General features: G+C 35.1%; 1 protein-coding gene and 1 long non-coding RNA gene across 2 annotated transcripts; both read right to left on the bottom strand.

Moving 5' to 3' along the window:
- Nucleotides 1-10,964: 10,964 nt before the first annotated feature.
- LOC112696479 (probable DNA helicase MCM8) lies at nucleotides 10,965-17,433 on the bottom strand. The gene is made up of 17 exons (XM_025749273.3): nucleotides 17,132-17,433; nucleotides 16,609-16,749; nucleotides 16,405-16,522; nucleotides 16,070-16,292; nucleotides 15,777-15,940; nucleotides 15,302-15,565; nucleotides 14,695-14,790; nucleotides 14,434-14,586; nucleotides 13,831-13,901; nucleotides 13,630-13,748; nucleotides 13,203-13,332; nucleotides 12,680-12,731; nucleotides 12,392-12,578; nucleotides 12,111-12,285; nucleotides 11,520-11,690; nucleotides 11,321-11,434; nucleotides 10,965-11,155 (listed from the first exon to the last, which is right to left on the bottom strand). The coding sequence occupies exons 1-17, from the start codon at nucleotides 17,330-17,332 to the stop codon at nucleotides 11,105-11,107; spliced, it is 2,430 nt and encodes an 809-aa protein (XP_025605058.1). The 5' UTR covers nucleotides 17,333-17,433; the 3' UTR covers nucleotides 10,965-11,104.
- A 12,629-nt stretch (nucleotides 17,434-30,062) lies between these two features.
- On the bottom strand, nucleotides 30,063-63,456 carry LOC140173344 (uncharacterized). Its single transcript, XR_011861966.1, has 3 exons — nucleotides 63,341-63,456; nucleotides 62,731-62,823; nucleotides 30,063-30,395 (listed from the first exon to the last, which is right to left on the bottom strand). It is a non-coding gene; the product is annotated as an uncharacterized lncRNA (long non-coding RNA).
- Between the last annotated feature and the right edge of the window lie 8,633 nt (nucleotides 63,457-72,089).

Genomic DNA, 72,089 nt, shown 5'->3' with positions numbered 1-72,089 from the left:
CTCAAGTTATGGTCGTTTAAGTGCAAAGAGGTCGGCTTGACAGCTTTCCGGTTCTTTCATTTCTTCATGAGTTCTCCAACTTTTCATGCTTCTTTCTTCATTCCCTTGATCCAATCTTTGCCTCCTAAACCTTAAATCACTTAACAAACATATCAAGGCATCTAATGGAATCAAGGTGAATTAGATTTAGCTATTTTAAGGCCTAAAAAGCATGTTTTCACTCTTAAGCACAATTAAAGGAGAGTATACAAAACCATGCTATTTCATTGAATAAATGTGGGTAAAAGGTTATAAAATCCCCTAAAATCAATACAAGATAAACCGTCAAATTGGGGTTTGTCAACCTCCCCACACTTAAACCAAGCATGTCCTCATGCTTAAATCAAGAGAAAGCAAAGGGATCAACATTTATTCAATGAAAACTAACTAAATGCAATCTACCTATATGCAACTATCTACATGAATGCAATTGCTTGGTCAAAATAAATTAATTCCCAAGAAGCATATATAAGCACAAGGGCAAAAGGTATTAACAACCATGCCAAACCACAATTGAATTGAGCTATTAAATATTTTTACAAACTTGCATGAAAGGAGATGATCATTAGTGGAAACATGTAATTGAGCATCAAACCCTCACCGGATGTATTTGCACTCTATTCGCTCAAGTGTTTAGGGTCGATTCTCTCAATTCTCTCTTAGTCATGCTTTCTAAGATTTGTTCTTCTTCTAACAATCAACATATATTTCATGCATGCATACAAGTATCATGAGGTCTTTTCTTTGGTTGTAATAGGGCTAGGGTCAAGGTAGGATGCATATTTGGTTAAGTGAGCTTGAAATTTGAATCTTTGATAAGCTTAAACTTCCCACCTAACCTATGACATGCTATACAATTAAATTCCAATCTAACTACCCATTTTTCACTCTTTCACATACTCATGTATTCCTTTTTAATTTCACAACACTTATGCATTGATTTTATTGGACTATACTTTGATTTGGGGCATTTTGTCCCCTTTTTATTTCTTTCTTTTTCTTCTTTTTCTTTTTTTTTCCTAATTTTTTTCTTTTCCTTTTCCATATTATTTTTCTTCTCTTTTTCTTTTGTTTTTCTCATTTTTTTTTCTTTCTATATACAAAAACCTCAATGCATAAGGTTTTACATTTGATCAATACATGAGTATGTATCCAATTCCCAATATTTCCAATAATAATACAAAACTACCCTTTTATTCACCCAATGTCCCAAGGTTCCCACACTTGAATGATACTCACACACACTAGCCTAAGCTAATCAAAGATCCAAATAAGGACATTTATTGTTTTCCGCTTTAAGGCTTGTAATGTGCTAAATTAAAGAACCAAGTGGGTTAATCGTAGGCTCAAATTGGCTAACAATAGAAGATAAAAGGTTGGCTATTTGGATAAGTGAGCTAATGAAATGATGGCCTCAATCATATAAATGCATGTATACACAAAATAATGGAGATAAAGAATCAAACAAATCAAAGATTACAATCATAGAAAGAGAATAATGCACACAAGAAGGAAAAATAAGTGGTTATAAGATGTAACCACACCATTAGGCTCAAATCTCACTTGCTTGTGTTCTTAGCTCAAAAACATGATCCACAAGATATATAATTCAAGCAAGTTTAATGAAGAGTTTTCACTCAAATCAATTGATGCCCTATAGATAGAATTCTTGAAAAATTTCATTATTTTGACTAAGCTTATTTTGTATATATATGCAAAAATAAGAAAATGCAAGTAAAAATCCTAAAATCCTAGAATGAAATGCAAAAGTGTTGGAATTAGAAACTTGTCACCCAAAATCGCCGATCGGTCGGACGACCTCCCCACACTTAAAAGTTTGCACCGTCCTCGGTGCACTCAAAGATGAGCAAGGGGGTACGGCGACTCTCCGGATTGCTACGTGTTCTTTCTTCCGCTTCCATGTGTGCTTGTGGTGTATTGTTCATGAAAAACAAAAATATAACACCATAAGAGAAGAAGATATAAAAGCAAGGAAGCATACATTGTTGGAATGAGGTAAATCACTAGAAATGAGTGAGTGAATTAGTGTGACATTAGTGACAAATAAGTGTGTGAATTCTAAATTGCACGGTTTAGAACACACATTAGCATAAAAGTTATGTCACAAAAGAAGCATGCACTTTACTCATTCTACTATGCTTGAGATGCTTTAAGTGAACTTGTAAGGTAAAACAAGCATTAAAGAAGCATGAAAGCATTCAAGCCAAACACATATGGATGCATATAATCATAACATACAATGCATTAAGGTAAATGCACAACATCATCCATCAAGAGGTTGCCTAATCACAAAATAAGGCTCAAATCACATGGTGGCCAAATCATGTAATTCAAGAAGAGTTACAAGCTCGAAGGCAATTCTCATCACTTGGTATTTTTCAAAAGATAAGCATGAAAAACTCAAGACCAAGTAGCAAAATATAACCTCAATCATAGGATCCAACAAAGATTATCTAAGAACATTAATTCTAAATTAGCATTTAGGCAATAAGGAGGCAACAATGTGTAGTAAACAAAGTCAATAATCCAACACTTATGATGAAATGAGAGAAAATAAAATGAAAACTAAACTAAAACTAACTAACTAACAAACTAACTAACTAACTAATTAACTAACTAAAATAAATGGTTATCCATGGTGTTTGGAAGTGTTGGATGAGGGGTAGGGGAAGGGAAGAAGAAAGGAGAAGGAAAAGAAATGGAAAGAGGAGAAGAAAAGAAATGGATGAAAGAGAGGGCATCCACGCGTACGCGCGCATGGCGTGCGTGCGTCGATGGCTTATTTCGAGAGTGGCGCGTACGCGTCATGGGCACGAGCGCGCAAATAGGTTTGTGCCTCAGGCCCAATTTCGCACAGTGCAGGCCTAACTCTCGGGTCAAGGTATGGAATGTGGAACTTCTCAATCCACGCGTACGCGTGCATGGCGCGCTCGCGTGGATGGTCCAAAACGCTTGATGCACGCGTACGCACGCAATGCGCGTACGCGTGGATGGTGCTCTGTTTTTTTTTTTCAAAAAAATTTTGCTATGTTTTTGCACCAATCCAAGCATTCCAAACCTCCAAGCAACTACCAAAACACCCTAAAACCTTATTTAACATGCTAAACTACCAAATAGACTCATTAAAACAATCAAAACAAGAAATTAAACTAATTTTACCAATATGTACAAAAAGAGAAAATGAAAAGAAGTTACCATGGTGGGTTGTCTCCCACCTAGCACTTTTGTTTATTGTCCTTAAGTTGGACTTATGGGGAGCTCCTCTCAAGGTGGCTTGTGCTTGTACTCATCTTGGAACTCCCACCAATGATTGGTTCTCCATTGTGCCCCAAGATTCTTCATGGATTGAGCCAAGTCTTGATGGAGTTCTTCACAAGCTTGGGGCTCCCAAAGTTGATCCTTTTCTTGTAATCCGGGATCCCACACTTTGTTTTCACACCCGTCTTGAGGTTGATCATCATTATTAGTCCAACCGGGTGGTAAGTAAGATGAATTCTCTATATAGTGGCCAACAATCCTCCTAGACCCATCTATTTGAGCACTACTCCAACCTTTATATCTCATGTTTGATGCATCAACCATAATGAGCCTTGATTTGCAATGCCCACCACAAAACATCTTTCGCTTACGCTTCATCCCACAAACTTCCCTAAGTTGGCCATCCGTTTCAAGCAAACCATATTCAAGTGGGATAATAAAGCTAATAGAAATGAATTTCACCCACTCAAATGAAGGTGTAGATAGCAACCTAGGCAAAGATGCTTCCAAAGATCTTGACAAAGCATAACCAACCCCCGTTCTTCTATTTCTACGGACTTCCACCTCTTCACAAGATCTCTTAATCTCAATCCTTTGTTCAACAATTTTATCTAAACCTTTTCCTTTACTCAAATCATAATAGGGAGGGTGAGAAAAATTTACCTCCTCAACACTTTCAAATCCAACCGGAGAAGGTTCTTCATGTTCAAAGGATTCTTCACCACTAAGACTTGATGCTTGATCTTCATCACCAAGGGAACTCAATCCTTGCTCTATCCCGTCCAAGTCTTCATATGGAGTATGCTTTGGAAGGTGTGCACTTTCCTCCCTAGCATCAATTTCAATCATCTTGGAGGGGTTTTCTTCAACTCTATGTTCCCATGGAGGCTCCGCATCTCCTAAGTCTTCTACCACTTCTTCCTTGTCTTCAACAATTAAAGCTTCCTCCAATTGTTCCAATACAAAGCAACTTCCCTCCTTTCCCACCGGAGTTTTCAATCTCTCCTTCATGCTATGTTCTTCATTTGATTCTCCACATGTAGCCATGGGAGTTCCTTGAGTGTTCAAGCATTGGGAGGCTAATTGATTTGTTACCGCATCCAAGGCGGCCATGAAATTTTGCACATCTATTTTCATCTCTTCTTGCCCTTGAACAAGAACACCAAGGGTTTCATCCATTAGAGATTGGGGTGGTTGGAAGGATTCATCATTTTGGGGGAAGGGTTCATAGTAGGAAGGTGGTTCTTCTTGGTAGAGTTGTGGTGGTTCAATATTTTCCATTCTTTCCACTTGTTGCGCAACACACTCCATGGTTGCTTGAAATTGATCCAATGCTTCCTTGAGATGATCCCTTGACTCTTGTTCCTCTTGGATAATAAGATTAGGATCATGTGGCTCTTGGATTAATGGATATGAGTGTTCTTCCATGGGAGGTTGTGGTGGAAAGTAGTATTCATCTTGTGGTTGAAAATTTTCATATATTGGAGGTGGTTCATCTTGGTAATAATATGGAGGGGGTGGCTCTTGAAAGGGTTGATATTGTGGTGGTTCCATATATGGCTCATATGGCTCAAAAGTTGGTTGGTGTGATGGATATGGATTAGGGTCATATGAAAGTGGTTGGTGAAAAGAGGCTTGTAAGTATGGTTGAGGGCTATGTTGAGGATATGATTCATAAGCATATGGTGGTGGTTCTTGAAAGTCACAAGGAGATTCACCATAGCCATTGGATTGATATGCATCATAGAATGGCTCTTCTTCATAGTGCATTGGTGGAGGTTGTTGCCATGAAGATTGATCATATGCATATGGCTCCTCCCACCTTTGGTTGTCCCATCCTTGATACACATCCTCATTGAAGCTCTCATTACCTACAACATAATTAGAACCAAACTCATAGCCAAAGTGAGAATTCATGGTGGAAAGAGAAAATAAAATTCTACACTAGCAAATGAAGCAAAAAGCAAAATATTTACACTATTCACATATGTACAATAACCAATAACATAACACCATTGCAACTCCCCGGCAACGGCGCCATTTTGATGATTGGATTTTTGACGGTTTAGAATTTCTCAAATAAAATCTCGTCGAAGTATAGTTTCTAAACCAAGCAATAATCCTTTCATACAAAAAGTTGTTTGTCACTAAAACAAACCCCCTAAATTTATAAACCGAAGTATTCAAACCCCGGGTCGTTCTCCCTAGGAATTACAATAAAGTGTCTTGTTATTGGTTGTGAGTTATTTTGGGGTTTTGATAAGAAGCATGAAAAGTAAATGGCAAGAAAGTAAACTAACAACTATAAAAGGCTCTTGGCAAGGTATGAAAATTAGAAGTCCTATTCTAGTTATCCTTCTCAATTGTGATGAGAATTGTTCATTGCTACTACTTAGTTGACCCTTACTAAATAAAGGAAAGTCAAGTGGATGAATTGACTTGAGCCACAAGTCCTAGCCAACTCCCAAGGAAAGACTAGCTTTAGTGCACTCCAAACCAATTAGCAATCTCTCCAATTATCAATCAACAAAGGAATTAGATAACTCAAGAGTCACTAATTACTCTACCTAGGCCAAGAGGAACAAAATCTATACTATATCTAGAAGAGGCATTTCAACAAACACATAAAAGGCAATAAAAGTAAACAACATAAATTGCAAGAATTAAAGAGAGATCTAACTACAAAGGCAAGAGATCAACAATAGAAAAGCAAAGAAGAACAATTGTTATGAATTACCTCTTATTGAATTGAAAGAAAATGGAAAGAACAATAGTAGATCTACAACAAAGTATAAGAACAACATAAAGGAAATTACAACAAAGGAATGGAAGAAGATGAATGTAGCAACAAGAATTGAGAAGATAGAAGTAGAAGAAGATGAATTAAACTCTAGATCAAAGAACTAAACCTAATCCTAATCCTAATCCTAGAGAAAAGTGAGAGCTTCTCTCTCTAGAAACTAATTCTAACTACTAAACTAAACTAATGGTAACTAGATTTTTCATCCCTCTTCAATCCTTGACTTAAATAGCATCAGAAATGAGTTGGATTGGGCCCACAAGGCTCCTAAAACCGCTGGGGACGATTTCATTAAAGTGGGCCACGGACAGAATCGGCGCGCGCGCGCAAAGTGCGCGTGCGCGCCCCTGAACGCGAAGCAACATATGACAAAATTTATATCATTTCGAAGCCTCGGATGTTAGCTTTCCAACCCAACTGAAACCGCATCATTTGGACTTCTGTAGCTCAAGTTATGGTCGTTTAAGTGCAAAGAGGTCGGCTTGACAGCTTTCCGGTTCTTTCATTTCTTCATGAGTTCTCCAACTTTTCATGCTTCTTTCTTCATTCCCTTGATCCAATCTTTGCCTCCTAAACCTTAAATCACTTAACAAACATATCAAGGTATCTAATGGAATCAAGGTGAATTAGATTTAGCTATTTTAAGGCCTAAAAAGCATGTTTTCACTCTTAAGCACAATTAAAGGAGAGTATACAAAACCATGCTATTTCATTGAATAAATGTGGGTAAAAGGTTATAAAATCCCCTAAAATCAATACAAGATAAACCGTCAAATTGGGGTTTGTCAAGCCTATGATAGTTACACACAACAATAAACAAATCAATTCTCTCTCTTTCTTTACGTTGCAACTTTACCAAATACTTCTCTCTCTCTCTCTCTTTTATATATATATATATATATATATATATATATATATATATATATATATATATATATATATATATATATATATATATATACATTACAAAATATAATATTAGTAAATACATACAAGAATTATTATTGAGCTAATTATATTAATATTAGAGTCTTCTATTTACACATCTTTATTTTATACTTAGTATATCTTTTATTTATTTTACAACAATCATAAAATTATCAATAATTTTTTTTTTTGCCTCTAAACTTTTTTTTACCTTTCTTTTAAAAAAAGGTCTATCTCCATCCTTTAGTCCCAGAGCACATGAATCATTAACTATTTTAAATTTCTACATATATGACATGAGAGATTAGCACAAAAAATTATGTCTCTTTTGAGCTTTTTTTATGTGAGACAAGCCACAAAAAATATTTTATTCATCGTGGCCCTTGTCAACTCCAAATATTATCCCACATATAGTCATGTACTCCTCCATAATTAGTTAGTGCTTTGTAAGAACTTCTAACCGAGAAATCCATCTTATGTTGAATTCATATCATTCTATCCTCTCTCCAAGATCATCATTAGGTAGTAGAAATGACCCTAATCTTGTTGGCTATGTCCTCTTGCAAGTAGCTTCTTAAGAGGGTTAGCTTTCACTCACCATTCAATGTTACCACATTCGTAACCTTCATTCTTGGATCTCAAAATCAGTGCTAGTGTTCTTCTTCATCAGATGGATTTTTTTTTTCCTAATCTATGAGTCCTTCACAAGCTAATAGTACTTGTTGCCTAAGAAATTGGATATATTCTAACACATAAAACTCTACACTTTGGATAAGCTTTTGTATAGAGAGGAATCAAAGGTAGATATTGGGAAAAAAGAAAAAATAGATAAAAGTACACATGAATTTTTATACGGTAGACCAATGTACATTACAAATATTTAATGAGTCATGTGTACACACCAATATCAAGTCTGTTAGTCATTTCTACCCTTTTGTTGCCTTAGTAACTTTTTCCGGTAGTAGTTGCTGGCTTGCTGTCAGGTAGCACCTTATTTGCCATGATAACATTGTGCATTGTGTGACGTGGCCCTTTTGATAACACAGTAGAAAATAATTGTTAAATTATTGAATTTGTTAAATTAGAATAAAAAAAGAGTTACAAGTTACAACGTCTCTTCATTCTTTTCCCTTTCTTCTCAACTTTATACACATTGAACACAATTTTTAATGCCCTTCAATTCTTGATTAATCCCATCAATTGTCTGCAACATCTTCTTCATCTCTTCTTTCACCTTCCATTTGCTTTTTTCACTTTGCTCCTGAATCATCCAATATTTTCGAGCATCAACAACTTCATCAGCCCAAATAAAATAATCACACCTCAATTCAACCTTCTGCCTTCTACATTCATGAATCTGAGAAAAATTTTAGCCTTTTCACATAAAATGCATAACATTTATCATAAAAAAACATAACAAGAAATCATATACATCCCATAACGGACAATGATAAAACAATCTTCATGGGTTCCATTCTATTACAAACTCAAGTATCAATGCATCAAGTCCATGCAGATACTTGCTGTTATTGTAGTCGAACTTCTTCTTCCTATTCTTCTACACAAAAAAGGAGTCACCACAACCACTCGCACAAACATGAGGTATGTTCTTCCTACGTTGAGATTGTGACATTTTGGTACCTTAGAGTTTACAAATCCCTATTATGAGAGGCGCGAAGAAAGTTTAGAGAGAGTTTCTTTTTAATCTCATAGAATGAAGACCACGAAGGAAAAGAATGAAATATTTTTTGTTCGCTATGCTCTGTTTGAAATTAAGAGGGAAGGGAAGAGAATGAAGAGACGTAACTTGTAAATATTTTGTTCACTGTGCTTTTCTCTCTCTCTTGTTCATTTAAATTAAAAAAAGTATTTTATATTACTAACTAATTTATATTCTTTTGCATCATAAATTATATCTAAGAATTGATACTTGATTGTTATTAATATATTTGTAAAATATGTATTTTAAATTTTAACTTTTAGTTTTAATTTTTTTTATAATTTTATATTTTATTTAATTATGACCGAATCAATCGGATAAATCAACGACTCATCGGATGAATTACATATTCGATTTTGATAACTATGATCCAAACAAAATTTATTCCATGATGTATGTTCCTTGTGCTATTAGTTATTATCGTTCTACCGTCATGCTTTTACAAGTTAATATATATTTACTTCAATCGTGTAAATCGGAATCTTTGGTCATTTGCTGCATCCTGAAAATTAAAGGTCATATTTAGATGTTTATTATTGTAGGTCTAAAATGAGCATAATAATTTTGTGCATATTAGATGTGTTATATTTATATAAATTATCAGATTTTATTAAATAAAAATTAAAAACTAATTAAAAAAAAGAGTATTGATGGATTCTAATAAATATAAAATATTTTAATATATATAAATAAATATTTTTTAATATACAATATTTTAAATGACAATATAATCTTTTATTTTTAAATAAATAAATATAAAACACATAAATACAAAAATATATGAGTATTTTTAATTCATTAAAATTAATTATGTAATAAAATTTTTATAATATTAAAAAATTATAATAAAATAATATTTTAAACTACAACATAAAAATATAAAATAAATTTTATTTTATATTATTCGATAAATAATTAGATTATTATATTCAAAACTTATTAACTAATTATTTTTGTTAAAAATATTATTATATAATCTAACTTTTTATCAAAATATTTGTAAAATTTAAATTATTCACAATTTTTTTTAAAATTACCTATTTATCTTTTGAATTTCTTTTTCTTTTTTTTAACACTACAATTTCAATCAATCACCAATTAGTATTGGGTGTCCACACCAACCATCCATTAATTCGACAATCCTAAGTTCTAAATTTTAAATTTTGAATTCTAAATTCGAACTCTAAATTCAAGATTCTAACTCTAAATTTTTTATTCTAAATTTTAAATTTTAAATCTTGAATTCTATACCTTAAATTGATTTTGTTTTATTTTATTTTCAAATTTTTTACTTGAATTTTGGATATTTTTAATTTTAAATATTTTTTAGTGTTTAATTATTGTTAGTTAATTTATTGACCGTTACAGTGTTGGATCCGAAACCTTTTCCAATACAAATATCAGTTTCTATAATTGTATTAGTCGCACACCATAGCATTATTCATGTATAAAAGTTATTTTTTCCTGACAATAACTAATATATAAAAAAAAGTTAACAAATATGACAAATTTATAAAAATGAACTTACTATGTGAAACCTACGTTGTACATATTAAATAAATTCAAAAAATTAAATTTCACAAATATTTTGAAAAAAAATCATATTTTATAATAATTTTAACAAAAATAGTCAATTAACAAGTTTTGAAGATAATAATCTAATTTGTCAAATATAAAATAAAATTTAATTTTTTATACTTTTATATTAAAATTTAAAATATTATTTTAATGTTATAAAAATTTTATTACATAGTAATTAACTTAATAAATAAAAAATTATATTGACATTTACAATATTGTATATTAAAAAATATTTATTTATTTATTAAAATATTCTATATTTATTAGAATTCATCAATACTCTTTTTTTATATTATCTTTTTTTATATTAGCTTTTAATTTTTATTTAATGAAATCTGATAATCTATATAAATATGACACATTTAATACACAAAATTTAAAAATTATCGTGCTCGTCTTAGAGATACCTTCTACCTTGTCACCCTTTTTTAAACTACCTTAATTGTTAAGATTTAAATGACAAAAGCCATGTTTATTTAACATGGCTGGATCTGCTCATTTTTCTTTTACTACAAGGGGTTAAATTTGAGGTCAGCAGTACGCTCCCTCCCCCCTTTCTCTTTTTCCCTCTTCTTTTCCTTTCTTTTTCCCTCCATTTGTTGGGCCAGACTGCTAGAGTTTAGGCTGTAAATACAAACTTTGCATACAAAAATTATCTATCCTGTTCTCATGCATGACATCATGGCATGCCATACTGTGATAATGCAGCACACAGCCCAAAATTCAGCATAACACAAAAATTACTGCTCAAATTCGGGTTAGCCCCTAGTCCTAAATGATTGGCTTCGACTATACGAAGAGGATAGCACCTGCAAAATGTCAAAAGGATCCTCTCAATTCCCATAACGAACATTCAAAATTTTACACGAAAGTATTTTGGCAAAGATTTCAGGTGCAAGTCACACTAGTATATTAAGTTTGTAACATATAAAAGGTTAATACAGTTAGACAATAGTAGTGAAGTACCACCATACCTGGTATGTTTTTGGTCCTTTTTTGAGAAGATAACCAACACTGTTTAAATTATCAATGAAAGTGTCAATATCTGGAACTTTCAAGGAAATCCTATCTGCAAGGTTATATATTTCCTGAAACAAGTAAAGCGTATGGCTTTAGCAATGACTGAAACCACCCACAGCAAATGCAGAAGAAAGAGTACAACAGTGCACGTACTGATATTGAAAAACAATCTTTTTGTTCTAGTTCAGATTGCTTATTGAGAGCATTTAGAAAGCGTTTTGCCTCCTTTTGTTGACTCATTCCCCCACTTCGACCGAAATCAACAATACCATGCTCATCAACATATTTATCATACAGAGATTCCTTCATAATTTCCACAACATCCTGCATAACCAATGTCATTACAAGAATAATTTCAAGGTAATGTAATTTCAAGAATGGTTTAAGTTATTCAACGTAATAACGGTCTTAACTTCAACATGGATAGGAAAGTGGAAACATTCAGTTGTCCTTGCACTCACTTGCTCACTATAGGAAATTATATTAAGTTACTGTTGGATGACCTTAAAAGTTGAGGCAGAAAAATATAATTTGCCAGCTATCCTTTAGTTTCTTGCAACTGAGCTCCTGGGCTGCTATGTTTAAAATAGCTTTAATTATTACTTCTAAGTTTTGATGGGAAAACTCTCAGAAGATGTGCTAAAAGACAATAGCACTGAAGCTGGCAATTTACTCAAACTAAACTCGAGGGCCTGACACAGAACTGGTTACATTATCGAGGTCATAGTAACATGCAAGACTAACCAGTGCATCTTGGGCTGTTATTTCTTCCCTCAATTCCACCCGAGCTCGAGCTTCAGCCAACCTTACCAGACTTTCCAGTTGCCTTGCTGTTATAGGAGTGCCATCAGCCGAAGTATTATGATCTCTAAGTTTAAGGTAAAACTTTTGCAAGATATCTGCTGCTGGCTTGGACATCCTGGTTATGAGAAATGAAAAAGAGGAGAAGTAGACAATAAGATCCCCAAATCTGTACAAGGGAATAGTAGACTAGAATCAATAGGTAGATATGACATCAAAATCACCTAGGAAATACAAAACTCCTTGCATAGGCAATGTATTTACGAAGAAGTTGACTGGGCAATGGAACAAAATCTCTGTCTCTTTGTGGATCAAGTCTCAGCCTTGAAACCAAAGAACCAGATCTAACACCCAAATTTACACCACTTTCACCATTCTGCGATACAACAGTTCTGGACTCAGGGAGCGGATCTGGTTCAGATTAATATTCTACATCAGCTAATCAAAATTAACCAAGATGAAGTGAGCTCTACCAATCTAAACAATCAGGCAAGAGGGAGTGGAGAGAGAACCTCCACGTCGCTTTTTCAATGCCAGTGAATGTTGTCCAGTCCCAGCATGTAGCTGCAAGATAAATTTGGGCCAACAATCTTCAGTGCCAACAGAACCGTATAAGTAGTAAACAAAAATTATGAACTAATAACATTAGAAGGAAAGCAATACTATGGGATGATATATTGTCCTATGGCAAGAAGACCGAAATCTAATGTGAAGAAAACCCTCTGTGAGAACTGGCTGACTACATGTACAGCCAAGAGGCAAATCATGAAGCTCTTTACTTGTTATGAATATCCTGCATTTCTCTGCTAGTCCATGGATGAAACTAAAATTTATAGACATACTTGCCTAGAAACTAAAAATTTTCACAGTTCTTAAAAAATTGGTAATATTGATTTATTATCGGTATAACAGTTGCTACTTTAATCAAGATAAGAAAAAGATGTCATTCCCATCAACCGTGAAAGAGTTATTGACAACATATACTTTATTGTACTAGCAAGCACAGTCAACGAATGAGAAGACAGTATAACTTACGGACATAATGTGCTCGGAGAGTCGCTTGTCTAGAAGCTCATCAGGTTTGTCTAACAGTATGAAAATCAAATCAAAACGTGACAGGAGAGCAGCACTCATTTTCAAATTTTCATTAACAGTTTTCGCCCGGCTGCAATTGTGTTTTTGGTTTCATTAAAAGGAACATTTGGCTTGGTAGCAGGGGTGGCATTATTCGATAGCAGTACAGACAATATTCAAATTTAAATATATCAATTGAGAAACTCAAAAAATTTTACCTTATTTAATATAATAAAATAAAATGGAAATATAAGAGATATTGCCAAAGTCTATTGCTGTTTAATGTTCATATATTATTCTTTTCACGATAATATATGCAGAATATAAAAAGAAAGAATCTTGCGAATGGAAAATTGTGAGAATAAGATGAAAACTAGTATAATGTTACTTATAATGACCACCAACGGGGTTTGCAGCTGCCAGGACAGAAGTTCGGGATGATAAACTTGCTACTAGACCAGCCTTTGCAATGGAAACACATTGTTGCTCCATTGCCTCTAGTAAAGCCTGTAGTAAAACAAATTCACAATAAAGCTTCAGATCAAAATTTAGATTCAAATAACAAGAAATTGATCCCCAGAGGACAGACCTGATGTTCTGATGACATTTTATCAAATTCATCAATACAGCACAATCCACTATCAGCCAGAACCATGGCACCTATCAGGAATTCCAACAATCATTCACTCAAGAACTATTTATTGCAAAAGAGCATAGCATGATTAGTTAGAACATCCAGGGAGCATAAGAGAAATAAACCTCCTTTTCACTTAATGTGAAGTCATTCAGTATTCTACAGGAAAACAACATATGATTTCCTACCATCAAAGGAGCAACCCATACTCTTTGGTCAAACCAATGACTTGATAATATGCGATCCTTATCTATTACAATTTAAATTCCTCATTTATCATTTAGTAGCAAAGATTTCAAAACAAGAAAAACAATATAAGGAATCAAATGATGAATGGCAACTTATAAAAGCACAATTTAAACTAAAATTGCCACATATTCCTTATCAACCAGTAACAACTACCACTAACCACAAAATGCCAGAATCAGCAGACACATGGAGCCCATAAGATCACAGTTTCATCAAGAAAATCCATAAAAATGAAAAGAGAGAAGAAAGAAGATAAGAGAAGGGGGAGGGAAGAGAGAGAAGGGGGGGGGGGGGAGTAAAGACATTTACCAGCCTCAAATGCATAGTCACTTGTCATATTATCCTTCACTACAGCTACCGTGAGACCGGCTTTGGTTGTGGCATTCCCACATACATAAATGCCACGTGGAGAAACTGCTGCTGCTGCTTGTAGCAATTGGCTTTTACCAAGACCAGGATCACCTAAAAATTGAAGTTGGAATATAACAAGTTGGTCATATCATCCCAACTTTTTCATCACTCTCCATTATTCTAACTTCTAACTGAAGAAAACAATATTAAAAAGCTTACCAACAATTATAACATGAATGTCCCCCCTCACAGGAACCTTATTTGGATCCATAGAATGCTTTCGCACACCACCAAATAATGCAAGAGTTATCCCGGCTGTTGAAATGATAGCAAAATAGAATTGTTTTATTGATTGCAAGCTAGTTTTCAAACATATGACCAAGAGATAACACAGTTGGAGTACCGTAATACTGTAATAGTATGAGTTGCATTTTCTACTTCCAAGACCGTTACTTACAATTCACATTTCAGCGAAGAGATTCATAAGTTAAACATGAGCAAAAACATGTCAGGCTAGTGAAATTACAATCTTTTTTCTAGGAAATATGAACAAGGTTATGCTAAAAAGGTAAAACTTATAGAAAGCACATGAAAACCTGTCACCAAACATGTCACAAAAAGGATATCCTAATGCATAAGACTTGGGCACTTGTACAGTCTGGACTCTCGGGGAAGATTTCCATGAGAAGAACCCACGGCTACCAGCAACAAGTCACAAGGAAGCAACATTGTAATAAACAATGTACCAAGACTCACCCTCCCAGCAAATCAACAAGCAATTGAATGCAAACAAGTTAGAGGCATGCTTCAAGTGATACATATTTACCTTTAACAAGCTCATGGCCATAGATGGATGGGCATATAGATTGAAGGATTTGACGAAACAAATCTGAACCATGTTCCTCCACAAACTTCACTACAAATTCTAAATCCCTTGAAGAAAATGAAAACAGATCCAACAGCTCAGATGGTCTAGCTTTGGGATTAGCTTCTTGCGAATCTCCAGGAGTGGACTGTGACTTCGAATTTTTTACAGATACAGCTTCCAGATATAAGTAGTAAAACCCCTGGCTTCTGTTCTTTGACTTCCCTGAATAAATACCAACAAGCTGAATCAGACATGAGAAACAACTCAAGACAATAAATTTGAATCTTACGGAAAGTAATTGAGATATTTAAATTTAATGGTTATCTGTGCACAATGTGCAGAAACTTAGACATGCTCCACATCAACATCCACATAAGCATTAATCTAGGACACCATATATGGTGGATAACACAACATGCAGTGTCTACCATACCTCCTCCAATATCCATATAAGTGTTAATTCCTCTTATAATTCCGGTAACAGTCACCACATCACCAGGTATGCATGCATCTACAAGATCTTGAGTAAGCTCACATTCCACTGTTCGAGGCACTCGCCCTTCTTCATGATCTTCAGGTTTTAATATCTCTTGAACTCTGGTTCAGCACAAACATCAAATGACCAACTATCGGTTTAACATATGCTTTCATGCATGAATGGGGGAGGACAGGAAAAAGTGGCACATGAAGAAGAGATTAAAGATGACGAGTCCCCGCAACCCTCACCTTATTTTTTGAAAATCAATAGTTTGAGCAGTAGATCGCAATGGAATAAAGATTTTGCTCTTACAACCATGCAAATTACAAGTTGATGGAGGTGAAAATTTGCCGTCCGGAAATATACGCGTAATACTTTGTTTACATTTACTACATTTGAAAGTCAGCTCTACTACAAGAGGCCTGACAGTGCTGACTTTCACAGCAGTACCACGAACTGAGACAAGCTTGTCTATCAAATCACCAAAAAGGATATTAAAATGCATTTTAGTCTTCAATACGGTGAAAAAACTTCAAATTTCATAGTCAAGCATAAAAATAAATACAACGAATTTATGATATACCAATGAAAGCTGCTTTTAAGTTCTTTAGAGCAATCATAGTTTCAGGGCAGTTATGAAGACGGATATCTACTTTTGCATCAAGCTCCGGCTTGTCATTCTCCAAGTTGGAAAGCAAAACCTGTTACCAATTTTAAGTAAAATAATCATGAGATAAAGAGCTTGTGTTGCTCAAGTTTATTATCAGAAACGAGACTTCAAGTATACCTTGTGAAGTGCGGCACTCATGCATAAGAGAGCAATTTTAGGTTTCTCCCCCAACATTGCATAAAATTCCTCAACATGGCATATTTGTTTGAGTTGCTGAAAGTCTACTGACAGGACAAAGTTTCCATAATCATTTTTCACCTGAAATCATGCTGCAAGAATTAAATGGCCACACCACAATCGAACATTCAAATATTCAATATCAATGTACCTAGATCAATAGCACTTATACATGTTTATATTTGATTCTTACTAACAAATTCTCCAAAATTAAGAACCTACAAAAAATTAATACATTCATGTAAATTGTCTCCGAGTTTGTTAACAAATTACTGCGTGAATGCAATACAAATATCGATTTTAATGTCGTTGCTACAAATGCTTTTTCAGATGCTTTAGTTCTTGAGAAATTCATTAACTAAAACTTAAAACACTAATTGTTAATTAGCGAATGCAATGAAGCGAAGAGAAATGTACCTAACTGTGGCGAATTGCATGGGGAAGAGTAAACAACGTAGAGTACCTGAGAAGCCAGGCTTTGGCCGGAGGAAGAAGAGAAGTAGGAGAGAAGAGCAGAAGTGAGGTTGAGCCACGAATCTTGGACAGTGAACAGTTGCTGAGGGAAATAAACATCGAGTATATAAAGTAAACCAAATGGATCGGTGGAGAAGTTTCCATATCCACACCTCTGCTGCGGCTGCGACTCTTCCCCTATTATGTGCATCTTCTTTCCGATGCGGTGGTTTCTTCCACAGTTTTTGGCGGGAATTGTTTTTCCAATTTTCTCGCTTCCTTCGTTTCTTTTCGGGAGAACGACTGATTTTAGCACCACTTTCTTTTCTGTTTTTTTGGTCGTGAATTTAGCACAACTTTTTCTCCCGTTGTGTCCCACATTGGGCCTGAATTTTGGCTCCCAATGTAGTAAACCCAGATAAAAAAAGATAAATGATTGGACCAAAAGAAAACATCATTGACCAAAAAAAAAAAGAAAATATCGAAATTCATATACAGTTGTTTTCATATGAATTGATAATTGATAATCATTAGATGATAATTTAGTCAAATCTATCAAATCATCTAATGATTCTCAGCTATCAACTTCACATAAAGACAATTACATGTAAGTTTTTACCAAAAGAAAAACCATAATAACACTACAAGAAAAGCGGTAGATAGCGGCGGTTTACAAAAATCACAGCTAAATGGAATTTACCAGCGGTTGGTGCGACATATCAGGCAAGGGCTTCTAAAAGCTCCTTATTTTGCAGTAGTTTGGCTTTAACTGCTGCACCATGTCAATTTTGCAGCGGTTGTTGCAACGGTCAATAACAGATATTCTGTTAGTAACGGTTTTCTCTTAATGGTAATATGTTTTTATCTCGAACTTTTATGTTTAAATATTGTCGTGTAAAATCTACTTAAGTTCTCACTATTTTTTTTTTAAATATGTTTCAAACACCGTTACTTAATGCACTGCATACATTTTTGGATTTGTATTACGTAAAAAATAATTCATGATTTAAAAAAACATATATTGCTTAATAATGTGCACAAATTTTACGAATTAGGTTTCTTCATGTACTATCAGCGCATTTTAAGTTTGCATTCAAGCATAAATGTTAAAGAAAAAATCAAGTCAAGGTATGATTTTATAAAATTAAAACAAAGTTCAATAGAGTATAAAGATCAGAATTCTTGAAGTAGATAAACAAGTAATGAGTCAAAAATTTCTCTTCAACATCATATTGACCTGGCCAGAAATACTATGTCACAAATCTACAGCTTTCACGTGATAACAGATCTGATAAGTCATCTCCAAACCATGGCTTTTTGTTCAGATTGAAGCTCCTTTTTGCAGCATATACGTCATCTTCTCTTTGTTGGGTGTATAAAGTTTCATCTTCTCTTTGTTGGGTGTATAAAACTTCATTGTCTTCTTCCGGAACCTTACTAAGCTCAACATGTCTGGAGATGTCAATTCCACCAGAGGAGATAGCATCTAAATCATCTTCTGAATCAGTGTCTGACCCATCTAGTGTGTCATTAATTATTTTGCTTGAATATTCAGATGACACTAAAAATATCAACATGCATACAACAATCTAAGTCAACTCAAAAGAAAATGATAACTCCCAAGTCATTAGCTAATAATTAAGAAAAAAAACTTATGCTTTGAAATGGTAAGGGAACTTAAAAACTAAACAAAAAAAATTAATAACTACCATCTCCTTTGTCGATAGTTTGGACATATTTCTTGGAAAGAAGCTCTGTAATAGAAAGTTCTATATACTTTATTTCCTCTTTTGAAGCAATATCCAACTCAACAATATGTGTGTTCCTAAAGCGCGCTTGCATCATAATAAAATGTATAGTTCATGGTCTTTTTTGTAAAGCATACTGTTTGCTATGATGCACTTTTTATGCTAGCTATTTATTTTTAACCTTTAATTCAGCAAGTATGTCTTCAGAGGTCTTACCAGCTGCACATGTCACAAAAGTATAGCCAAATTTCTTCTCATACATTGATCCCCATTCATGAAGTTCCTACAAATTTGAACATTAACATAACAACTATTATTGCAGAAAATTTGAAAGCATATATCAACTTAAAATATACATCATTCAAATGTAGTTTAACTCAAGTTTTTAAGGGTATGCCTAAGGAACAAACCTGCATAGCAGCTTTGTTCGCCATTTGCAAGTAATCGTTAGAACAAGATCGTCTTGAAATAGCCTTCAACCAAAACCTAACATTCAATTTACAGAACCATATGTCTCTAGTAACAGTAATTACATGTTCCAATGAAGAGAATGGAGAAGCCATAGCCATTTCGGTAGCGAATGTAATGCTTGCACAGCATGATGAGAAGTCCTCCGTTTTTATTTCTCCTGTTACACCACCATCTTATGTTGACTATATTGGTCAGTCCAAGATCATTTACTCGATATCATTATTTTTTTCACTGGAAATTAAAAACAACAACAATAATGACGAAATCAATATTTATTTGGAAACTGACTTTTGCTAGCAACAAACGTAGAAAGAAACAAGAAACTGGTTTTATTCTTGAAAACTAACAAGAAATAAAAACTTAAATTCAAATATGAAAATACAGATAGTAATGTAACCAGCGAACTACGTACATTATAAATACTATTAAATTAAACACACACATATCCTCTATAAATGACGTTCAGGTTTTCCATATTTCTACTATGCAACTCATCGGAATTCTCAAAAACATCATCTGTTGGGTCTTCTATATCATTATCCCTTATCAACTGTAAATCACCGATGTCACTTGCCACTAACATGTTGAACCCTGACTGTGGAGAAAAAGCAGCTTCAACTTCTTCATTCTCTCCTCCCATGTCATACAAATCTCGTGGTTTTACATGAACCACTACATTCCATTCTTTATCTACTTCATCATGCACATAGTATACAAATGAGCTTCTGATGCCAATATGTACAATTCATCCTCTTCTCGATCACCGGTGTGTATCGGACGAGTGAAATTAACACTGGTAAGGCCAAATGGTCTTGTTTGATGCCTCTGCTCGTAATTGTATCAGCCCAAATACATTTGAACAAAACCACTGTGAAATGGCAGCTGTAGTTCAATTCGATTTTGTCCACAATTTTTTCATAATATGGAACACTACCAATAGCCATTTTATTGTCATGTATACTTGCATAACTTCTTGTATTAGATGAGACATAAACTCCACTATTTTAGGTTTTCAGCTCATCTTCCTTTATGATAGTTCTAAACATGTACCCATTGATGTTGTACGCCCCAAAACGTCTTGCCTGAAGCATGGGACCGCATGCCAGCAACTTCATTTCTTTTGAATACTACATACTGTCCATTGGAACTTGGTACCATATAACATCCATCGTTGATATAAAAATTGGATTTCATAAAGTTCAAATTATAGCCTAAAAAGACAATGGTCAGGTTAAATTTCTATGAACCTCATGCTTGAACCAACGAGAAAATTCTACTTGCACAACACTATCTATCTTAGATTGCAACCTTGTTTGACTCCGTAATCTTTGCTTCGTTTCTGTCCTAAATGTACTTTATGACACAACAATAAATTAGTCCAACTACTAACTATATGAAATGAGTTATACTCATGTTTCAAATTAAGATGTGTGCATACTTACTCAATGAACGGAACGACGGCCTCGCAATTCACTAACACATGACGATGTGCCTGATCTTTTTCCATGGGAGTGAGTCCAAAATATAAAATAGCCCCTGAAGTCTTTCCAATTTTTGGGAACATAATTTCCTGTGAATTATGTGTAATATCAATAGGCTGATCATTAACTCGCCTTAGTCAGTTGATTTTGGTCTCAATATTATCCAAATATCTAGAACAGAAAGTCAAAATTTTCTTAGATAAATAGCCTTTCGTAATTGAGCCTTCTGCTTGTGCCCTATTATGCACGTATTGCTTCAATCGACCTAAATACCTTTTATATAACAAAGACATAACATTCAGTATATACACAAAGAAATGAATTGTAAGAATTAATTTCGTTTGTAAGCAAGCTAACCTTTCTATTGGATACAACCACCGATAATGTACCAGGCCACCAAGTTTTAGTTCATTAACGAGATGCACCGTAAGGTGAACCATGATAGTGAAAAAGGATGGACGAAAAATCATTTTCATCTGACACAGAATTTGCACAACATAATTCTGAAAGTCACCAATAGAAGTGTTCGCATTGCGGTTTGGTTCGGTTTTAAGGAAAAAATCCTACGATCCGAATGCTTAATTGATGTGTGGTGCGATTTGTGTAACAACCCTGGTTTTCGAATACACGAGATCTTTTCTGAAAGTACGGGGAACTCCAGAGGGTCAGTAAGGGGAGAAGCTCTGATATATCATCAAGTATCTCAATCCTCATTATCATTATGCCATCTTTAAGTTAGAAACTTTTCCGAGGCAAGCTCAATAACGCAGTCACGAAGAACATAGTTTTTGAACCGTATCGGTCAGGAATTCTGATCCGGTTTTTCGTAAATAGTCTCAGTTTGACGAACCGGAATCGATTCATGAGAGAAGAGAGATAATAGGGTAATATTATCATTATATTAGTAATATAAGCTTTTTGAATAATATTATAAGGTTACCTGGTCAGTTTTAGTTAAAAATAGAAAATTGGTTTAACCGGGTTTACGGTTTACTGGTGCAACTTAGCACCAGCACTCTCTGATGACTTTAGCAATGCTAAGGCCTCATTATACATGTTTTATTCTCACAATAAATAGGTTACTAGTGTCATTTATGCTAGTAGCTCAGAAAATAATTTTTAGAGATGTTTTTACAAGTGTTCCGATACATCTAGTTTTAGTAGTTATACACCTGAAATATTTTAATATTATTTTAATCCACCTCCAAGCCAACCAATCACAACTCACCCTACACCCCCAAGACACTCCAAGACTGGTCATTTACTCCCTTTTGGCCGAAAATAACAAGAGAGAAAAGAGAGAGACTTTCATGAACACTTAATCTTCAAAGCTTGATTTCTTCTAAACTAAAACTCAAATCAAAATTCCGATTTCACCAAAATGATCCTCTCTTCTTCCTCTACATAACCATGTAACTTATCAAGGCTGGAAATAAGGTGAGATGGCTGTTCCTTTCCCCTTTCAATTCGGTTTTCAAGGAAACATGCTTAAACATGTGTTTTCTTGATGTTCTTCCTCAGGAATCATGCTTAACTTGACTTGAGGGACAAGAAATGTTAATTTTCAGCAAGTCTAAGGTGAGATATCCCTTCCTAACTTGCTGAGAGAGATTTGGTCAGTTGAGAGTTTGTGGATTTAAAGTTGTTCTTGATGTGATTTAGGAGGAAAAAGTGCTTTAAGAACACTTCAAAGAGTAACCAAATTTGGAGTAGCAAATCAAGGTAGGGTGTCACGAAATTAATCTTGATTATTTGTGTTTGAATTGTGTGAATGTTGTATGATTTGGATGTTCTAAAAATTGGTTACATATATGATTGCTTATTGGTGAAAATTTGGTGAAATTTTGATGAAATTTGATGAAATTCAAGCTTTAAAGTTCATGTTCTTGGGGCAGCTGGAAAAACGAACCCTAGAGCTTAAATTGAGGTTCAATTTATGTTTAAAACATGTAGAAAAGATGGGGTTTTAGAGACTGGGAATTTATCTTGAATTTTGGTAAAAATCGGATGCTGAAAAGACTGAAAAACGGGTAAAAATAGAGAAAGAATCTGAAGAATTTATGAAGAACATGAAGAACACTTTGAGTGTGATGAAGAACAATGAAGAACAGGCTTTAGATCCTTAAAAGGGCAAGGAAGTAAAAATTTTTGTGTTTAAGGGGTTATTTAGTAATTTCTGAAAGTTAGGGTGGTTAAAGTAGAAATATTAAAAGTTACGGATGGTAAAAAGTGAATTTTAAAGGTTAAAAGTTAAAGTGGAGTAATTTTCAAAAATTAATAATAAAATATTAAATAATAATAAAATATTAAATAATAATATTTAATTAAAAATAATATTTTAATAAAAATAATAAAATAATACGGAAAATGTAGTTTTCTGTAAAAGCTTTAGAAAGACAACTTTAAGCGCAGAATCTCATAGTTACCTTCATAAAACACTTAGGGAGTGGTAATAACATGATAGTGAGGCAAAGATAAAAGAAAGATAAAAAGTTGAAGAAAAGATAAAAATTGAAGAAAAAGTTCGTAAAGTTTAAATGACAAAATCAAACAGAGATTAGTGAACGAATTAGGGCAACATAGTTAGTCCTTGAGTTGCGACTAGGGTTAGGTATAATATGAAAAGTGAAACTGTTTCAGTATAGACTTAAAGAACCTATACTTGGGACAGGCTAACTATTCATACCGAAATTTACATAAGATTTAAATACATACGTTAAGATGAGAAATAAGAGCAGAGTAAAGAAACACAGATAACAGAGTAACAAGAGTAAAGTAAAGAGATAAAGAGAAAAAGAGTAAATATAGATACATAGGAACAGTAATCAGAGAAAAGTAAAGAGATATATAGAACAGAGTAACCAGAGCAGAGTAAGGAGATATAGAGAATAGAGTAACCAGAACAAAGTAAAGAGATACAGAGAAAAGAGAAACCAAAACAGAGTAAAAAGATATAAAGACAAGAGTAATATAATAAAGATATATATATATATATATATATATATATATATATATATATATATATATATATATATATATATTAGTTGCTTGACACAACCCAGAGTTTCTGTAGGAAAACTAAGTTACCTACAGCTATTTTCCGCTTCCCCAGAGCAGAGCATATTTATATTTTCCTGAAGTAAGCAGAGACCGTCTCAAATGAGCAGCTATTATTATATGCGCATTTATTTAGGAACGGAAAATCGTATTTGGAAAATCGGGATTACTCGTGACCGGATAAATGTCGGGATTGCGGGCAGCCAACCGACACATGAGCTCATGGCTTGCATAGGACAGACATGCATCATACTTGGTTGCACATTTCCTCTGTTATGATTGTTGTTTGAATGTATGCTTTCTTTGTTTTCATTCTATTCTCTGTGTTTGTGTTTTGTTTTCTTGTATTCTTTTGTTTGTGTTTTGCTTTCTGTTTTCTCTATTTTCTCTATTTATTTGTTTCTTCTATTTTCTACTTCTCGGTAATCTGCTATTTATCTGCTAAATAACACATAATTAATGAACTTAACTAATAACTCCGACCCTACTAAGAACTCCCCAGTTCTTATCCTTTCTCTCTCCCTTCCCCCTCAGATGGAAGCAAAAGTATCCTTCCGTAGTTCGTTGATAATCGTTCTGCAAAGAGGATTCCGCTCTAGGTAGTCTTCTAAGTCTAGGGTGAATCTTGTTCTCTGTTTATATGTATATACTATGAGGCCAGCCAACGTTTGCACCCTACTTATCTACAGACCTTAGCCTAAGTCCTCCGTACGATGTTGTTGTTATATGGCCACTCGATGAAGTACTTGAGAGACGCTCTTCGATGACATATGATCGTGGAGAGGAGTAGTAGACGACCTTCCACCTTTTGATGACGATTCACCTGACTTGAGTTTTGAAGACTTAGAACGTAATTTCCCTCGCTTTAGTAGCTTAGAGGGACTAGGTGAGTATAGAGTCTAGGCTAGCCTGGGTGCCAGCTTAGGGACTTCTTGAACAAGTCAGGGCCTGGGATGTTGTGTATGTGTGTATATATATTATTTAGCTATATCTAGGGGTGTTCTAACTAAAATTCTATACTCTAATAAAGGCTGGATCACGAAAAGTTATCAACTGCTTGAGATGTATTTATGTGTGGTTGTTTATAACTATTTTACCTATTATTATTTGTGAATTGGTTATCAATGATTCTGTTTATTAATCCCAAACGTTTTAAAAAAAGTATCTCGCAAAATAACTACGTTTTTAATAACGAATCAGGCTCATATAATACATAATAGATAATAATTAGGAAGACAAGTTGGTAACGCTCAGTTTCTGGTATGATCTAGACATACTGAAAATTGGGTCGTTACAATTTGGTATCAAAGCAGTTCATTTCCAGTAGAGCCTGGAGAGTGGACTGACTATGCTTCATTGCATACTCTACTTGTGTGTCTCATGCTGTTAGGGTATCTTCAAGATACATTTGGCATGAATGTCTATGAGTGCTTATTTTGGGAATGTTCGTGCCTTACCTGAGATATTAAGACTGATCACCTTAATGTTGATTGTTTGGTGCGGATAAGACCTCAATGACTGCAAATAGGCATAGTTTAATCGAGCTCTGAATGACGAATCGATGTGAGGCATAGCTATCTTTATAGCTGTTATGATCTCCATGGCCATGGCTATGTTAGATTTGGATGCTGTAAGGAACGAACGCCTGTTTCACTTGTGGGGAACTTGGACACTTGGCGAGGAATTGCCCAAAAGAATTTGCTCGGAATCCAGTATGAACCCAGCAACAAGGTCGAGTGTTTGCTATGACTGCTGACGATGCTATGCAATCAGACGCCCTGATCCAAGGTCAGTGTTATGTCAGAAATCAATTTCTAACTGTACTGTATGACTCGGGTGCATCGCATTTCTTTATTTCTTTAAATGTTGCTCATGAATTGGGACTAGATTTCTCTGAGTTGAACTTTGATCTAATTGTCCATACACCTGCATCCCAAAATACTTTGACCAGTTTAGTGTACCTGCAAGTACCACTTGCTATTAGGAATAGGACTTTTATACATGATCTAATTTGTTTGCATCTATGTGGTTTAGAAGCTATTCTAGGATTAGATTGGTTATTTAAGTATCATGTTTTCCTTGATTGCTTTGAAAGAACTGCTGTTATTCCATCTGACAGTCTACATACTAAACCGTTTCTATCCCACACTTTATATCTGAATTCTATAAGAGTTACCTTAGCCGGGAGTGATTGTGACGGGTACGTTCTGTTAGAGGCTAGCTCGAATGATAGTGAATTAAGCCTGGAACAGATCCAAGTCGTGAAGGAATTTCCTGATATTTTTCTGAATGACATACCTGAGTTTCCTCCTCAACGTGAGATAGAATTCAGCATCGAACTAGTACCTGGAACCGGACCGATTTCTATAGCACTGTGCCGGATGTCACCACTGAAACTTGCAAAGTTGAAGAAGTAGTTGGATGAGCTACTTGGAAAGAAATTTATTCGTCCTAGTGCATCACCTTGGGGAGCTCCAGTATTGCTAGTAACGAAAAAGGATGGTGGAATGAGACTTTGTGTAGATTATTGACAGTTAAATAAAGTCACTATCAAGAACAAGTATTCACTTTCACAGATAGATGATTTGATGGATCAGTTGAAAGGTGCAACTGTGTTCTCGAAGATTGATTTGCGATCGGGCTATCACCAGATTCGAGTGAAAGAGTCAGATATACCGAAGACTGCATTTAGAACTCGATATGGTCACTATGAGTATACGGTTATGTCGTTTGGACTAACTAATGCTCCTGCAATTTTCATGGATTACATGAATCGTATTTTCCGTCCGTACCTTGATCAGTTCGTAGTAGTTTTCATAGACGATATTCCCATCTATTCGAAGACAGAAAGAGAGCATGAAGAGCATCTAAGGACTGTATTACAGATACTGAGGACTCGGAAGTTATATGCTAAACTATCAAAGTGTGAATTTTGGACAGAGAAGGTGGCATTTTTGGGACATGTTATATCACAAGGAGGAATTGCAGTGGATCCTTCAAAAATTGAAGCAGTAGTGCAATGGGAACCACGTATGACCATTACAGAAGTTCAGAGTTTTCTCGGACTTGCTGGCTATTACTGGAGGTTCATCAAAGGATTTTCACAGATAGCCTTACCTTTGACTTACCTTATACGAAAGGAAGTTCAATTTATCTGGACGGCGGAGTGTGATAGAAGTTTTAAGATGCTTAAGGAAAAGCTAACAACTGCATCTGTATTAGTATTACCCGATCCGCAGAAACCTTTTGAAGTATACTGTGACGCCTCTCATAAAGGACTTGGGTGTGTGCTGATGCAAGACAAAAATGTGGTGGCTTATGCTTCCCGGCAGCTAAGACCTCATGAACGAAATTACCCGACGCATGACTTGGAACTAGCTGCGGTGGTGTTTGCTCTCAAGATCTAGAGACACTATTTGTATGGCGCTCAGTTAGAAGTTTTCTCTGATCACAAAAGTTTGAAGTATATCTTTGACCAAAAGGATCTCAATATGCGACAACAAAGATGGATGGAATTTTTGAAGGACTATGATTTTAAGTTAAGTTATCACCCAGAAAAAGCGAACGTCGTGGCAGACGCCTTGAGCAGGAAAAATTTGAGTATCTCTTGGATGATGATAAAGGAAGAGAAGCTACTTGCGGAATTTGAGGACCTTAAATTGGCTATGACTGAGACGTCAAGGGGAGTCCGTCTGGCACAGTTACATATAACACTAGATTTTAAGATTAGGATTCAGCAAGCATAAGCACAGGACTCAGAAATGATGACGATGCTGAAATGGATGGCAGTAGAGGAACCAGAAGCTGTAAGATAAGATCGTAGCAGTCTCTGGAGTTACAAAAACAGAATTTGTGTGCCTAGCTCTAGAGATTTGCGGCAAGGGATTCTTACAGAATCTCATCAAAGTAGATTTTCTATGCATCCTGGAGTGACAAAGATGTATCAAGATTTGAAACAAATGTTTTGGTGGCCGGGCTTAAAGAAAGAGATAGCTGATTATGTCTCAAAATGTTTAACCTGTTAGAAGGTGAAGGTGGAACACCAGAAACCGTCAGGAACCCTGCAACCCTTAGAAATACCACAATGGAAATGGGAGCAGATCACTATGGATTTTATCACGATATTGCCAAGGACCTCAACAGGACACGATGCCATTTGAGTGATTATGGACAGGTTGACAAAATTAGCGTACTTCCTTCTGATTCGAGTTGACTATACATTAGAAAGGCTGGCACAGATATATATTCAAGAAATCATATGATTGCACGAAATACCTTCATCAATTGTTTCAGATCGAGATCTGAGGTTTACTTCCAGATTCTGGGAAGCTTTTCAAAAAGCTTTAGGAACAAAACAGCATATGAGTACAGCATACCATCCTCAAACAGACGGACAATCAGAGTGGACAATCCAGACATTAGAAGACATGCTAATATCTTGTGTGATGGATAATCAAGGCAGTTGGGATAGGTATTTGCCATTGGTCGAGTTCGTCTACAACAACAGTTACTAACAAAGTATCGGGATGGCACCATATGAAGCTCTCTACGAAAGGAGATGTCAGACACCATTATGTTGGAATGATGATGGAGAAGCTAGTGTCTTAGGTCCATACCTAGTGAAAGAAACTACTGAGAAGATAAAGGGGATTCGCCAGAAGATCGAGACAGCACAGAGCCGTCAAAAGAGCTATGCCGATAATAGACGTAGACACTTAGAGTTTAGTGAGGGAGACCATGTCTATCTTAAAGTAACCCCGACTACTGGAATAGGTAGAGTCCTTAAGACTAAAAAGCTTAACCCTCGATACATAGGACCTTTCCAAATACTTAAAAGAGTCGGTCTAGTAGCTTATCAAGTAGCCCTTCATCCATATCTGTCAAACCTTCATGATGTTTTTCATGTCTCGCAACTTAAGAAATATATTCCCGATGAAAGTCACATTTTACAACTAGAAACAGTACAGTTATGAAACGATTTCACATATCAAGCATCAACAGTTCAGATCATAGAAAGAAGTGATAAGCAGCTAAGAGGCAAAATTGTTCGCTTAGTCAAAGTAGCTTGGGGACAAAGAGGAGAAGAATAACACACTTGGGAACTGGAAGATAAAATGAAAGCTAATTACCCGCATCTATTTTCAGGTAACTGAAATTTTGAGGGCAAAATTTTCATTTAGGAGGGTAGAATGTAACAACCCTGGTTTTCGAATACGCGAGATCTTTTCTGAAAGTATGGAGAACTCCGGAGGGTCAGTAAGGGGAGAAGCTCTGATATATTATCAAGTATCTCAATCCTCATTGTCATTATGCCATCTTTAAGTTAGAACCTTTCTGAGACAAGCTCGATAACGCAGTCACGAAAAGAACATAGTTTTTGAACCGTATTGATCAGGAATTTTGATCCGATTTTTCGTAAATAGTCTTAGTTTGACGAACCGGAATCGATTCATGAGAGAAGAGAGATAATAGGGTAATATTATCATTATATTAGTATTAGAAGCTTTTTGAATAATATTATAAGGTTACCTGGTCAGTTTTAGTTAAAAACAGAAAATCGGTTTAACCGGGTTTACGGTTTACTGGTGCAACTTAGCACCAGCACTCTCTGATGACTTTAGCAATGCTAAGGCCTCATTATACATGTTTTATTCTCACAATAAATATGTTACTAGTGTCACTTATGCTAGTAGCTCAGAAAATAATTTTTAGAGATATTTTCACAAGTGTTCCGATACATCTAGTTTTAGTAGTTATACACCTGAGATATTTTAATATTATTTTAATCCACCTCAAAGCCAACCAATCACAACTCACCCTACACCCCCAAGACACTCCAAGGCTGGTCATTTACTCCCTTTTGGCCGAAAATAACAAGAGAGAAAAGAGAGAAACTTTCATGAACACTTAATCTTCAAAGCTTGATTTCTTCTGAACTAAAACTCAAATCAAAATTCTGATTTCACCAAAATGTTCCTCTTGTAACACCCTACCATACAGAGACTTATGCTTAAGTCATAATTCAGAGATGGCAAGGTATTACGACCTCTAAAAATAAAAATTTAGTACGTATAGTAGTATGAATAATTGATTATAACTAGGAGCCTTTGTAGAAAAAGGGGTAAACAAAAACCAATCGCAACTCAAAGCGCAACACTCCGATCGATAACGTAACGAACAAGGATAACCAACGCGTGATTATATATATACAAAGGAGTGTCAAAAACAGGAATATCAAGACTCAAGATCCGGCTGCGAAGATAACCGATCCGAGCATAACAATATATACATATGATATAATAAGGAAAACCCCAAAGGAAACCCAAAGGAACACAAATACATGAAACCTATTCTCCAAAATTCTCCCATAAGAGGAGTCATCACAGTTTGTATTATTTAATGGAGATAAAAGTATCTAAGCAAAACATATAAACCAAAACATAGCCCCGAGAACAAAGGATCTTCGCAAATCTAGAAGTCTCCAGCATGCCTCAGCGGGAAATCTCACGTCCTGCATCTGAAAACCACAAAATCCGCATGGGTGAGAACCAGAGGTCCCCAGCATGGTAACAGCTTCCACATATATAATACATAATAATGGAGGAAAGCCAAAGGCAATCCTAGAACTTCCTCCAGATAATATCAACGCTTATAAACAAGCTAAACCATAAAGGGCATCTAACTAAAGATTCTCCAGTCTAACTAATACTTCCCTTTCCAATTCCTTCAATCCTCCCAACCACCAGCAGGAGTATAATAAAGCAAACACAGTTATATCAGACAAGAAATATACAATTAGGAACAAGTAAGGCATTTAGACAAATAGCAAGTAATATGCAATCAAATAGGCAATCTCAAACAATTCACATAATATGCATATGATGAATGCCTGTCCCTAGTGGCTGATGATATCATCTGTCGGTTATAGAGCCAACCCGACAAGTCCTGGTAGCTAACCATTGGACTGTCCCTCTGTCATGCATCCCCAACTCGAGTTATACTCGTCATAAACTTGATCATAATCATGATCTATATCCATCACCCTCACTGGTGAATATTTACGGGGGCGAGCTCATCCGGGTCTTTCACAGTGCCCGGCCACACTTACGACATAGGGTCAACAGAGTATCAAGTCTCAACCTGGAGCACGTGGTGGCTAGCCACTGCTACTACCCAGGGAAACTCGTATCTCAGATAGTGGAAGTGCAAATCACAATTATCAATAATTCAGCATAAACATGCATGAATTCTCATCCATGGATCAACATCCATATCAGCCATCCGGCTCACGGTTAAATCCATAACCAGCCAATATTCATAGCATACACAGCTATTCCGGCTCACGGTTCAATCCAGAACCAGCCAATATTCATAGCATACACAGCTATTCCGGCTCACGGTTCAATCCAGAACCAGCCAATTCATAAACAATTACGGCCCTTCGGCCAATGGCATAACAAGCACTTCCACCACAATCCTCCACATCTCACATAATCATCAATGATCCTCATTGATTATTCATCTTCCCTTGCTTCACTCGCAAGTTACCACATCCACTAGCTCCTTCTCTCATAGCTAGGCATATCATAATGATTTAAGATATAAGTGGTGAGATCGGAGGCTTAGAAGTATGAAATTTGGCTTTTAAAACTCAAAAATCAACTTTGGGATGAAAACAGGTCCGCGCGTACGCGCACTCCACGCGCACGCGTGGGCGGCCTCAAAAAGTTATCGACGCGCAAGCGTCATGCACGCTAACGCGTGGGTTAAAAACTTGCCAAACGACGCGCACGCGTCAACCACGCGTACGCGTGGGTGTCCTCATGCCCCAGGCACAAAACTAGCACAGTTCTGGCATAACTCTCTGGAAAATGGCTGGGCATTGGGTGCAGCACCATCGGCGCGCCCGCGCACATCACGCGCACGCGTGTATGGCATTTTCGGGAAGAACGGCGCGCACGCGCCAAGTGCGCCCACGCGCAAGGGGTCATTCTGCTAAAAATTTTCTAAGTTAAAAGCTGCAGAATTTACCAATTTGAACCCCAATCTTCCAACGGACATAACTTTCTCATTTTAAATCGTTTTTCACCCGTTCTTCGAACGGCATGGACATCCCGGATCCAACTTCATTTCTAAATAGATTTGGCACAAAACAGAGATCCGTAGTCCAAGTTATGTTCCACCAAAGTATGCCCAAAAACCATGTTTTTCATAAAAACCACAAAGTGCCATTTTCAAAACAAGCCATTTCCAACTCTTTTCAAAATCAATCAAAACATGCCATTTTCATCCCTTTCCTTTGAAATCAATCAAAATATATCAAATTCAACATCAAGCCTCCTCAACTCACACATTGACACTTTACCACAAATTACAGAATCACTATCTCATCATTTTAACCCACTTCACCCAAGTGGCTCAAACTCAAACATATTGACATATCATATACTCTTACTCATGCCAATTCTCAACAACACCAATTCCAATAAATCATCATTGTACACAATCAATATCATACTCACCATCAACATGGTCCAACCCACAATTCAACCATAACCAATCATCAAGCATATATCACAGCATGCATATTTCTCATACATCATACCATCAAGGCATCATTAATCATCATCACATATATGACCACATCATATATCTCAATCATTCAACAACATCAACATTTCAATGCCTATCTTAGGGCCTCTAGCCTAAGTATTTCCTACCACATTACATATTAGATACGGGAAACCGAAACCATACCTTAGCCGATTTTCCCAAGCTCCACCGGAGCACTTCCAAACCACTTATCCACAAGCTCTCAAGGCCTCAATACCTCCAAGAACAGATTTTTCACCACCAAACATTTTCCAAGCTTTTCAAAATCACCAATCAAGCTCCAATATCCACACATACACAACCTAAGCCACAACCATCATACCCATACACAACATCTCAAAACCCAAGCATCATAAAACAACAAAATACACTAGGGTTGAGAATCTTACCACACCCAAGGTCCAAGGAGACAAGATTAACCTTCTCCTTCAAGAGAGTTGGGTCCTATAACATCAAAGAACCCAAAATCTCAACATTTTACCCATGAAACTCGAAAATAAGGGTTGGAATTTCGAACAGAAACTTGTGGCTTACCTCAAGATTGGTTGTATGGGTTTTGTAGAGCTCTCCGCGGTGAACGCGTGGCCGCAAACGGAGCGGCAATCGGAGCTCTAGATCAAAAGTTATGGTGGTTTGAAGATCAACCAAGGGAGAGAACTTGAGAGAGTGTTCTTCCTCCCTTTCTCTCTAATTTCAGCTTGTGTGTGTAACAAATGAGGAGAGAGAGTGCTGAAAACTAGGGTTTTGGTTAAGTTATGTTGGGCCAAGGGCCCACTTTGGGTCCAATTGGCCCGGTTTGGCCCGTTCGGTCCAATCTTGGTCCGAATTCTATAAAATTGGTACCGAAATTCTCGTCTCAGTCTCCTCTATCACATTTAGCCACAAAAATCACATTTTGGGCTTTCTAGAATAAATTCTCATTTATGGGTTAATTAGCCGTTAATTAACCGGGTTTTACACCTCTCTTCTTCCTCTACATAACCATGTAACTTATCAAGGCTGAAAATAAGGTGAGATGGCTGTTCCTTTCCCCTTTCAATTCGGTTTTCAAGGAAACATGCTTAAACATGTGTTTTCTTGATGTTCTTCCTTAGGAATCATGCTTAACTTGACTTGAGGGCCAAGAAATGTTAATTTCCAGCAAATCGAAGGTGAGATATCCCTTCCTAACTTTCTGAGAGAGATTTGGTCAGTTGAGGGTTTGTGGATTTAAAGTTGTTCTTGATGTGATTTAGGAGGAAAAAGTGCTTTAAGAACACTTCAAAGAGTAACCGGATTTGGAGCAGCAAATCAAGGTAGGGAGTCACGAAATTAATCTTGATTATTTGTGTTTGAATTATGTGAATGTTGTATGATTTGGCTGTGCTAAAAATTGGTTACATATATGATTGATTCTTGGTGAAAATTTGGTAAAATTTTGATGAAATTTGATGAAATTCAAGCTTTAAAGTTCATGTTCTTGGGGCAGCTGGAAAAACGAACCCTAGAGCTTAAATTGAGGTTCAATTTATGTTTAAAACATGTAGAAAAGATAGGGTTTTAGTGGCTGGGAATTTATCTTGAATTTTGGTAAAAATCGGATGCTGAAAAGACTGAAAAACGGGTAAAAACAGAGAAAGAATCTGAAGAATTTATGAAGAACATGAAGAACACTTTGAGTGTGATGAAGAACAATGAAGAACAGGCTTTAGATCCTTAAAAGGGCAAGGAAGTAAAAATTTTGGTGTTTAAGGGGTTATTTAGTAATTTCTGAAAGTTAGGGTGATTAAAGTAGAAATATTAAAAGTTACGGATGGTAAAAAGTGAATTTTAAAGGTTAAAAGTTAAAGTGGGGTAATTTTCGAAAATTAATAATAAAATAATAAATAATAATAAAATATTAAATAATAATATTTAATTAAAAATAATATTTTAATAAAAATAATAAAATAATACGAAAAAGGCAGTTTTCTGTAAAAGCTTTAGAAAGACAACTTTAAGCGTTGAATCTCATAGTTACCTTCATAAAACACTTAGGGAGTGGTAATAACATGATAGTGAGACAAGGATAAAAGAAAGATAAAAAGTTAAAGAAAAGATAATAATTGAAGAAAAAGTCTGTAAAGTTTTGATGACAAAATCAAACAGAGATTAGTGAACGAACTAGGACAACATAGTTAGTCCTTGAGTTGCGACTAGGGTTAGGTATAATATGAAAAGTGAAACTGTTTCAGTATAGACTTAATGAACCTATACTTGGGACAGGCTAACTATTCATACCGAAATTTACATAAGCTTTAAATACATACGTTAAGTAGAGAAATAAGAGCAGAGTAAAGAAACACAGAGAACAGAGTAACAAGAGTTAAGTAAAGAGATAAAGAGAAAAAGAGTAAATATAGATACAGAGGAACAGTAATCAGAGAAAAGTAAAGAGATATAGAGAACAAAGTAACCAGAGCAGAGTAAAGAGATATAGAGAACAGAGTAACCAGAGCAGAGTAAAGAGATACAGAGAAAAGTGAAACCAAAACAGAGTAAAAAGATATAAAGAGAAGAGTAATATAATAAAGATATATATATATATATATATATATATATATATATATTTTCCTGCCGTAAGCAGAGGCTATCTCAAATGAGCAGCTATTATTATATGCGCATTTATTTAGGAATGGAAAATTGTATTCGGAAAATCGGGATTACTCGTGTCCGGATAAATGTCGGGATTGCGGGCAGCCAACTGACACATGAGCTCATGGCCTGCATAGGACAGACATGCATCATACTTGGTTGCACATTTTCTCTGTTATGATTGTTGTTTGAATGTATGCTTTCTTTTTTTTATTCTATTCTCTGTGTTTGTGTTTTGTTTTCTTGTATTCTTTTGTTTGTGTTTTTCTTTCTGTTTTCTCTATTTTCTCTATTTATTTGTTTCTTATATTTTCTGCTTCTCGGTAATCTGCTATTTATCTGCTAAACAACACATAATTAATGAACTTAACTAATAACCCCGACCCTACTAAGAATTCCCCAGTTCTTACCCCTTCTCTCTCCCTTCCCCCTCAGATAGAAGCAAAAGTACCCTTCCGTAGTTTGTTGATGATCGTTCTGCAAAGAGGATTCCGCTCTAGGTAGTCTTCTGAGTCTAGGGTGAATCTCGTTCTCTGTTTATATGTATATACTGTGAGGCCAACCAACATTTGCACCCTGCTTATCTACAGACCTTAGCCTAAGTCCTCTGTACGATGTTGCTGTTATGTGGCCACTCGATGAAGTACTTGAGAGACGCTCTTCGATGACATATGATCATACAGAGGAGTAGTAGATGACCTTCCACCTTTTGATGACGATTCACCTGACTTGAGTTTTGAAGACTTAGAACGTACTTTCCCTCGCTTTAGTAGCTTAGAGGGACTAGGTGAGTATAGAGTCTAGGCTAGCCTGGGTGCCAGCTTAGGGACTTCTTGAACAAGTCAGGGCCTGGGATGTTGTATATAAAATATATATATATATATATATATATATATATATATATATATATATATATATATATATATATACGTATTTAGATATTATTTAGCTATATCTAGGGGTGTTCTAATTAAAAGTCTATACTCTAATAAAGGCTGGATCACGGAAAGTTATCAACTGCTTGAGATGTATTTATGTGTGGTTGTTTATAACTGTTTTACCTATTATTATTGGTGAATTGGTTATGAATGATTCTGTTTATTAATCCTAAATGTTTTTTTAAAAAAAAGCATCTCGCAAAAAAACTACGTTTTTAAAACGAATCAGGCTCATGTAATACATAATAGATAATAATTAGGAAGACAAGTTGGTAACGCTCAATTTCCGGTATTATCTAGACATACTAAAAATTGGATCATTACAGTTTGGATTGGATGAAATTTTTTTGGAAATCCGATCCAATCCGATCCGATTACAAGCGGTTTGGATCGGTTTAGATTTGCGGTTTTTTAAATATAAAAAATTAAATACATAAACAAGTCTCAACATTAAATTTTAAATAATCAACAATGACATAACAAGTCTTAACGATATCTTAAAAAGCCAATGATTACATAACAATAGAAATAAATTTATAAGTTAGTTAAAATAAATAAATAAATAACATTTTGAACATAAAATATTTATTAAATAATAATAATATATGAATAATAGAAAAATGTATAACAAATTGAACATGTTATAAGTATAATTGTAAATATAATAATAAAATAATAATATTATAGCACATTGTGCGGTTTGGATTGGATTGGATCGGTTATGAAAAGTAAATCCAAAATCCGATCCAATCCATCGGTTTGCAAAAAATAGAATCCAATCAAATCCGAATTAGTACGGTTTTAATCGGTTTTCGGTTTAGATCGAATTGAATGAGCGGTTTAATTTGGATCGGTTTGGATTTGAACACCCCTATTCACCAAGCTGTATAGGGTTTACAGCTTTCCCACAGAGTTCTCAGAAAAATGATGACAAATTTGCAATCACAGTGGACACCAGACTTGGCAATGCATTCTTTACCAAAATCGAAAGTAATTGTTCCATTAGAATGCGGCAGTCGTGACTTTTCAACCCAGACAACTTGTGCTATCGCAAGTCAACACAACGAGTAATATTGCTAGAGTAGCTATCTGAAAAAACCACGTTCTGTAGAGTCTTCAAGAATACAATCTTCTGTGGAGACTAATAGTCCACATTAGTACCGCACACCGCACGCATCTTGAAGGTGTTTCCATTGTTAGCATCATACGTTTCAATGTCATCCCAAAGTTGCTTCAACTCATCCACCAAAAGCTCCAAATAAACATCAATGTCATTACCAGGTAGTTTGGGACTAGAACTAGTCATAGATAGAATAAAAGAAGTCTGCTTCATGTAAAGCCATGGAGGAAGATTGTACGGAATAAGAATCACAGGCTAAATCAAATACTTCGTACTCATATTTCGAAAAGGATTAAATCCGTCACTAGCTAAAGCTAAACGAACACTGCGCGGATCATTAGAAAGATATGGATACTTTGCATCAAATTCTTTCCATACTTCAGCGTCCCTCGGGTGCTTCAAGAACCCATCATTATTATCAGCCTCTTTATGCCATAACATGTCAATTGATGTTTTGCTACACATGAATAACAGTTGTAGTCGTGGTATCAGAGAAAAGTAACGAAGAGTCTTTGCTGGTAGAGGCTTTCTGTTTTTCCTGACAGGTATTTTGAGTTTAATAATGAAACCCTTTTGCATCTTTTGCTTCCATCGTGAAGTCTCACATTGCTTGCACTTGATCGCGTCCTCATCATCACCCCGATATAGCATGCATCTATCTTTTTGTATTCAATCCCTAACTTTTTGATATTTTTTTTTTGCTTTATATAATGTGGACGGGAGTTTTGCTTGCTCAAATACATCCTGCAGTAAGTCCAGAATCATCGACATAGCTTTGTCACTCACACCGCACATGCACTTAATATGATAAAGCTTCACTAGGAAAGACAACTGAGTATTTTGAGCAGCTGGATATAATTCCTCTGCTCCATCCGCAAGAAGATCGGTAAAATCCTGGGTCTCACGACTTGGACCAACATACAAGTATGGCAACTCAAGATCATCGTCTTCTACATGTTCACCTGTTGTGGTCTCTTCGCTTCCATGAGAATTGTGAAGTTAAATGTCTCGTGCACCATTTGTATATATGGATTCACCTCGGATATAGGTTTTTCAACTATTAGTGTACAACTAGAGCTCTCTTCATCTGGTTTCTCACCATGACGCAACCACATAATATATCTAGGGGGACAGGGTCTTATCAACAGGTGATCGTACGCATCCTCTCTTGTTTGTATATATTAAAACCCACATTGAGGACATTGACACTTTATCATGTCATTCGACGATACATTCGAAAATGCAAAGTCCAAGAACTTGTTAAGTCTTCGTCTATATTCTATGTTATCTCGTGGCTTTAGAATTCAGGTTTTGTCCATATCTATTATATAACAAACATATTTCAAACTAATAATATTATTACATACAAACGAGAAGAATGAAACATAGTAAAAGATGTTAACATGAACGTTTTCAAAGATTCTTTTATATTTTACATGTATTTGGACTTATTGTTTGTCATCATATACTATATTATATTATTTTGTTTTTAATATAAATCTAATATGTATATATATTAATATAAAAATATTTCGTAGACAACTTATTAAACACAAAAATAATGCTAAATAGTTTATGATATTTTATTCGCATGATATAATTTATATAGTTTTACTAGGAGTTAAAATATATGTTGTGTTATTTACAGCATATTTTTTGTGATTTTTTATTTTGTTGCTGGATTTTATAAGAAATAATGTATAAGGACTTCATGTACGTTATGATTATAATACACAATTATATTCAATACATGGGAATAACTATTTTTAAAATGTATTAAGTAAATTAAAATTATCATAAATATTGGTTTGTGAAGATATTTTTCCTTTTAAATAATCAACATATTATTCATTAAGTTTAATTGAGAAAGTCAGTAATAGATAGAATACAAGAACTCAATAAGCACACATGCAAACATTGCACAACTGCCAAAACATTGCATATCTTGATTGTGATTCCGAAGAATTCAAAAGTCAAATCTTAACTAAACCAAAGAATGATACGATTAAAACATCTAGATAGAGAACGAGACATTCGTATGCATATAAAAATGTTGAGTTAAGAAATTACCCAAATTAATTAGTGATGACGAATATTATTTTTGGGCAAAATAAATAATTAGTGTTGATTAATTATAATTACGTATTACTAATTATTTATTATTGCAGGCCAAAATTCAAACAGTCTAAATGGAATGAAAAGCAATCAGCAAGACTGGTGGGATGGTCAAATAAACAAAGCCCAAAAGAAACAAAGCCAAAATCAAACGGGTCGCTTAATGGATGTCTGATCCAAGCCCGAGTTGATTTCAATTCCCTCCAAACTTGATCTCACATCACAAGCAACGTTATTCTCCTCTCTGACCAAGTCAAATCACAATTTCACAAAAGTGAGAAAGAGAAAGAGAAAGCTTCTTCCATAAGTTTATCACCAAAGAAGCAAGAAAGAGAAAGATTAAGCTTGAAAGGCAGATATCAAATCATCCAGTTCAAACCAAATCAAGCTTAGGTTAAAGGTAACCCATTTCCTCTTGCATGCATCAGATCTTCTTCTCTTCTTCCCAACTCTCTGCTCTATCCGAAATGGGACACAAAGGAAAGCTACTTTCTGTTCTTCTTTACTGTGTATCCACGGTCTTAAACATGACTTGGGGACCAAGTTGATTTTCAAGGGCTCAGATTGAGTTGACCATTGGAAGATTTCTATGGTTGTTGTTTTATGGCTTTCGGTCAAGATGAAGAAGTCAGAAGCAAAGTTTCTAATCTGGGGATTAAGGATAAAAAGTGAATTTGTGGGTTGGTGAAGCTCAAAGCTCAAGGTGTTAACCTTGGAAGAAGAACCAAGGAACATGCAAGGAGATAAAAGAAGCTTGCTGTTCATTCAGAAGGTAAGGAGAGATAACTAGAGTATTAAGGTTTTGTTCTGAGAAGTGTTCTTTGAGAGAGTTCAACTAACTGGACAGTGTAACCTAATCAAAGGTGCATTCTGCCAGTATGAAGAACTGAATCAGAGGCTTGCTAATCTGGTTTTCGCATAGCACAAAGGCTGTTGATGAAGTCAATCTCCTTCATGTTTTACTAATTGTAATGTACTTTTCTAAGTTTATCTTTCTGTAATTTCTTGTGAGAAAAGGCATTTTGAGAAAGCTCAAGTAAAAGCCATGAGTTGAAAAAGGCTGAGTGATACACTTGAGAGAAAAACCTAGAGTTATTTTCTATTTTTTTTAGGTTAGTCAAGTATCTTGTATCTTGTACCTGTTTGGTATTTCTTTCTTAGTTGGGTTAACACTAAGAGTGAATAGTTAGGTGTTAGCATAGCCAATGTCAAGTTAGGTTAGAACTTGAGTGTGAAATTGGTGTATGTAATACTTTTAACTATAGTGAAAATTCCTCCATTGTTGTGGATGAGACCGGACGTAGGTTGCATAGCACAAGGCAACTGAACCAGGATACATGCTGGTGTTAGCTTCTCTCTTCTCTGCTGTGTTTTGTTTTTCTGATATTCATGAGACAAAAATAAATTGTCTCATAAATTTCCGCTGCTGAGTACAAACAGAATCAGATTTGAAAGTTTTGTTTAAAAAAGGGTTATAACAGCTACGAAAAGAAAGGCATAGATTCAACCCCCTTCTCTAAGCCTACCACAACCTTCAATTGGTATTAAAACCTAAGGTCTCAAGAATCAAGCTTAACCACTTGGAGCAAAGATCCAATGGCGAATAACTTGGACACAACCACTGTTGCCTACACTCTCACTGATGGCCAATCAAACAACCGGCCACCTTTCTTCAACGGGAAGAACTACTCTTACTGGAAAGAAAGGATAAGGATCTACATCCAATCCATTGACTACAACATGTGGAAGATTGTTGTGAGCGGTCCCAAGATCCCAACAAAAACAAGTGCCGATGGAGTGGTGACTCCAAAAGAAGAAGCTGAGTGGAACGAAGATGACAAAAAGAAGATAGAGCTGAATGCTAAAGCAATCAACCTTCTTCACTATGCTATCAGCTTTGAAGAGTACCGGAAGGTGTCTAGATGCAAGACAGCCAAAGAAATCTGGGAAAAACTCCAGGTTACACACAAAGGCACTAAACAAGTCAAAGAAACGAGGATTGATATGCTGCGAAAAGAGTACGAGATGTTCAGCATGAAGGATGGAGAAAGCATTGATGAAGCATTTGAGAGATTTTCAATCATAATCAACAACTTTGATACTATGGGTACAAACTATGTAGAACAAACCTTGGTGAGAAAACTCCTTAGAAACCTCACAAAAGAATGGGAAAACACTGCCACTATCCTAACTGAGAGTAACAACATAAGTCCCATAACCTATGATGAGCTGAGAGGAAAACTCCTTGCCTATGAAGCCACACTGATGAGTGGATAATTTATACACTTTTTGGCATTGTTTTTAGTATGTTTTTAGTATGTTTTAGTTAGTTTTTAGTATATTTTTATTAGTTTTTAGTTAAAATTCACTTTTCTGGACTTTACTATGAGTTTGTGTGTTTTTCTGTGATTTTAGGTATTTTCTGGCTGAAATTGAGGGACTTGAGCAAAAATCTGATTCAGAGACTAAAAAGGACTGCAGATGCTGTTGGATTCTGACCTCCCTGCACTCGAAGTGGATTTTCTGGAGCTACAGAAGCCCAATTGGCGCGCTATCAACGGCGTTGGAAAGTAGACATCCTGGACTTTCCAGCAATGTATAATAGTCCATACTTTGCCCAATATTTGATGGCCCAAACCGGCGTTCCAAATCAGCTCAAAACTGCCCGGCGTTAAACACCGGAACTGGCACAAGAATGGGAGTTAAACGCCCAAACTGGCACAAAAACTGGTGTTTAACTCCAAGAAGAGTCTCTACACGAAAATGCTTCAATGCTCAGCCCAAGCACACACCAAGTGGGCCCGGAAGTGGATTTTTATGTCATTTACTCATCTCTGTAAACCCTAGGCTACTAGTTCTTTATAAATAAGACCTTTTGCTATTGTATTCTCATCTTGGTAGCTATCTTTATTCTTATGCTATCTTAGATCATTGGGAGGCTAGCCTCACGGCCATGCCTAGACCTTGTTCTTATGTATTTTCAACGGTGGAGTTTCTACACACCATAGATTAAGGTGTGGAGCTCTGCTGTACCTCGAGTATTAATGCAATTACTATTGTTCTTCTATTCAATTCGGCTTATTCTTGTTCTAAGATATTCATTTGCACCCAAGAACATGATGAATGTGATGATTATGTGACACTTATCATCATTCTCACTTATGAACGAGTGCCTGACAACCACTTCTGTTCTACAAGCAAACAAGGCTTGAATGTTTATCTCTTGGATCCCTTAATCGGAATCTTCGTGGTATAAGCTAGAATTGATGGCGGCATTCAAGAGAATTCGGAAGGTCTAAACCTTGTCTGTGGTATTCTGAGTAGGATTCAATGATTGAATGACTGTGACGAGCTTCAAACTCCTGAAGGCTGGGCATTAGTGACAGACGCAAAAGAATCAATGGATTCTACTCTAACCTGATTGAGAACCGACAGATGATTAGCCGTGCCATGACAGGGTGCGTTGAACATTTTCACTGAGAGGATGGGAGGTAGCCACTGACAACGATGAAACCCTACATACAGCTTGCCATGGAAAGGAGTAAGAAGGATTGGATGAAGACAGTAGGAAAGCAGAGAGACGGAAGGGACAAAGCATCTTCATACGCTTATCTGAAATTTCTACCAATGAATTACATAAGTATCCCTATCTTTATCTTTATGTTTTATTCATCATTCATAACCATTTGAGTTTGCCTGACTAAGATTTACAAGATGACCATAGCTTGCTTCATACCAACAATCTCCGTGGGATCGACCCTTACTCGCGTAAGGTTTATTACTTGGACGACCCAGTGCACTTGCTGGTTAGTTGTGCGAAGTTGTGATAAAGAGTTGAGATTACAATTGTGCGTACCATGTTGATGGCGCCATTGATGATCACAATTTCGAGCACCAAGTTTTTGGCGCCGTTGCCGGGGATTGTTGAGTTTGGACAACTGACGGTTCATCTTGTTGCTTAGATTAGGTATTTTTCTTCAGAGTTCTTAAGAACGAATTCTAGTGTTTCAAGGTGATGTTCTTATCATCACCAAAGCTGATTGATCTTCATCAATTTAGCTCTTGAATGTAATGTCCTGCTGAAGCTTGGCTAACCATGTCTAATTTCTTTAGACTGAAGCTTTAGACTAACATTGCATGATTCCTGGAACTCTCATTAAGAATTTTGATATCTTTATTTTCTTTTTCCACTTAATTTTCGAAAAATCCAAAAAAATTACAAAATCATAAAATCCAAAAATATTTCTTGTTTGAGTCTAGTGTTTCATTTTAAGTTTGGTGTCAATTGCATGTTTTTGTTCTTCTTGCATTCATCCATGTGTCTTAAGTGATCTTCAAGATGTTCTTGATGATTTCATTACTCTGATCTTTAAATTCTCTTGACTTGAGTGTTTTGTGTTTCTCATGTGCATTCTCATTTTGTTAGTGTCAGTAGTATACAAACTGCTAAGTTTGGTGTCTTGCATGCATTGTTATTTGATTTTAGTTGCATTTTGATTATTCCTCATTATTAAAAATCCAAAAACAATTTTAATTTGTGTCTTTTCGAGTTAATAATATAGAGAATTGAAGATTCAGAACATACAGCAGAGGAATTATACAGAAAAAGCTGGGCGTTTAAAATGCCCAGTGAGGAAGGCAAACTGGCGTTTAAACGCCAGCCAGGGTGCCTGGCTGGGCGTTTAACGCCCAAAAGGGTAGTGCTTTGGGCGTTAAACGCCAGAATGTGCACCATTCTAGGCGTTTAACGCCAGGATGGCACAAGAGGGAAGATTCTGTTTTCAATGCAAATTTTTTTTCAAGTTTTCAATATTTTTCAAAATCAAATCTTTTTCAAATCATATCTTTTCAATCAAATCTTTTTCAAAATCAATTTCTTTCCATTTTCAAAAATACTTGCTAACAATTAGTGATTTGATTCAACAATTCAAGTATGTTGCCTTTTCTATTGAGAAAGGTTCAATGTTTGAATCATATCTTTTCTTGTTAGCCAAGTCATTAGTTTTCAAAATTAAATCTTTTTAAATTGTTTTTCAAATCATATCTTCTCAATAATGTCTTTTTAAAACTATATCTTTTTCAATCATATCTTCTTAAATCACATCTTTTACAAAATAGTTTTCAATCATATCTTTTTAATTTCTTATTTCAAAATCTTTTTCAAAAATCACTTGATTTCTTTTCCACTCTTATTTTTGAAAATCAATTAAAGTTTTTCAAAATGTTTTTTAAAATCTTTTTAATATTTTCGAAAATTTCTTCCCCTCTTCTCACATCTTTCTATTTATGGACTAACACTACTCCTCAATGCACAATTCGAACTCCATCTTTCATTGATAAGTTCGAATTCTTCTACTTCTGCTTTCTATTTTTCTTTTCCTCTAACACCTCAAGGAATCTCTATACTGTGACGTAGAGGATTCCATATTTTCTTGTTCTCTTCTCTTTCATATGAGCAGGAGCAAAGACAAAAGCATTCTTGTTGAGGCTGACCCTGAACCTGAAAGGACCTTGAAGCGAAAGCTAAGAGAAGCTAAGGCATAACTCTCTGTAGAGGACCTAACAGAAATCTTCAAAGAAGAAGAAAACATGGCAGCCGAAAACAACAACAATGCCAATAATGCAAGGAAGGTGCTGGGTGACTTTACTGCACCTACTCCCGACTTCTATGGGAGAAGCATCTCTATCCCTGCCATTGGAGCAAACAACTTTGAGCTTAAGCCTCAATTAGTTTCTCTAATGCAACAGAATTGCAAGTTCCATGGACTTCCATTGGAAGATCCTCATCAGTTTTTAGCTGAATTCTTGCAAATTTGTGACACTGTCAAGACTAATGGGGTTTACCCTGAGGTCTACAGACTTATGCTATTCCCTTTAAGAGACAGAGCTAGAATATGGTTGGACTCACAACCTAAAGAAAGCCTGAACTATTGGGAAAAGCTAGTCAATGCCTTCTTGGCAAAGTTCTTTTCACCTCAAAAATTGAGTAAGCTTAGAGTGGAAGTCCAAACCTTCAGACATAAGGAAGGAGAATCCCTCTATGAAGCTTGGGAAAGATACAAACAATTAATCAGAAAGTGTCCCTCTGACGTGCTTTCTGAATGGAGCATCATAGGTATTTTCTATGATGGTCTGTCTGAACTGTTCAAGATGTCTTTGGATAGCTCTGCTGGAGGATCTCTTCATCTGAAGAAGACGCCTACAGAAGCTTAAGAACTAATTGAAATGGTTGCAAATAACCAATTCATGTACACTTCTGAAAGGAATCCTGTGAACAATGGGGCTAATCAAAAGAAAGGAGTTCTTGAGATTGATACTCTGAATGCCATATTGGCTCAGAACAAAATATTGACTCAGCAAGTCAATATGATTTCTCAAAGTCTGTCTGGAATGCAAAATGCACCAGGCAGTACTAAGGACGCTTCATCTGAAGAAGAAGCTTATGATCCTGAGAACCCTTCAATGGAAGAGGTGAATTACATGGGAGAACCCTATGGAAACACCTATAATCCTTCATGGAGAAATCATCCAAATCTTTCATGGAAGGATCAACAGAGACCTCAACAAGGTTTCAACAACAATAATGGTGGAAGAAACAGGTTTAGCAATGGCAAGCCTTTTCCATCATCTTCTCAGCAACAGACAGAGAGTTCTAATCAGAACAACTCTGACTTAGCAACCATGGTCTCTGATCTAATCAAAACCACTCAAAGTTTTATGACTGAAACAAGGTCCTCCATTAGAAACTTGGAGGCACAAGTGGGTCAACTGAGCAAGAAAATTACTGAACTCCCTCCTAGTACTCTTCCAAGCAATACAGAAGAAAATCCAAAAGAAGAATGCAAGGCCATCAACATGGCCGAATTTGGAGAGGAGGGAGAGGCAGTGAACACCACTGAGGAAGAACTTAATGGGCGTCCACTGGCCTCCAATGAGTTCCCTAATGAGGAACCATGGGAATCTGAGGCTACCACTGAGACCATAGAGATTCCATTGAATTTACTTCTGCCATTCATGAGCTCTGATGAGTATTCTTCCTCTGAAGAGGATGAGTATGTCACTGAAGAGCAAGTTGCTAAATACCTTGGAGCAATCATGAAGCTCAATGACAAGTTATTTGGTAATGAGACTCGGGAGGATGAACCCCCTTTGCTCACCAAAGAACTGGATGACTTGTCTAGGCAGAAATTACCTCAAAAGAGACAAGATCCTGGGAAGTTCTCAATACCTTGTGCCATAGGCACCATGACCTTCAAGAAGGCCTTGTGTGACCTAGGGTCAAGTGTAAACCTCATGTCTCTCTCTGTAATGGAGAAGCTATGGATCTTTGAGGTGCAAGCTGCAAAAATCTCACTAGAGATGGCAGACAATTCAAGAAAAACAAGCTTATAGACTTGTAGAGGATGTTCTGGTAAAAGTTGAAGACCATTACATCCCTGCTGATTTCATAGTCCTAGAGATTGGGAAGTGCATGAATGAATCCATCATCCTTGGCAGACCCTTCCTAGCCACAGCAAAGGCTGTGATTGATGTGGACAAAGGAGAATTGATCATTCAAGTGAATGAAGAATCCTTTGTGTTTAAGGCTCAAGGATATCCCTCTGTCACCATGGAGAGGAAGCATGATGAGCTTCTCTCTAAATAGAGTCAAACAGAGCCCCCACAGTCAAACTCTAAGTTTGGTGTTGGGAGGCCACAACCAACTTCTAAGTTTGGTGTTGAACCCCCACATTCAAACTCTAAGTTTGGTGTTGGGAGGTTCCAACATTGCTCTGAGTATCTGTGAGGCTCCATGAGAGCCCACTGTCAAGCTAATGACATTAAAGAAGTGCTTGTTGGGAGGCAACCCAATCTTATTATATTTATCTATCCTCTTTTGTTATTTTATGTTTTCTGTAGGTTGATGATCATGAGAAGTCACAAAATCAATTGAAAAAGTAAAAACAGAAAGAAAAACAGAAAGAAAAACAGCACATCCTGGAGGAGAACTTGCTGGCGTTTAAACGCCAGTAAGGCTAGCAGATGGGTGTTTAACGCCCAGTCTGGCACCATTCTGGGTATTTAACACCAGAAAGGGGCACCAGACTGGCGTTAAACGCCAGGAAAGGGGCAAGAACTTGGCGTTAAACGCCAGAAATGGGCACCAGCCCGGCGTTTAACGCCAGAATTTGCACAGGGAGCAATTTTGCTCGGCACTTGGTGCAGGGATGACTTTTCCTTGACACCTCAGGATCTGTGGACCCCACAGGATCCCCACCTACCCCACCACACTCTCTCTTCTTCTTCACCCATTCACCAATCACCTCAACACCTCTTCCCCAAAAAAACCCTTCACCTATCAAATCCCATCTTTCTCTTCACCACTCACATCCATCCTTCATAAAACCCCACCTACCTCACCATTCAAATTCAAACCACTTTCCCTCCCAAATCCACCCATACATGACCGAACCCTACCCCTCTCTCCACTCCTATATAAACCCATCTTCAATCCTTCATTTTCACACAACCTAAACACTCTTTCTCCCCCTTTGGCCGAACCACAAAGCCATTTCCATCTCCTTCATTTCTTCTTCTTCTACTCTCTTCTTTTTTCTTTTGCTCGAGGACGAGCAAACCTTTTAAGTTTGGTGTGGTAAAAGCATTACTTTTTACTTTTCCATAACCATTTATGGCATCCAAGGCTGGAGAAACCTCTAGAAAGAGGAAAGGGAAGGCAAAAGCTTTCACCTCCGAGTCATGGGAGATGGAGAGATTCATCTCAAGGGTGCATCAAGACCACTTCTATGAAGTTGTGGCCTTGAAGAAGGTGATCCCCGAGGTCCCTTTCAAACTCAAAAAGAGTGAATATCCGGAGATCCGACATGAGATCCGAAGAAGAGGTTGGGAAGTTCTTACCAACCCCATTCAACAAGTCGGAATCTTAATGGTTCAAGAGTTCTATGCCAATGCATGGATCACCAAGAACCATGATCAAAGTGTGAACCCGGACCCAAAGAATTGGCTTACTATGGTTCGGGGGAAATACTTGGATTTTAGTCCGGAAAATGTAAGGTTGGCATTCAACTTGCCCATGATGCAAGGAGATGAACACCCTTACACTAGAAGGGTCAACTTTGATCAAAGGTTGGACCAAGTCCTCACAGTCATTTGTGAAGAGGGCGCCCAATGGAAGAGAGATTCAAGAGGAAATCCGGTTCAATTGAGAAGGCATGACCTCACGCCTGTGGCTAGGGGATGGTTGGAGTTTATCCAACGCTCAATCATTCCCACTAGCAACCGGTCCAAAGTTACTATAGACCGGGCTATCATGATTCATAGCATCATGATTGGATAAGAAATAGAAGTTCATGAGGTTATATCCCAAGAACTTTATAAGGTGGCGGACAAGTCCTCTACCTTGGCAAGGTTAGCCTTTCCTCATCTCATTTGTCACCTCTGTTATTCAGTTGGAGTTGACATAGAGGGAGACATCCCCATTGATGAGGACAAGCCCATTACTAAGAAGAGGATGGAGCAAACAAGAGACCCCTCTCATCATCAAATCCCTGAGATGCCTCAAGGGATGCACTTTCCTCCACAAAACTATTGGGAGCAACTGAACACCTCCCTAGGAGAATTGAGTTCCAACATGGGACAACTAAGGGTGGAGCACCAAGAACACTCCATCCTCCTCCATGAAATTAGAGAAGATCAAAGAATCATGAGAGAGGAGCAACAAAGACAAGGAAGAGACATTGAGGAGCTCAAGCACTCCATAAGATCTTCAAGAGGAAGAACAAGCCGCCATCACTAAGGTGGACCCGTTCTTTAATTTCCTTGTTCTTTATTTTCTGTTTTTCGAAAAATCATGCTTATGTTTATCTATGTTTGTGTCTTGTGATCATTAGTGTTTTAGTGTCTATGCCTTAAAGTTATGAATGTCCTATGAATCCATCACCTTTCTTGAATGAAAAATGTTCTTAATTGAAAAAGAGAAGAATTGCATGAATTTTAAATTTTATAACAGATTAATTATTTTGATGTGGTGGCAATACTTTTGTTTTCTGAATGTATGCTTAAACAGTGCATATGTCTTTTGAATTTGTGGTTCATGAATGTTGGCTCTTGAAAGAATGATGAAAAAGGAGAAATGTTACTGAGGCTCTGAAAAATCATAAAAATGATTCTTGAAGCAAGAAAAAGCAGTGAATACAAAAAAAAAGAGAGAAGGAGAAAAACGAAAAAAGGGAGAAAAGAAAACGAAAAAAAAAGAGAGAGAAAAAGAAAGAAAAAAAGTTGTGATCCAAGGCAAAAAGAGTGTGCTTAAGAACCCTGGACACCTCTAATTGGGGACTCTAGCAAAGCTGAGTCACAATCTGAAAAGGTTCACCCAATTATGTGTCTGTGGCATGTATGTATCCGGTGGTAATACTGGAAGACAGAGTGCTTTGGGCCACGGCCAAGACTCAATAAGTAGCTGTATTCAAGAATCATCATACTTAACTAGGAGAATCAATGACACTATCTGGATTCTGAGTTCCTAAAGAAGCCAATCATTCTGAATTTCAAAGGATAGAGTGAGATGCCAAAACTGTTCAGAGGCAAAAAGCTAAAAGCCCCGCTCATCTAATTAATACTGATCTTCATAGATGTTTTTGGAATTCATTGCATATTCTCTTCTTTTTATCTTATTTGATTTTTAGTTGCTTGAGGACAAGCAACAATTTAAGTTTGGTGTTGTGATGAGCGGATAATTTATACGGTTTTTGGCATTATTTTTAGTATGTTTTTAGTATATTTTAGTATATTTTTAGTAGTTTTTAGTTAAAATTCACTTTTCTGGACTTTACTATGAGTTTGTGTGTTTTTCTGTGATTTCAGGTATTTTCTGGCTGAAATTGAGGGACTTGAGCAATAATCTGATTCAGAGACTAAAAAGGACTGCAGATGCTGTTGGATTCTGACCTCTCTGCACTCGAAGTGGATTTTATGGAGCTACAAAAGCCCAATTGGCGCGCTCTCAACGGCGCTGGAAAGTAGACATTCTGGGCTTTCCAACAATGTATAATAGTCCATACTTTGCCCAAAATTTGATGGCCCAAACTGGCATTTCAAATCAGCTCAAAACTGCCCGGCGTTAAACGCCGGAACTGGCACAAGAATGGGAGTTAAACGCCCAAACTGGCACAAAAACTGGCGTTTAACTCCAAGAAGAGTCTCTACACAAAAATGCTTCAATGCTCAGCCCAAGCACACACCAAGTGGGCCCGGAAGTGGATTTTTATGTCATTTACTCATCTCTGTAAACCCTAGGCTACTAGTTCTTTATAAATAAGACCTTTTGCTATTGTATTCTCATCTTGGTAGCTATCTTTATTCTTATGCTATCTTAGATCATTGGGAGGCTGGCCTCACGGCCATGCCTAGACCTTGTTCTTATGTATTTTCAACGGTGGAGTTTCTACACACCATATATTAAGGTGTGGAGCTCTGCTGTACCTCGAGTATTAATGCAATTACTATTGTTCTTCTATTCAATTCAACTTGTTCTTGTTCTAAGATATCACTTGTTCTTCAACTTGATGAATGTGATGATCCGTGACACTCATCATCATTCTCACCTATGAACGTGTGACTGTCAATCACCTCTGTTCTACCTTAGATTGGGTGGATATCTCTTGGATTCTTTAACCGGAATGTTCGTGGTATAAGCTAGAATTGATGACTGCATTCAAGAGAATCCGGAAGGTCTAAACCTTGTCTGTGGTATTCTGAGTAGGATTTAATGATTGAATGACTGTGACGAGCTTCAAACTCCTGAAGGCTGGGCGTTAGTGACAGACGCAAAAGAATCAATGGATTCTACTCCAACCTGATTGAGAACCGACAGATGATTAGCCGTGCCGTGACAGGGTGCGTTGAACGTTTTCACTGAGAGGATGAGAGGTAGCCACTGACAACAGTGAAACCCTACATACAGCTTGCCATGGAAAGGAATAAGAAGGATTGGATGAAGACAGTAGAAAAGCAGTGAGACGGAAGGGACAAAGCATCTTCATACGCTTATCTGAAATTTCTACCAATGAATTACATAAGTATCCCTATCTTTATCTTTATGTTTTATTCATCATTCATAACCATTTGAGTTTGCCTGACTAAGATTTACAAGATGACCATAGCTTGCTTCATACCAACAATCTCCGTGGGATCGACCCTTACTCGCGTAAGGTTTATTACTTGGACGACCCAGTGCACTTGCTGGTTAGTTGTGCGAAGTTATGATAAAGAGTTGAGATTACAATTGTGCGTACCATGTTGATGGCGCCATTGATGATCACAATTTCGAGCACCACACACACACAAACACAGACTCAAAGAAAAAGGGAATAGCCCTCAAGTCTCAGATAGAACCGAAAGAGAGTTAGTCTAGTGATGGTATTTCAGATGATGAGCTTTTTTTTTTGCTAGGAGATTTAGAAGGATGATGAAGAACAAGGGCAAATACAAGGATTCAAGTTCAAAGGACCACAAGTTCGACCTGAGCAAGGTGACGTGCCATCACTGCAAGGAGGCTGGACACTTCAAGCTAAACTGTCCAAAGCTCAAAAAGGAGGATAAAGGAAAGAAGGAAAGGAAGAGAGTACTCATGGCAGCTTGGGAGGATCTTCAGAATGACTCAAATGAAGAAGAAGAATCTGAAGGTGAAGACAAAGATTGTTTCATGGCTGGAAACAACAATCTTGATGAGGTAAATTACTATGATTTAACCATAGATGATTTACATGCCATTATTGATGATCTCACCTTAAATACATCAAAACTGCTAGATAAATACAATGAGTGCAGATCTGAAAGAGATGTGTTAAGAGTTGAAAATGATTTTTAAAAGAAAAAGTGAAGGAAACTGAATGTGCTTTGGACATCATTGAAGAAAATAGATTTCTAAAATCTGAACTTGAAAAATTAAAAGAAAAGCACATTGTGGATCCTTCTCATGAGTTAATTGCTGAAAATGAAAGATTAAATGATATGATTAAAAGGTTGAATGGTGACTTAGCAAAATTTGCTCAAGGTTCTAGTAACTTGGACAAATTACTTGCTAGTCAAAGACCATTATTTGAAAAATCTGGTTTAGGCTACATAGCCAAGGAAGATGCAGTTTTAAATACTTCCTCTATAAAGTTTGTGGCTTCTTCATCAAATTCTAAATCCATACCAAACAAATCGGGTATTGGATATGTTTTAACTCTTGAAAAAAACTGTGATGAAGTATACACAAGTTAAATTGAGCCTTCACCAAGAACTGATCTGAACTCAAACCGGCTAGGTTTGGGTTACATTTCGAAAAATGAGGATGCTTTCAAGAAACCAATTTTCTACAACAAAACCTCATTTTAGAAAAATCCAAAGAGTTTAAAAAATTATGGTGAAAATATTTTTGCAAAGAGGAATAATTATAACAAAAATTAGTTTGTCAAAAGAAATTCATCTCCTCCAAAAATCAGAAAATTTCAACCATTTAATCACTTCAAGCAATATAACTCACCTCAATTTTAGCAACACACATAAAAAATTCATTGTATTAATTGCAAGAAATTTGGTCACTCATATGCACAATGCTTCATTGAAAAGAGAGTTGTAGGAAACAAAGTTTACAATGTTGTTTGTGATTTCAATGCACTTGGACAACCAAGATGGATTAACTTCAAAGGATCCAAATTAATTTGGATACCTAAAGCTACTTGAAACTCTTCATGCAGATTTGCCTAGCATCTAAGAACAAAAAGGACATGTGGTACATGAATAGTGGATGTTCAAGGCACATGACTGGAAGGTCAACCTACTTCATCAAACTAAACAAGTATGATGGAGGTTTTGTGACCTTTGGAGATGATGGTAAAGATAAAATCATTGCTATTGAAAAAGTAGGTAATGAGCAATCAACTTTCATTGATGAGGTAGTTTTAGTATGTGGTTTGAAGCACAATCTTTTGAGTATAAGTCAGCTGTGTGATTTAGGATATTTAGTGACTTTCAAAAGATCTGAATGATGTGTTGTGAATGAAAAGATAAATGAAATGATGTTTGTTGCCAAGCATTTTAATAATATGTATGGACTTACTCGTGATGAACTAAAGGATCAAAATGTAGCTTGTCTTCACTCTAAAGAATCTAAAAAGTGGTTATGGCACAAGAGATTGGGCCATGCAAGTATGTTTCAAATAAACAAACTTGTAAAGAAAGAATTAGTAAGAGGTCTTCTGTTGATAAAGTTTGACAAAGACATCACTTGTGATGCTTGCCAAATGGGAAAACAAACAAAAAGTTCTTTTAAACCAAAGGAAGACATCTCTACTAAAAGACCACTTGAGTTGCTACACATTGATTTATTTGGTCCAACAAGAACTTAAAGCCTAGGTGGTAAACATTATGGTTTAGTAATTGTGGATGACTATACTAGATTTGGTTGGATTTTATTTTTTGCACACAAAAATGAAGCCTTTTCGGCCTTTGAACCTTTTTGTAAGAAAATTCAAAATGAAAAGGATTTGAAAATCTCTTCTATAAGAAGTGATCATGGAACTAAATTTGAAAATAATTTATTTGAATCATTTTGTGAGGAATTTGGAATATCTCACAACTTCTCTTGTCCAAGGACACCACAACAAAATGGTGTGGTGGAAAGGAGAAATAGAAGCATACAAGAGATGACAAGAGCTATGCTTTGTGAGAGCAATGTTCCAAAATTCCTTTGGGCTGAAGCGGTCAACACGGATTGCCATATTTTGAATAGAACAATCATAAGGAAATTTTTGAAGAAAACCCCTTTATGAACTTTGGAAAGGTTACCCACCAAACTTAGACTACTTACACATCTTTGGATGCAAATGTTTAATTTTAAATAACAAGGATAATTTAGATAAATTTGATCCAAAGGCTTATGAGTGTTTGTTTGTAGGATATTTCACAACTAATAAAGCATATAGGATTTATCATCAAGATGCTAGGATTATTGAGGAGTCCATACATGTTACATTTTGTGATACTAACTTGGTGCAAAGCTTTTTAGAAGATTGTGATGCAGAAAATCAAGCTCAAAAGGAAATTAAAACTGGGCAAAATCAAGAAAATGGAAATTCTGCTCAACCTGATCCAAAACTGCAGTTGCTAAAAATTCGAGAGACAATTCCATTTTGTCTCATGAATCTGAGGGAGATCCTGAAAACAGCAGCACCCAAAATTCCTTGGTAACTGAATCTGCCTCCAAGTCCACTAGACCTCGGGAATGGAGATTCTTGAAGAATTATTCAGAGGAATTTGCCATTGGGGACGTCTCACAAGGGGTTAGAACTCGGTCATCCACTAGAAAGACAAATGAAGGATCAAACATTGCCCTTCTCTCACCAATAGAGTCTCAAAATGTGAAGAAAGTCCTCAGTGATCCTTCTTGGATTAAAGCAATAGAGGATGAGATTCTTGAGTTTGAGAAGAACCAAGTGTGGACTTTGGTTCCAAGGCCGAGTGGAAAGAAAGTGACCGGCACCAAGTGGATATTTCGGAATAAGTTAGGAGAAGATGGTAACATTGCAAGAAACAAGGCAAGGCTTGTGGCACAAGGATATGACCAAGAAGAATGAATAGACTTTGATGAATCCTTTGCCCCTATTGCCCGGATGGAAGCCATAAGACTTCTCTTAGCCTATGCTGCATTTTGTGGTTTTAAATTATATCAAATGGATATGAAATGTGCATTTTTAAATGGTGTGATAGATAGAGAAGTGTATGTGGAACAGCCACCTGGTTTTGAAAATAAAGAGCATTCTGATCATGTTTTCAAATTATCTAAACCTCTCTATGGTTTAAGATAAGCTCCTAGAGCTTGGTATGAGAGACTTAGCTCTTTTCTTTTGAAAAATAGTTTTCAAAGATGGACCACAGACACAACTCTATTTATCAAGAATTCTAATGATTCTTTTATTCTAGTCCAAATATATCTTGATGACATTATTTTTGGATCAGCAAATGAATCCCTTTGTTCTGAATTTGAAAACTCATGACAAGTGAATTCGACATGAGTATGATGGGTGAACTTAATTTTTTCCTTGGGCTGCAAATTAAACAAACTAAAAATGGTATTTTCATTCATCAAGAGAAGTATGCCAAGGAATTAGTTAAGAAATTTGGTATGGAAAATGGCAAACCCATGGGAACTCCCATGCACCCTAATTCTAAATTAGATAAGGGAGAAATTGAGAAAGATGTAGATGAGACTAAGTATAAAGGAATGATTGGCTCTCTTATGTACTTAACATCCTCTAGACCCGACATTGTGCAAAGTGTTGGATTGTGTTCAAGGTTCAAATCCAAACCTAAAGAGTCACATCTTTCTGCAGTTAAAAGGATCATTAGATATGTTCATGGCACATCCAATTTTGGTCTATGGTATCCCAAGATTGATGATTTTTCTACAGTTGGTTATTGTGATGCAGATTTTGCTGGTGATAGAAAGCTATTGCTAAAAGAGCACCGCGTGAAAAGATCCATAAACTTCCAGGATATCCTAGACCATCAACTCGCTCTCAAGACAACACTTTCACTCCCTCACTTTCTCCTCCTACTTCTCCTTCTCGCACTGCTCCCATGGCGCGGACCAAAACCACGCCACGTTTTCCAGTCCCTGCCAAGCCGACGCCACCGCCTAAGGCAGCGCTAACCAAACCAACTTCCTCGAAACTTAGTTCATCCATGGGTAAGGGTCCTGCTGTTGAAGACCCTGTTCCTGAGATAGCAAAATCTAAGCCAAGGTTTGTTCCTATGCGTTCACAAAGAGGTAACCCTCATCTCCCTCTCAAATCTGTTAGAGAACCCGACATTGATCTTTTTGCTCACAAATCACACTTTATGACATCTCAATCAAACTATAACCCTTATCGTTTCAAATCTGTCATGAACCATGACTTTTATGACGGAGTTATTAAGTATCGTACTCTGTGTCCCTCTTTTCTTGTGGATTTACCTAGCTTGAAAAAGAAAGGATTCCCTTTTGTTGAAAATTTGGAATTTTTAGACTGGAATCACCTTTTCAAAATCAAAAAACCTGTGTATCCTCTGTTAGTCAAAGAATTTTATGCAAATATGACTTACCATGAAGGAAGTGTGCACTCTTATGTTAAGGACAGAGACATTATTTTAAATAATGAAACTATCAGTGATTCTTTGAAGTACACTAATATTGGGCCGTGTGCTTATACATCTGTAAAGTGGGATGAAGGAGTTGGTATCTCTTTTCATGATGCTTTGGCTCACATCTGTGAACATGTTTCCTTAATTAACGGCATCATACCCACTCACAAAGCCCTAGGATATGAACGTGCTCAATTACACAGAATTGTCAACCACATCTTACTTCCTCAAAGTGGTTCATATCAAAGGGTTTCTTACACGGACACACTTGTTTTGTATGCCCTAATCACTAAAACGGAAATCTCTTTTGCCTATTTGATGGCTAGATACATGTTTGATTTTGTGAGAAGTGAGAAAGATAAAGCACTACCTTATGGCATGTTTTTAACTTGCATATTGAACATTTTGGTGTTGACCTGTCAAATGAGGATTATGAAAACAGACATTCATACCTAAAAGGGGTGGTTCAGTGAAACAGCAAAAAGTACCAACTTGATCTGAGAGAGTGGTTCTAGATGATAATGATGATGAGTTCATTCCGGATGATTCTCCTCCTCCTTCCACCGAGGGTACTTCCATCTCTACTGGGAAGCAATCTGCTCTGCTAAATGTAATCAAGGATGTGGTCCAGGAGTTTGTCTCCCAATCAAATCATATGATTGCCATGAGTAAGGAACAAAGGAAGCTAGCTAGCAAGCATGAGAATTTTCTTCGAAAATCAAGGGATAAAGTGGCTGTATTTATCAAGTTCATTGATAACCTGAACCAGGATGGAGATCGGGCCACTGAAGATGAGGAAGAGGCTGTTTCGAAGGGAAATGGTTCTGATGCCTAAGTTTTGTCTCATGAATACTACTGCTGCTGTGGTCTCATTTTGTCTTATGAACTCTGCTTAATTTGCTACTTTTGAACTGTTTTATCTCAGATGACTGTAATAACTCTAAACACTATTGCTTTATTAGAATAGTTAAAACTTTGGACTATGATCTAACCTTTTCTTGCAGGGATTAAGGTGCTATTTTTCTTGACTTTACTTATTTTCCACCCTTGATGACAAAAAGGGGGAGTATATTAGGTGCAATTCTGGAATACTAAATGCAAAATTGACTGAAGTTGCTTTTGATTACTGTTTTTCTGGATTTAAGTTGCTTTTGATTACTGTTCTTGTGGATTTAGTTTAACTGCTGCAGATTTTAATAATCTTGACTTGCAAATGTTTGCAAATATTGTGAATAAGGTTGGAAACTTGCTTTATGATATGTTGCTATCTTGACCTTGACCCTGATGTGTTAAAGCTTTTTTTGGCAATTAAAACTGTCTCTGTTTGCTGCATTTTCGGTTAGTATATAGCATCTGTTTGGCTCCACATAAGCATATGTAAACAGGAACAAAGAGGAAAGCATAAATCCAGGGGGAGCTAATTCTGAAAAGGAAAGGGGGAGCAACATAAAAGCAAATAACAAAAATCAAAGGGATGTTTGTCATCAAGGGGGAGATTGTTGAGTTAAGAAATTAACCAAATTAATTAGTGATGACAAACATTATTTTTGGGCAAAATAAATAACTAGTGTTGATTAATTATAATTACTTATTGTTGCAGGCCAAAATTCAAACAGCCCAAATGGAATGAAAAGCAATCAGTAAGACTGGTGGATGGTCAAACAAACAAAGCCCAAAAGAAACAAAGCCAAAATCAAACGGGTTGCTTAATGGATGTCTGATCCAAGCCCGAGTTGATTTTAATTCCCTCTAAACTTGATCTCACATCACAAGCAACGTTCTTCTCCTCTCTGACCAAGTCAAATCACAAATTCAGAAAAGTGAAAAAGAGAAAGAGAAAGCTTCTTCCATAAGCTTATCACCAAAGAAGTAAGAAAGAGAAAGATTAAGCTTGAAAGGCAGATATCAAATCATCCAGTTCAAACCAAATCAAGCTTAGGTTAAAGGTAACCCATTTTCTCTTGCATGCATCAGATCTTCTTCTCTTCTTCCCAACTCTCTGCTCTATTCGAAATAGGATATAAAGGAAAGCTAGTTTCTGTTCTACTCTACTGTGTATCCACGGTCTTAAACATGACTTGGAGACCAAGTTGATTTTCAAGGGCTCAGATTGAATTGACCATTGGAAGATTTCTATGGTTGTTGTTTTTTGGCTTTTAGTCAAGATGAAGAAGTCAGAAGCAAAGTTTCTAATCTGGGGATTAAGGAGAAAAAGTGAATCTGTGGGTTGGTAAAGCTCAAGGCTGTTGACTTTGGAAGAAGAACAAAGGAACATGCAAGGAGATAAAAGAAGCTTGCTGTTCATTCAGAAGGTAAGGAGAGATAACCAGAGTATTAAGGTTTTGTTCTGAGAAGTGTTCTTTGAGAGAGTTCAACTAACTGGACAATGTAACCTAATCAAAGGTGCATTCCGCCAGTATGAAAACTGAATCAGAGGCTTGCTAATCTGGTTTTTGCATAGCACAAAGGCTGTTGATGAAGTCAATCTCCTTCATGTTTTACTGATTGTAATGTACTTTTCTAAGTTTATTTTTTTGTAATTTCTTGTGAGAAAAGACATTGTGAGAAAGCTCAAGTGAAAGCCATGAGTGGAAAAAGACTGAGTGATACACTTGAGAGAAAAGCCTAGAGTTATTTTCTAATTTCTTTAGGTTGGTCAAGTGTCTTGTATCTTGTACCTGTTTGGTATCCCTTTCTTAGTTGGGTTAGCACTAAGAGTGAATAGTTAGGTGTTAGCATAGCCAATGTCAAGTTAGGTTAGAACTTGAGTGTGAAATCGGTGTATGTAATACTTTTAACTATAGTGGAAATTCCTCCATTGTTGTGGAGGAGACTGGACGTAGGTTGCATAGCACAAGGCAACCGAACCAGGATACATGCTGGTGTTAGCTTCTCTCTTCTCTGCTGTGTTCTGTTTTTCTGATATTCATGAGACAAAAATAAACTGTCTCATAAATTTTCGCTGCTGAGTACAAACAGAATCAAATTTAAAAGTTTTGTTTAAAAAAGGGTTATAACAGCTACGAAAAAGAAGGCATAGATTTAACCCCCTTCTCTAAGCCTACCACAACCTTCAAAAAAATAGTTTGATATTATAACAACATATGTACTAAATTTTAAAATTTATTACTCAAAAAAATTATAAACAAAATATGCACTAAAAAATAAAATGTATAATAAAATTAGTGTACAACTTTAGAATAGAAAATTAATAGTAAAAAAGGACTCTACATAATTGCAGTTATAAAATAATTCTGAATATAATAAAAATACTTTGGTTCTTTAAAAAGATGATAATTTTGTAATAAAATTATCGTTAATTATTTATTATTTTAAAATACAATACCTTATTTGTAACATGGACAGTTTTCAAAAGATAAAAAATTAATTAATTTGGTATTGATTTTAGTAAATTAAAAAGGGTTGCAATATATTTCATTCATTTGGACATAGTTAAACTCGATTTAGTTTGATCTGAGCTTACTTATTTATTTTCATGTTTCCAGAGAGTTACATCCAATTCTAAACATATACAATCAAACTTAAAACATAGTTCACTATTAGATATAATTAAATAATAAGGAATACAAAAATAATTTAGGATTAATATTTCACATACAACAAAGATAATCGGAAAAAAAAAAAAAGTCAAAAGAGTCAATGATATAAGAAGTTAAAATCAATTCCTCTTTTCACCTTAAATACAACATAAATAATCGAAAAAACAAAAAGGGCTACAACATGTATCTTGGTTCATCTTAGAATAGAGTATATTTTTTATTAATATTTTAATAAAAAATTTCATAAACATTATGTAATTAACCAAAAAATTATTTCAAGATAATTAGGTGCTTATGTCATATATTGTTATATATACTCAGTGGAGTGAGTATTAATTAATACTCAGTAGAAGAACACAACAAAAACACATAAAAATGAAATAAATTATTTAACAAAATATTAAAATAAGAATGATTTAAGATTTATATTTTTAACTAAAAAATGAATACATTCATACTAATTCAATATGTCACATAATATCAAAATTCATTAATAATTGACTATTACATAAAAATAAATAGTAAGGAATATTAAATATTAATGATGAAAGAAATATGATAAATATGGGGTATATTATTATGACAAACTAAAAATTTGATGAAATATAAAGGAGACTACAAATTTACAAATAAATCATTACTCACTTTATTTATGTAGGTGAAAGATACCAAAAGTGTTAGAAAATTAAAAATAAATTTCAAAAAATTTATCGCTTCAATGAAATCTTTTCAAAAATTTTAGAATAAAAAATAATTTAAGATTATTATATTCATAACAATAATTTAATAATAATTTAATATTAATAAAATATTTCACAAACAACAAACATAATCCAAAAAAAACAAAAGGATCAATGATATAAAACAGCTTTAAAATCAATTCATTGTTTCTCCTTAAATAAAATATAAATAATCGAAAAAAACAAAAGGGACTAAAATATCCATCTGGTTCAGCTTAGAATAGAGTATATTCTTTATTAATATTTGTAATAAAAAAAATTCATAAACATTATGTAATTCACCAAAAAATTATTTCAGGATAATTAGGTGCTTATTTCATATATTATTATATATACTATTAATTAGTACTTAATAGAGGAACACAACAAACACACATAAAAGAATGAAACAAATTATTTAACTAAGTATTAAAATAAAATGATTTAAGATTTATATTTTTAATTAAAAAATAAATACATTAATATTAATTCAATATGTCACATAATATCAAAATTCATTCATAATTGACTATTACATAAAAATAAACAATAAGGAATATTAAATATTAGTGATAAAATAAATAGGATAAACATGGGGTATATTATTAAGACAAACTAAAAGATTGGATAAAATAAAAATGAGACTAAAAATTTACAAATAAATTATTACTCACCTTATTTATGTAGGTGAAAGATACCAAAATATAAGTCTAAAATAGGTATAAAAAGAAACAAAAGAGTTAGTAAATTAAAAATAATCTTCAAAAACTTTATCGCTTCAACGGAACATTTCCAAACATTTTAGAATAAAAAAATAATTTAAGATTATTATATTCATGACAATAATTTAGGAACAATTTAATATTAAAAAAATATTTCACAAACAACAAACATAATCCAAAAAAAAAAACCAAAAAGATCGATGATATAAAAAATGGCTTTAAAATCAATTCATTGTTTCTTCTTAAATAGAACAAAAATAATCGAAAAAATGTAACACCCTACCACACAGAACTTTATGCTTAAGTCGTAAAATAGAGGTAGTATGGTATTACGACCTCTAAAATAAAATATAATACGTTAATAATTGAAAGAATGTAATATTCTATGAGCCTTGAAGAATAGATAAAGAAAAATCACAAAATTAAAAACACAACGCTCAGAAATAAGGATTAGGAGCATGGGACCAGTTATTTGCCAAAAATATTTTAACTGTGTCATGATGAATGCATATTAGGCACATTATTATGATCTAAATTGGAAAATCATTAAGATAAAGTTCAGGTTTTCTTGGTAGTTTTACATTTGTGACACTCGATCATAGTGAACTAGCTTAAAGCTCATGTGATTAATGATCTAACATCTATTTGCTATCATGAACTATGTTTCTCTTTCTATGTTAGGTGGTACGTATCCCAGCCATAGGAAAAGCAAAAGATATAGATGTTACTGGAGCATGAGACCTTTTTGCTAGTGGATTTTGTATGAAATGGTGAAGGGTATGTCCCTTGAAGAATGTTGCAAAATAGGTGCATGTAGTGGCGGATTTGTTACCCGCTCTCTTGGTGGTGAGGTGACATTAGAGAATTGGCAATGGCTATACAAGCAAATGTAGATAAGAGATCTTTACATATGAAAAGTTCCAGGAACAATATGGAAAAATTCCAAGAAAATGATGCCAAATTAAATACCTGTTATTTACTACAAAACATTTTTTTAAATTACAGATCAAGTTTATAGTAATTATTGACATAACTGATAACATACAAATTTGCAAATGTATTATAATCAGATCCTAGAACTAAAATGCCATAAACTTCAATTGCATTTGTATAGATATTAGATGCCAACATCAAAATCCAAAATAATGGTCAAGCTTTTTTTCTTTATTTAATTGTTTGACTTTCTTAATAATCTTTTCTACTGAAGCAAAGAAACAACAAAAATAACCTCCATAGCTAAACAAGAACCACTATCAAAATTAGAACTAACCCATCATCTCCATTACCTCCATGTCTACAGTAAACAGATTGTCACAAGATCGATACTTTTGGAATATTGTGCATAGCAATGGCCAATGCCAAGTTGAGGCCAGAAGACCCTATGGAAAAGAATCATGAAACAACTATCAAATGGGAGCAACATTAACAAGCATATCAACAATTATAAAAGCAATAATTTAACAATTGTTGATAAAAGTTACAATCTTGCAGATGCATATGAAATTTTCAAACACTCATCATGTTAGAAAAAGAATAAGATTAAGACATAATTTAAAGAAATTATCAGAAAAGCTATCTAACAATATCAATCCATGGCATGAAATTTGTTCTAAAAAGAAAATTTGAAAAATAAAAATCCTGTATCATGAACAAGGGCCTCTTTCTTTTGATGGAACACTTGAGCAAGTGCTTGAAACTAAAATGGAGAAAGGAAGGGGACACTAGACAAAGAGCAAGATTAATCCTATTCATAATCTGAAGTTATTCATTGTTTTAAGTTATCGTAATCATGCTTTAACCAAAAAAAGGGAAAATTGTGGATTTTGGGAGAGAGGAAGTGGAAGGAACGGAAGAAACGAGAGAGAAAGAACAGAAGAACAATTAATAGGTACTCACTAGTCATTTTTTTATCGTCGACAATCATGCAACCAAGAACATGGATTTTTTTACCGGGAAAGGTCTTCAGCGACAACAACCTTTGCTGAAACGACGGTTTTGTCGCTGAATCTCTCTAATTTTATTATGGGGTAAATTAAAAATATTGAAATATTTGTTATTTTGTAGTATAATTTTTAATAAATTATTTATAGATTAAATATAAATTATTAGATTTTTTATTAATTTAATTCGATGCTTTAAATTTAATGGTGTATTAGATAAACTCAAAATTATTGAGCTGATTTTAGAGACACTCATGAATTTTCTTCTAAAATAACTCAAAAATAAAATATCTTATTTTTTATAGAGGACAACGAATAAACTATCTCCCAAAATTTGTTAATGTTCTATATTGTAAAAATATTTCTCAAAGATTCTTCTCTTAGTTTTTCATGAAAGGCAAAGCTCTATCTTCGCTGAAGCTTCCATTTGAAGGGTTTAAGGTTACCTCTGTTGCGTTTAGACATGTTTGGATTTTCAATTTGAGAAGAAACTACAAATAAAAAAAACAATAATGAAACATGTGAAGGGAAAGACGCATATAAGGAAATCCCAAGAAAAAATATTTAACTTTTCAAAATAATAAATTTTAAAACAATATCAAACACATGAACCAAAAGAAAATACGAATTGTAAAAAAAATAATAAGTTAAATGAAATACAAATAAATACAAGACCTGACCGACACTTAAAAAATTTATTTAAAATAAAAAATTAAACTCACATAAAGATGTGGTATAATATGAAATAGTAACGCCTTTAGAGAGTGTCTAATAATCTTATTTATTTTTAAATATTCAACAATTAAACAAAAAGTGACACATAAATAATTGATGAGATTAAGGTTTAGTTTGGTAAAACTTTTTGAAGAGGTGCTTGTGTTTTTTAAAAGTACAAACTCCTCATTTTGTATTTGGTAAATCAAAAAGACTATGTGCTTGTACTTGCAGCTTTTAAAAGATCGGGGTACTTTTGAAAGCAACTAAGATGGAGCTTTTCAAAGTTGGCTTGTACTTTTGGTGCACGAAATTGTAATCTCAATGGCGCCAACAACTTGATACGCACAATTGTAATCTCAACTCTTTTTCACAACTTTGCATAACTAACCAGCAAGTGCACTGGGTCGTCCAAGTAATAAACCTTACGTGAGTAAGGGTCGATCCCACGGAGATTGTCGGCTTGAAGCAAGTTATGGTCATCTTGTAAATCTCAGTCAGGCGGATTCAAATGGTTATAGAGTTTTGAAAATTAAAAGATAAATAAACATAAAATAAAGATAGAAATACTTATGTAATTCATTGGTGGGAATTTCAGATAATCGTATGGAGATGCGTTATTCCTTCTAAATCTCTGCTTTCATACTGTCTTCATTCAATCATTCATATTCCTTTCCATGGCAAGCTGTATGTTGGGGGATCACAGTTGTCAATGGCTACCGTCCATCCTCTCAGTGAAAATTGTCCAAATGCGCTGTCACCGCACGGCTAATCATCTGTCGGTTCTCACTCATGTTGGAATAGGATCCATTGATCCTTTCGCGTCTGTCTTCGCGTCTGTCACTACGCCCAACACTTGCGAGTTTGAAGCTCGTCACAGTCATCCCATCCCAGATCCTACTCGGAATACCACAGACAAGGTTTATACTTTCCAGATCTCAAGAGTGCTACCAATTGATTCTAGCTTATACCAAGAATACTCTGATCGTGAACCAGAAGGCTAAGAGATATGCATTCAAGCTCGTTTGCATGTAGAACGGGAGTGTTTGTCAGGCACGCGTTCATAAGTGAGAATGGTGATGAGCGTCACATAGTCATCACATTCATCATGTTCTTGTGTGCAAATGGATATCTTGAAACAAGAATAAGCATGAATTGAATAGAAAACAATAGTAATTGCATTAATACTCGAGAAACAGCAGAGCTCCACACTTTAATCTATGGTGTATAGAAACTCTACCGTTGAAAATACATAAATGATGATGGTCCAGGCATGGCCGTGAGGCCAGCTCCCAATGTCTAAGATAGCATAAAACTTATCAAAGATCCCCGCATCCATAATACAATAGTAAAAGGCCTTATTTATACTAGACTAATTATTAGGATTTACAGAAATAAGTAAATGATGCAGAAATCTACTTTCGGACCCACTTGGCGTGTGCTTGGGCTGAGCATTTAAGCTTTCATGTGTAGAGACTTCTCTTGAAGTTAAACGCCAGTTTGCAGCCTGTTTTGGGCATTTAACTCTAGCTTGTAACCTATTTCTGGCGTTTAACGCCAGAATAGGGCAGGGAGTTGTTGTTTGAATGCCAATTTGCGTCATCAAAACTCAAGCAAAGTATAAACTATTATATATTGCTGTAGCTCCAAAAAATCTATTTCGAGTGCAGGGAGGTCAGAATCCAACAACATCAGCAGTCCTTTTTCGGCCTCTGAATCAGATTTTTGCTCAGGTCCCTCAATTTCAGCCAAAAAATACCTGAAATCACAGAAAAACACACAAACTCGTAGTAAAGTCTAGAAATGTGAATTTTGCTTAAAAACTAATAAACATATACTAAAAAGTAACTAGATCCTACTAAAAACTACCTAAAAACAATGCCAAAAAACGTATAAATTATCTGCTCATCAGCTTTTCAAAATTTAAAAGTCTAATATAACCTCATATATTAACTAATTTTTAAATTTAACGCTTAAATTTATGTCTTTTATAGTATTTTAAATTTTAAAAACTATTTTACCAAACATAATTATTTTTACTTGTATTTATTAAAAGTCATTTTTAATTTGATTTACCAAACATAAATACTACATTTTTTAAAAAATTATCTTTTAAAAACTAATTTTTATAAAGTACTCTTAAAATATAAAAGTTTTACTAGGTTAAGCCTAACTCTACAGTGTAATACCAATAATGACAGAAAATACATACACTCATTAAATACTAAACATGATAATTGTATGTCATTGTGGAGTTTATATAAGACTATTGTATTTTAGGCAAGCTAAAATTTTAATTCATAGAAGTTATTAAAAAAAAATTTTATTTCAAATCAAAAGGGTTTTCTTTGTAAAAATCGAAAGTTTCTTTTTAGGTGTTCGTATAAATACTTATAGTTTCTTTTTAATAAATCATTTTTCTTTAAATTTAAATAAGTAAGCCTTTATAAAAAATATTGAATATCAGCAACGCACGAGTGCATTTAAATTCGAATAAGTAAGACTACAAAAAAATTAACCAAATTAATTTAAATTTATTGAATTTAGTTAGAATAAATAACAAAGTATTTATTTTATTATATGCTTTATAAATTAATAAACCAATTAACCCATATAATGAATTACAATTAATGCAGTATGCTTAATTGATTGATATAAATTATAATAATTATATTGATATTTAAATATTTAAATATTTAATCAAATTAATTAATTGGTATAATTAAGTCATCGTAATTAATTGTATTTAACGAGTTAAAATAAATAAATAAAAAATACTATTCGAAACATATTACGTCAACTCCATCATTAAATATAGAAATTTAATTTTTATATAATTGAATAAATTAAAAATTAAATTGTTACTTTTTTAAAAAGATTACTATTTAATTTACCAAAAATTAATATAATATTTTAAAAGATCAAATACTAATTTATCAATTATTTTTAAGAAATACCTAAAGATGTCCTATGGACATTGCTTAAAAAAACTAAAATAGAAATTTTTGGCTCTTCAATTCATTGAAAACTTTAAATACGAGAAATTTAATCAATAACATGTTATTTACGTAAACAATGAAATATAATAGTCATTTATTTGATATATTTCGTTATATATATATATATATATATATATATATATATATATATATATATATAAAAGTCATGCTATACATTCATATAATTTTTTATCTAAGTTCATTCAAACTGGCTCAATATAAAAAAAATCCAATCTCATTAAATGAAACGTGACTCCACGCATCCAAACGCATGAAACATTAACATATTAATTCGCACATTGAATATGAAACAACGTTCCTTCTTCAATATTGAAACCGCTACTGGAGAAGTCCAAATCTCTCTCAAAATCTCTCAAACTTCACTCGTGTTCTCTGCGAAAATCGCTACTGGAGAAGAATTGCGAGAAGATTTTGAAAGGAAGAAGAAAAACGAACAAAAACAAGAAAAGAGACTGAGAAAGGTATGAGAAAAATTACTGTTCATTTAAAATCTTGCAATCTCACGTTTCTCCTAGTTGCATTTTAGGTTTACTGGATTGAGTTATATCGTTTAGAAGATCGAGTTATTTTGATTCTATTTTTACAGCATAACTAGGGCTTGGAATGAAATATGTTCTTATTTTCATTCAGTTCAGTGGAGTTGCTAATTTTGATCCACTTGATTGTTAGTGTGTTCAGTTGACTTCTTTTGCATGAAGAAATGCTATTCTTGATGATTGAATGTTTATGACATTTTATTCAGTACATGAATATTGCTCAGTTCAGTGGAGTTACTTATTTTGATTCACTTGATTATTAGTGTGTTCATTTGAGTCCTTGTGCATGCAGAAATATTTTTCTTAATGATTAAATGTTTATGATATTTTATTCAGCACATGAATGTTGCTCGGTTCAGTGGAGTTGCTCATTTTGATTTACTTGATTATTAGTGTGTTCATTTGAATCCTTGTGCATGCAGAAATATTTTTCTTGGTGATTAAATATTTATCACGTTTTATTCAACACATGAATGTTGTTCAGTTCAGTGGAGTTTCTCATTTTGATTCACCCGATTGTTAGTGTGTTCAGTTGAGTCCTTGTACATGCAAACTTGTTTTTCTTGATCATTGAATATTTATCACGTATTATTTAGCACATGAATGGTGTTTGGTTAAGTGTATTTGCTCATTTTGATTCACCTTATTGTTATGTGTTTAGTTGAGTTCTTTTGCATGCAGAAAAGTTTTTCTTGATGATTCAATCTTTATCATGTTTTATTCAGCACATGAATTATGTTTGGTTCAGTGGTGATGGCCATTTTGATTAACTTGGTTAAAATATGCATGCTTGTGCTTGTCGGTGTATTGAGTAAATTATTGACCAAATTTTTTTGTCCTTACAGCAAAAATGAAGAAGACAATGGTGACAAAGAAGGAGAAGCCGCTATAACGTAAGCATATGCACACATTAAATATATTTATTAGCTTTATGATAAACCCCAATTTTGTGGTTTATCTTGTACTTATTTTGGGAAATTTTATCACATTTTCTCACATTTATTCAATGAAATAGCATGGTTTTGTAATTCTCCCTAAATTTGTGCTTAAGTGTAAAAACATGCTTTTTAGGCCTTTAAATTGGTAATTTTTATTCACCTTTGATTCCACTAGATGCCTTGATGTGTTTGTTAGTGAATTCAGGGTAAAAAGGTTAGGAATGGATCAAAGGAATGAAGAGAAAAGCATGCAAAGTGGAGAATTCATCGAAAATCAAGGATTTGGAGTGCACACATCGACGCGCACGCGTGACAAACGCGCACGCGTGGAGATGACGTCGTTAGGCGACGCGTACGCGAGACATGACGCGTACGCATCACAGCTCGCACGTGACCTCATTAAAGTGAAAACACTGGGGGCAGTTTCTGAGCTGTCCAGGCCCAAATCCAACTCATTCCTAAGGCTATTTCATGCAGAATTCAAGCTTTAACAAAGGGAGAGCACTTAGTTTTATGTTAGCATCATGTATGTTAGTTTTCTAGAGAGAGAAGCTCCACCGTCTCTCTAGAATTAGGGTTTCTAGGGTTAATTGCATCTTAGATCTAGGTTCAATTTTTTGTTCTCATCTTGTTTCCTTTACACTTTCTTGCTTCTACTCCTTCATTCTCTTAGTTTGTAGTGTTAATTTTCCTTTTATGCCTCCTTTTATGTTGATGAACTCTTGTTGGATTTGGCTTTTTTTAATATAATTTTATGTTTGATGTTCTTTTATTGTTGATTTGAGTTGTTATTATTGTTTCCTTGCAATTGGTAGCTGTTAGATTTTATCTTTCCTTGCAATTTATTATGATTTCCTTTTATGCATTCCAAGTGTTTGACAAAATGCTTGGTTGGATGTTAAAGTAGATTTTTTAGCATTCTTGGCTTGGAAAGAGTAATTAGGTAATCTTGAGTCATTAAGACCCAACTTATGTTAGTGATCTAGAATTGTTAGTTAATATTGTTTTCATTGACTCTAGTCTCTTGCTAATTCAATTTGTGAGTATATTAGGACTTTTGGATCGAGATTAGCTAGTCTTATTTGACTTTCTCCCTAAATACAACGCTCCATCATAGTAAAAGGAATATTAATTATAATTAGATGAGCGAGACTTGTAGCTTTTTTGCTTCTGAACAGTTTTGGCATCTCACTTTTTCCTTTAAAGTTCAGAGTGATTGGCGTCTCTAGGAACTCAGAGTTCAGATAGTGTTATTGACTTTCCTAGTTAAGTATGTTGATTCTTGAACACAGCTACTTATGAGTCTTGGCTGTGACCCTAAGCACTTTGTTTTCCAGTATTACCACCGGATACATAAATGCCACAGACACATGACTGGGTGAACCTTTTCAGATTGTGACTCAGCTTTGCTAGAGTCCCCAGTTAGAGGTGTCCAGAGCTCTTAAGCACACTCTTTTTGCTTTGGATCACGACTTTAACCACTCAGTCTCAAGCTTTTCACTTGGACCTTCATGACACAAGCACATGGTTAGGGACAGCTTGATTTAGCCGCTTAGGCCTGGATTTGATTTCCTTGGGCCCTCCTATCCATTGATGCTCAAAGCCTTGGATCCTTTTTACCCTTGCCTTTTGGTTTTAAGGGCTATTGGCTTTTTCTGCTTGCTTTTTCTTTTTCTTTCTATTTTTTTCGCCATTTTTCTTTTTTTTTCGCAAGCCTTTGCTTTTTCACTGCTTTTTCTTGCTTCAAGAATCAATTTTATGATTTTTCAGATCATCAATAACATTTCTCTTTGTTCATCATTCTTTCAAGAGCCAACAATTTTAACATTCATAAACAACAAGATAAAAAATATGCACTGTTTAAGCATTCATTCAGAAAACAAAAAGTATTGTCACCACATCAATATAATTAAACTAAATTCAAGGATAAATTCGAAATTCATGTACTTCTTGTTCTTTTGAATTAAAACATTTTTCATTTAAGAGAGGTGAAGGATTAATGGATTTTATTCATAGCCTTAAGACATGGTTACTACATACTAATGATCATGAAGTAGAGACACAAAATATAGATAAACATACAACATAAAAACCGAAAAGCAGAAAGAAATAAGAACAAGGAATGAATCCACCTTAGTGGCGTCTTCTTCTTGAAGGACCAACAATGTCCTTAAGCTCTTCTATGTCCCTTCCTTGCCTTTGTTGCTCCTCCCTCATTGCTCTTTGATCTTCTCTTATTTCATGGAGAATGATGGAGTGCTCATGATGTTCCACCCTTAATTGTTCCACATTGTGGCTCAAATCTTCTAAGGAAGTGTTGAGTTGTTCCCAATAGTTGTTGGGAGGAAAGTGCATCCCTTGAGGCATCTCAGGGATTTCTTGATGATGAGCTTCCTCATGCATCTCTTGAGAACCGTGAAGGGTCTCTCTTGCTTGCTCCATCCTCTTCTTGGTGATGGGCTTATCCTCTTCAATGGAGATGTCTCCTTCTATGATAACTCCAGCTGAGTAACATAGATGGCAAATAAGGTGAGGAAAAGCTAGCCTTGCCATGGTGGAGGGCTTGTCGGCTATTTTGTAGATTTCATTGGAGATGACCTCATGAACTTCTACTTCCTCTCCAATCATGATGCTATGAATCATGATGGCCCGATCCACAGTAACTTCAGATCGGTTGCTAGTGGGAATGATGGAGCGTTGAATTTAACATAAAACATAAAAACTAGAAATGTGAATTTAACATAAAAACTAATGAAAACATCCCTAAAAGTAGCTTGAACTTACTAAAAACTACCTAAAAACAATGCCAAAAAGCGTATAAATTATCCGCTCATCATTGGGGATGATGAAATAGGATAAATTCTTGTTAATTATGGTTATTAGTGACTAGGATAGAAAGCCTATGTTCTCAATCCTTGCCATGAATATCTCTCTTTATTATTTACTTTATTTAGTTACTTGGTTTACTTTTCTTGCCCCTTTATTCTCTTGTCCCTTTTATAAATCAAACCCCTTGTTCTTCATAGCCAATAATCATTCACTTCACGGCAATTCCTTGTGAGACGACCTGAGGTTTAAATACTTCGGTTCATTTTCATTGCAATTCGTACTTGTAACCACCAAAAAATTAAATTTGATTCGAGGATTGACTATCGATTTGGGCTATGCTCACTGACAAGCGGATTTCTATCGGTAAAAAAATTCACAAGAATATAATCGCGTTGTAAGTATAGTTTCTAAACCAACAGAGAATCCTTTCGTACAAAAGTTTGGTTGTCACAAGTAACAAATCCAATAAAATTTATAACCAAAGTATTCAAACCTCGGGTCATCTTCTTAAGAAATTACAGGGAAGTATGATTTATTATTAGTTACGGAAAACAATATTTTTGGGTTTTTTGAAAGGTTAAACAGGGAAAATAAATTGCAGGAAAATAAATTAATAACTAGAAAAACTCTTGACAAGATATGAAAACTGGAAATCTTATCTTAGTTAT

Source organism: Arachis hypogaea, chromosome 6 (assembly GCF_003086295.3).
Source record: "Arachis hypogaea cultivar Tifrunner chromosome 6, arahy.Tifrunner.gnm2.J5K5, whole genome shotgun sequence".
Taxonomy (NCBI): Eukaryota; Viridiplantae; Streptophyta; class Magnoliopsida; order Fabales; family Fabaceae; genus Arachis; species Arachis hypogaea.
This window is presented reverse-complemented; position numbering and strand designations above follow the sequence as displayed.

Excerpts from the sequence above, each read along its gene's own strand:
- LOC112696479 (XM_025749273.3), bottom strand. The coding sequence starts at position 17,332 with ATGCACATAATAGGGGAAGAGTCGCAGCCGCAGCAGAGGTGTGGATAT. Across the intron at positions 16,293-16,404 it reads CTTAAAAGCAGCTTTCATTG|ACAAGCTTGTCTCAGTTCGT; the intron begins GTATATCATAAA and ends GTGATTTGATAG. Across the intron at positions 13,749-13,830 it reads AAATGTCATCAGAACATCAG|GCTTTACTAGAGGCAATGGA; the intron begins GTCTGTCCTCTG and ends GTTTTACTACAG.